This window comes from Rutilus rutilus (assembly GCF_951802725.1).
Source record: "Rutilus rutilus genome assembly, chromosome: 4".
Classification (NCBI taxonomy): Eukaryota; Metazoa; Chordata; class Actinopteri; order Cypriniformes; family Leuciscidae; genus Rutilus; species Rutilus rutilus.
The window spans coordinates 48182925-48255013 of NC_140212.1; the positions used below are offsets into that span (position 1 = coordinate 48182925).

General features: G+C 39.9%; 1 protein-coding gene across 1 annotated transcript; it reads left to right on the forward strand.

The window, feature by feature from the left end:
* Positions 1–4198: 4198 nt before the first annotated feature.
* LOC311288849 (uncharacterized protein) lies at positions 4199–34396 on the forward strand (the record flags this gene model as incomplete). The annotated part of the gene is made up of 8 exons (XM_084406460.1): positions 4199–4259; positions 5337–5402; positions 17614–17874; positions 27402–27448; positions 27651–27678; positions 33085–33190; positions 33304–33359; positions 33476–34396. The coding sequence occupies 8 exons, from the start codon at positions 4199–4201 to the stop codon at positions 33484–33486; spliced, it is 636 nt and encodes a 211-aa protein (XP_084262586.1). The 3' UTR covers positions 33487–34396.
* Between the last annotated feature and the right edge of the window lie 37693 nt (positions 34397–72089).

A 72089-nucleotide genomic window follows, 5' to 3' on the forward strand; every position in this document is an offset into this window, starting at 1 on the left:
TGCCAGATCAGCTCCTGCTGAATGCACAGGTATTTTGGGCAGGTTCTCTCTGCTGTTGTCATTAAACTACTGCATTATGAGCATTGCTAGTTAATTGTTTTTTGTATAATTTTGTATATTTTCTTCCTGTACTTTCCCCAGCTGTTGAAAGGCTCCTTTTGGAGCAGGTTGGAGAACTGCAGCTAAAAATGGATCATGTCATCAAATTACTACAAAAAAATAATTCTGTTCCACATGAAGATGTTAATTTAAACATGCTACCACTGCTTACATTGCAAGACCTGGAGAATTTTGATGACCAACTTCGGACTGACAGCACCTTTAAGAAGAAAGTGGTATGTCCCGTCTGTGTCTATCTCTAAAGCACAAAAGCCCTGATTTATCGTCAGATAAGACACCTATATATAGAGTATAGATACTCTTTTGATCCTGTGAGGGAAATTTGGTCTCTGCATTTATCCCATCCATGATTAGTGAAACACACAGAGCACACAGTGAACACACAGTGAGGTGAAGCACACACTAACCAGAGCAGTGCTACAGTGGCGCTCGGGAAGCAGTGAGGGGTTAGGTGCCTTGCTTAAGGGCACTTCAGCCATGGATGTGGGCATGGGAGAGCAGTCAAAGACAATGTAATACAGCAGGTTGTGAAATGAGATTAGTCAAATTTATCTTTTACTTTACAGATAACTAAACTGTCATTGTCTGGTGGGAAGAGTTTAAAGGAAACCGTTTGGAGAGTCTGCACAAAAATATTTGATCAGAATCTTTCAACCCAGCTTAACTGGTGCGGTAGGGGTCAGAAGACAGGCCTTAAATCACGGCCTGTTCATCAGGTACTCCTGAGTAAGTCCTACAATGTGTTGAAGCAACATTCTGTCACTATTTAACCCCATATGTGGTATCTGTATTTATATCAGTTGTTCTCGATATTTATATACTGTCCTCACACTATTCTCAACCAAATGTCTTTTAAGGGTTTTTTTTTTGTTGTTGGTTTTTTTTGTGTAAAATGCTCTGACTTTTCTGAATTGTCTTTATAGAAACAATCAAACGAAAATACAGACTTTTGTGCTACTGTCTTATTTTTTCCCCTGTTGCTTTATTTATTTTTTGTTTAGGTGCTGTGTTAAGAAATCCGGCTCAACAAAATTCCACCGAGGCTGACATTGAGATGACCGTGAGAAACTGGCTGCGGCTGAGCAGGGACAGGAATGGGGGGCGGCAAAGACGGGGCGAGCAAGCATCTTAAGGGAAATGATTGATAATTGATTGGACTGATTTTTCTTACTATTATTTTATTTACTATTTTCTTATTTCTTATTATTGTTGTAGTTTTCTGAGTGATTTGTAGAGTGTTAAAATAAATTATACTGCTTTTGCAAAAACAAAGTAAAAAATATAATAAAAAATAAATATAAAAATATAATAAATACATTTTCAAGGTCATCTCCCGGTGCCCTCCTGTTTTTTTTATTTTGTTTTGTTATTTCTCCTGGAAAACTCCTGTAGCCTAATTTGCATAACCATCAAACTTAATTTTAAGATCACTGATCAATTCTTTTTTTAGGTTAGACTGACATTTCCCAGGTTGTCAGATTGTGTATGAAATACACCCTACACATAAACAATCACTTACTTTAAATTTCAACTTTTTTTGTCATAAAACCTGGCAACTCAAATATAAGGAAGGGGCTGCAGACTGCGCAGCCACGGAGTTTCACATGCGTGGGCTAGTTGCCTACTTCTCAACTAGCTCTTGTCAAATTGTTAGGGAATAAATTCACATAAACTGTTATTGAGAGTTGTTGATACACAATAGGAAACTTGTGTCCTTGGAACACAATCTGACAGCAGTTAGCCATAAACAAATCAATAAGACCTAATATAACGGTGGGATCCTACTAGAGTGGCGAAAAGCATTCAGACGCCTCGCTCCCTTTGACTTACCACTGGAACAGCATTTCAAGCATGATGTGGCGTTTCCAGCAATGCAGCCGAAAATCAGCTGTTCCAGTGTTAAGTCAGAGGGAGCGAGGCGACAGAATGCTTTTCGCAGCTCTAGTAGGATTGCGCCGCATAGGTCATAATTATTTCGGGTTTACGTTGGCTCACGGTCGGTGATCATTCTAATGCCACCGTCTTCCCGATGTCTTGCTGATTAGCTACCGATCTCCATAAGACATCTCACCGAGGCACTTTATGTCGGGCAGGCACACGCACCTCAACGTCGGCAAGACCTAATTTGTTGTCTGGGTAAAGGAGGCTTAAATCATCACTTAAACAATTTAGAAGACCTGCGGTTCATCCACAGAAGCGTGACTGAAACTAACTAGCTATTTAAAAAATGTAATTGCGACTTTTATCTGACAAATCTTACCTTTGGTTCTGAGAATTATGAGTTATAGAGTCCGAGTTGTGAGGGATAAACTCGCAGTTCCGCTCTCGTCCACTCGAGTTGTGGTGGCGCTAATGCGCCTAAAGCTGGTTTCCCAACCGTCAATAAACAAGAGAAGAAGAAGAAGAAATCGAAACTGAAAGCTTGCGTTCATCTTCAGATAAGACGCCATTTTAAGACTAACGTAAACCAAACCAGTTCCATCATAAATGGTAAGTTCAGCGATGTCCTTCTTATAATAACTCATATTATGTTGTGATGTTTGTGTGTCGTCATTAGATGAGATTCACGCTTTTTCCTAAAGAGTCGACTGCGTGTTAGATCAGAAGATCCACTCACAATGACTGAAACAACTCATAACTTTGCGCTACAAATAATCCGTCAGTTCGACTGAATGATTTTTTCTGATTTTGATTTACATCAAAATTACACCTCAAAAAAATTCTAAACCCCCCAGTTTATCAAAAATGAACTCAGGAATGATATTCCAAATTTTGCCTTTAGAGTTCAAGTAAGTTAGTTATTTATCCACTTGTTCTCAAATACGCAATTAGCAGTAACATTATTAAAGTCAAGTACATTTAGACCACCATCCTCAACTGGATAGCATAAAACAGTTTTTAGTTTTTTTTAAATAATGTGGTCTGTTCTTCCAAATGAAATTGAACAAATTAGTATCCACCTCTTTTATAAATGATTGTGGAACATCTAATGCAAGAGCTGTATACCAAGCGTGACAATCCTTCAGTTTTGGATTATAATATTCTTACTTTTAATGAAAGATCTCTCATCAAACCATGAGTTTAATTTTTGTTTAATTTTCCTAATAATTGGTGTAAAATTCAAATGATTTCTCTCTTTTTGATCTTTACAGATCTTAATACCTAAATAATCTCCTTTACTGGAATACCAAGTATGTTATTATGATTATGTTTTCAAAGGGAATAACACATTTTTTAATGTTTAAACATAAACCAGATACAGAAGAGAAAATATTAAGGCACTCAATAGCTTTTTTAATTTCAGTTTAGTGTTTTACAAAAATGGCCGTGTCGTCCGCTAACTGAGTGCATTTTAACTCTTTCTCCAAAAGTCTAATACCACGAAATGTATCTATTTTAATATGTATGGCCATGGTTTGTGTTACAAGTAAGAAAAGAAACAGTGAAATGGGACAACCTTGTCGTATTCCTCTATTTTAAACCTGGATGATGTTCCATATGATAACTTGACTGAGCTGTTACAGTCATTGTACAGTTTTTGAATAGCTTTTTTAAAATATACTCCAAAAAGAAAATTATCTAAGGTCTCCAACATAAAGGTATGATCGATAGTCATAAACGCTTTTAAAAAAATCAATAAATAAAAGAAATGTATTGTCTGTAATAAATAATAGAAATCCAAAATGAGCCTAATATTATTGCAAATTTGTTGACCTGTCATAAATCCTGATTGACGTTCATCGATTATGGGATCAAAACAGTTCTTCGATCTTTCTGCAAATATTCGTGCAAAAAAAATTGCATCATTATTGATTAGCGTCATCAGACACCAATTTTCTAAAAATAATATATCCTTATTGGGCTTTGGTAATAAAGTTATCAAACCTTGTCTCAGTGAATTGGGTAAATATCCTTGTTGTATAGCTTCTCTAAATACAGCTAACAAAAAAGGAGATATTTTTTTTTGAAAATATTTATAAAATTCACTAATTAAACCATCATTCCCGGGTGACTTATTGTCTTTGAGTTTGTTAAGGTTGATGACTTTGACTACACTGTGCATGTAACATCAGAGACGATGAAATGCTTTGGGTGTGGGACTGTAGGGCATGTGATTCCCCCGTGCCCAGAGAGAGCAGGTGAGACGCTGGCTGTTAACGCAGTGGTCAACTGGTCAAACCGTGACTAGAGTAGCTGAGTCAGTGTTGTTTAATGGGGAAGAGGTTTTGTTAGATGCTGACGTTTCCAAATTTAAAAAATACAGAAAATAAATCAAACACTGAACAAGTTACAGAAGTGTCAAAGACGAGTCCCATGAGCTGTTCTTCTCAGTCAGATGATAGTTTGATGGACACGAAGAGTCTGAAAGTGATGTTAGTGGAGACACACAGATGGATGTGGTGAGTGCTTACTCTTTCACCAAAATTCAGTCCTTTTTACAAAGAACCAAAGGCTTGAGATCAGTTAAAGTTGAGGAGTTTTTCCCAGATTTAAAGTTGTTCCTTGATTCAGTTAAACTATTCATGAAAATACAAATGTGTGTGTGTATTTATATTTGTAAATACATACACATTATTGCTTATGTACAAAACGTCTGTGGTATCTTTGGCAAAAAAAGAGAAAAAAAAAACACTTTTTTTTGTAATTGTATATTGATATCAATAATATTGTAATTCATAAGAAAACCAACAAACCATTGACAAAACCAACTGACCTTTACAGACCAAGACATTTTTAGTCTAAATAATGTATGATAAAAGTTAAATAGCTTATGATGGTAAAGTGTCTTTTGTTTTGTTAACCTCTGTTTTGTTCAAATGCAAATTAACACTATGTGTGACATAAAGCTGGGTTCTTTAAACATCAATGGTGCCAGAGAGGATGCAAAGAGAGTTTCCCTTATCAGTTTGTTTAAAGTTAAGAAATTAAATGTAATTTGTTTTACAAGAAACGCATAGCACCGTTGAAAATGTAACTGCATGGAAGAAAGATTGGGATGGGGAAGTTGTTCTCAGTCATAAGATTTTTACCCATTTCTTGTGTTACTGAAGAAATCATTGAAGGTCGCTTGTTAAAAATACAAGCTGTATTTGAAAGTGTAAAAATGACTTTGATCAATGTTTATGTTCCAACTGTAGACACAGAAAGGGTGGTCTTTTTAAACTCTCTAAATACTGTAATAAGTAACTGTAGTGATGATGGATACCTGTTCCTAGGTGGTGATTTTAACTGCACTGAGAACGCAACTCTAGACAGAAACCACAGAGAACCACATGGAGCCAGTAAGAATTGTCTTGTTAAAATGATTTATGTGATGTTTGGAGGCTTTTTCATACTACTCAGCATTAATATACTTGGACTTATGTTGGGCAGTTTGTGACTTTGCGAGATAAACAACATAAGTTAGCACTGGTGTTACAAAACATTCAGTGGCACATGCCAATCAAAAACAGACGTGACACAAATAACACGTTTGAAAATTTATTACTAACTTTAATGCATTTAACTGATATATAAAATATACCAAAATTAGGCTATTTAGGATTTTTTTGTGTCGCGATACATCTGTCAGTCACTACTGGAGGTGTCACATATTCACAACATACGGTGAGACATGTTCTGCGACTCTGTGTCAGTCAGGTGTCGTGTCAGTGTGTTGCAATAATGTCAATGATACATGCCACTAATCCACTGGTATGCCAATGAAGACCGGATGTGCCAATAAGCAGAGTGACATGTGACATTGGCATCTGTGCGTCATATATTTGCTTATTGGATTTATTAAATCCAGGCAATTGGTTCATGAAACATTGTTTAAAATTAAGATACAATTTAAACAAAACGAAATTCACTTTAAAGAAAGGCTTTATTCAAAATAAAACTTAATGTGGTCAAAATTATGAGAGTCTAGAAAGCGGTAAAGCTCCAGGCATTGATGGCCTTCCTGTGGACTTTTATAAAGTTTTCTGGCCAGTGATTGGCTAAGATTTGTTGCTTGTTCTCAGAGACAGTTTATGTAGAGGACATTTACCATTGAGTTGCAGGAGAGCAATCCTCACTCTTCTTCCCAGAAACGGGGATTTACAAGAGATCAAGAACTGGTGGCCGGTGGCTCTGCTCTGCACTGACTACAAACTTTTGTCAAAGGTGTTGGCAATGAGACTGAAAAAAGTTATGGAGCATATTATTGTTGACCAGACTTGTATACCCAATAGGTTGATATCTGACAATATTATTTTAATTTGTGGTGTTTTGGACCTCTCCAATGCATTGGGTTGTGAAATTTACCTAATTTCAATTGATCAAGAAAAGGCCTTTGACAGAGTCAAACACCAGTATTTGTGGCAAACGTTAGGGCCATCCTTAAAAATATTCTTGTTTGCCGTAACCCGACCGACCCTGTCAATTTAGGGCCGACCCAAATAATTATTTTCCCTTTTAGTCGGACCGACTTGCCGGTTGTAAACTTGCGTTAAGACCTACCGATTTTTTTTTACTCTTCAAACAACTAATACAAATGCAATAAAATATTAATTATATTTTAGTAAGTATTGTCAATATAAATTTCCCATACTCCTACATACAAACATAGGCTAGGCTCTTTCTTTTCAATAAAAACCCGTGGCGTCATCTATGATTGTAAGGGCTGTAGGCTAGACCTATATGCGAAATGAAACAGAAATCGTGACACTCAATGAGAAAAATGCATTCATCAGTAAAAACTTCATCAGAAAATGCGTTTAATACAAATATATTGAAACGTCTGTTTATACATCCATACTCCCTTAATAAAGGAGTCCAGACGTTAGAAAAATATCAGTACACATGCGTTTTATATTTAATATGAGAAGAGGGAACACTTGCGTTACGGTCCGGACTTGACACAAAAAATCTTTAACTTTTAGGTGGTAAAATATGTTTTAGTAATTCTATTAATTACACTGGCAAACCAAAAGTAATATACCCACCGGATGAAGAAGGGTTGGCTCTCCACAGAACATAATATATTCATTTTATTTTATTTTTCGTGTTCGCATTTATGAGGAACAAACAATGTAATGACCGCTCTGAAAGCGGCACTACAAAACTGCTTTAAAACTTTCACAGAGATCTCAAACAGGCATTTAAAACACCAAATATTAAGGATTGGAATATCAAGCAAAATAATATTCGATGATTGATCGAAAATCGTATCTCTCCCCCCACATCCTCACGGCAAGACGGTCCGACATTAAATTTCTCTGTAGCCTGTAGTGTAGGCTAATAGGCCTAGCCTATGCGTTGCCCAGTCATTAAAAAACAATTTAGTTTCATATTCATGTTTAAATAAAATATATATATATTTTTTAATTTTATGTTGATTATATGAAAAGTGATTAATGAGGATAGGAGCAGGCTTCACTCAAATTTGATAATACACTTTTTCTGAGAAAGAAGCATTGCACGAATTAATGTCTGATACTGAAATTGTAATTAAATCTGCGGATAAAGGAGGATCCATTGTCATTCAGGATAGGGACACTTATGTACAAGAAATTGAGAGACAGCTTGGTGACACTAACTTTTATGTGCGTTTAAATGGTGATCCCACAATGAAATTTGGTGAAGACATTAAATCCACATTGAAGAGAGCCTTGTCTGACGCAATTATTGATGAAAGAGAATATAAATATCTGCTGCAGAATAATCCGTTAAGACCTGTGTTTTATACTTTGCCTAAAATTCATAAAAGGTTGGATAATCCGCCTGGCCGCCCGATTGTGTCTGGGAATCAATCTATGACCGAGCCTTTGTCAAAATTTGTTGATTATCATATAAAGGATTTAGTACATAACTTGCCATCTTTTTTAAAAGACACCACTGATTTTTTGGTAAAACTGTCTTGTATTGGAGAAGTGAATGAAACTGATATCTTGTGCTCTATGGATGTAACCAGCTTATATACCAACATCCCACATGATGCAGGTTTAGCGGCCTTAGGATATTACTTATCGATTAACCAAGTGCCACATACTGAGTTCATCTTGTCATTGGCTAGTGAAGTTTTAACTAAAAATTATTTCATGTTTCAAAACAGCTTTTTTCTACAAACCCAAGGTACTGCCATGGGTTCACCCATGGCACCTAATTATGCCAATCTTTTTATGGGTAAATTCGAACATGATTTTATTGACAACCATAATCCTTTTAAACAACATTTGAAAGTGTGGCACAGATACATTGATGACATATTTTTTGTGTGGTCTGGTCCAAAAGAAGAATTAACTGTCTTTCATAATTATGTAAATACTAGACTACTCTCTATAAAATTCACGTTGACACATGATGATAATGCCCTGCCGTTTTTGGATGTTTTAGTGAGGAAGGCAGATAACGCGTTGCATACGGAAATCTATAGAAAAGAGACGGATCGTAACTCATTTTTACATTACCAGAGTTTCCATCCACCCTCTCTCAAACGTAGCCTACCTTATAGTCAACTATTGCGTGTGCGCCGTATCTGTCATAATGAGGAAACATTTGAGCGACAAGCGGGAGAACTTTGTCAAAGATTTCTTGACCGTGGTTATACGCATCACTTGGTACGTGACTGCTTAGAACGCGCGCGCAGTACACAACGTGCTGATTTATTGTCCAAACGCATCTATCACAACAACTCGAACAACACCGTTACATTTGTATCAACTTATGGACAGATTTCTAATAGGTTGCAGAACATTGTGCATCGCCACTGGCACATTCTGAAAAGTGACCCGGTTATAGGGCAAACTTTCCAAGACTCGCCGCGTAGTTGTTTTAAACGAGCACCTAGTCTTAGAGACCGTTTAGTACGTTCACACCTCCCTGCACCAACACAAACGCATTTTCTTTCTAAAATTCCACAAGGTAATTTTAAGTGTTTGAACTGTGTAGCATGTAACTTTATGCTCACGGAAAATCATTTTAAACATCCGAAAACAGGTAGGGTATATAAAGTAAGAGGTAGAATCACATGCGTATCTACTTTTATTGTGTATTTACTGACATGCCCCTGTGGCTTGTTCTATGTGGGGAAGACCATGAGACAACTCAAGACACGAATTTTTGAGCATAAATGTGCGATCAGAAGGAATGATGAGAAATCATCAGTCGCAAGGCACTTTAATCTAGTGGGACATGACGTCAGTATGCTCAAGTTCATGGGCTTAGAGGTGGTTAATCGAGCTCCAAGAGGGGGAGACCGTGAGAACCGCCTCTTACAGCGAGAAGCCTGGTATATTTTTAATCTAAACACATGTATTCCCAATGGGTTGAATGAAGAGTTGTCACTGAGTTGTTTTTTATAAATATAAAACTGAGATGATTCTTGTTTTTTATAATTGTAAAACTGGGGTTATTCTTGTCTATGAAACATCTGTGTATTGTAAGTCATTTTGTATGCAGCCTAGAATTATTGTCTTTAATTAATTGTCTTGTGTTGATATGTGTGTAGCATACTTTGAATTCATTGGCTTACGAGTTTATGGGTGTGTCATTGGTGGGGGCATATAAGATTGGTCACAATGTCTGTTTGATTGCACACTGAAGAAGGCACACGCCGAAACGCGTTTGTGCAACGAATAAAAAAAAGTTTATGCATAGTGCGGCCTCTGTCCTATTCTTATATGAAAAGTGAAAAGCATGAATAAGATGATCCCGAAAATATTGTGAGACAAATGGAGTGGGCAGACATGATTTTGACCACTGCATTAAGTTTGTTTTTGTAGAAATCCTTTCTTTAAAGTGAATTTCATTTTGTATTAATTGTATCTTTATTTTAATCAATGTTTTATCAACCAATTGCCTGGATTTAATAAATAATAATAAAAAAATATAGCAGGCAATATAATCAGGACACGGAGTTGCCGGCGCGTGAACTGGAGATTGTTTCTTAAATGAACCGAAACTCAGCGTATAGGCCTAAGCTACTTGCCTCACAGACCTGAGAGATATATATTTGGGATGTAAGAAAAAATCGATACACTTGAGTATCGCGATATTTTATTTTGCAATACTGTATCGATTTTCAAAAACGCAATATCGATTTTTTAAAAAAAATTTTGCGTCCAAAAATATTGATGGTAAGACCGTAAGACAGTGGTTCACGTTTATGTTGTTTAAATCCCTACCACTAGATAGCTATGCTGAGACGCACCACTAGTGTCCTCGCCAGGCTTGCCTATAACGGTGCGTGTCCACTGGACATTAGGATTGACAGCGGACCGGAGAAAGCGTTGAGAGCGACCGAGAGCGTCAAAAAGTTGGGCAGTTCCTTTATACAAATATCAAGCGAAAAACGCAGTCGGCAGCCCATTACTGTGAGGTTCGGGATGTGACGTCTGTCTTGAGAGTTTAAACATATGCAATTTGTGCCGGAGTTTATGCTGGATTTAGTGCGTAAATCATTTTGTTTACAAATTAGACGTTGTGCAGTTGTTATATAGCCTATATGTTAAATATTTCATTTTGGATGTGTTTATTGTGATTATATTGGCTGGTTTTATAAAAGTTTATACAACTGAAAGGATATCTTTGCTTGGTGCATTTGGAAACAAAGCTTGTCTATTTCTAAATGTAATCGCGTGCATCGTTCACACCAAACGCGAATAGAGCATCTGGCGCGAGTGATTTCAATGTTAAGTCAATGCAAAGACACTTTTACGCGCGTCTGGAGGTCCTGTGGCACGAGGCGTTTAGCGCGGCGCGGTTCACCTCATTCGCGCGTCCAGTTCTTTTAAAATCTTTTAATCATTTTCATTTTTTTAATCATTCCTTCTAATCATTTTCTTTTATTATGGCCTACTTGAGCATATAAAAATTTGCTCACTAAGATCCCGTGAACCACAATCCCAAACTGGCAGTTTGATTTTCTGTGTACTGAATTGTTTACCTAAAGTAAACTTCTTTGACTTTTATGCACATCATGTCTTTTTAAAAATATTTTAAATATATTTTACTTTTAAAAAATCCCAATATATCGCCTTATGCACAGTATCGAAATATATTGCAATATATTGAATCGTGACCCATGTATCGTGATACGTATCGTATCGCCAGATTCTTGCCAATACACAGCCCTAATATATATATAGCATGAAATGTGTACTTTTAAACAAAACAATTCAAAACGAAAGAAAACAGACTGCTCTCTGCTTATGTAGGCTAATCCGTATGAAATGTGCATTTCTCTCCAGCGTGTTCACTGCTGTGTTGCGCCGGAGTCATCATCGTCAACTTCATCTTTGACACAGAAAACACTTGTTTATTAATAAACAATTGAAATGTCTCCTTGATATATTTGACATATTAATAATCATTACTTTTCCCAGTTCTTTGTGACAGCTTTTAGGTGCATTATTGGCAGCGCCACCCTTACACACGAACGCGTCCCCATCGCACAATAGTTAATATTATTCTTTGGTGTTCAGTTTATACAGGTTTTCTAATTGTTATTTAATATATAAATGTATTTTTTTTTTTTTTTTTTTTTTTTTTCATCAAAATCTCTCTTTTTTTTCTCGACACCTCTTTAACTTGGCACGAAATTCTGTCAGTGAAGTCCCGATAAGCAAATTTGTTTAAATTCATACCTACGTAATCACCATGACCAAAATTGTACTTTTTTTTTTTTACATTGAATCTTGAAAAAAAAAATAGTCCGACCTACCGATCCTTTTTTTTTTTTTTTTTTTGGCTGTTATGGCAAACCAAAATATTTTTAAGGATGGCCTAGATGAGTTTGGGTTCAACTCTGGCTTTATAAACATGATCCGAGTCTTGTATAGTGACATTGAGAGTATTTTAAACATCAACGGTGGTTTAAGTGCTCCTCTTAAAGTTCATAGGGGGGTCAGACAAGGATGTTCATTATCTGGTATGCTGTACTCCTTGGCCATAGAGCCTCTTCTGCGCAAATTAAGACAATCTCTTTTCAGTGTAAACCTTCCTGGAGTTTTTAAATTATCTGCTTATGCCGATGATGTTGTTGTTAGGGGTGATGACAGTTATGACGTGAGTCAAATGTGACGGTTCGTAACATAACCGTCGTCGTCGTCGTCGTGGGGGGTACTGATTAGCTACTTGATCGCCTAAATTAAAAAAATAAAATTAATATTTGTGTAGTGTTCAATGTTGTTATTGATAGAGATACGCGGATGGGGTATTATTTCATCCTCAACCACATCACAAAACTCATCCGCACCAATGTTTTCTGACCAAATTTCAAAGCCACACCCGTCCGCCATCCGCTGATTGTTTTGCGATCTATGGACGATGCAATGCTCTGCTGATGCGAGCCGCAAGAAAGCCCTTGTCTGTTCTAGAACGGATGCAGCAAAGACATTTAATGCTAATGTATGAGGCATAGGCCTACGCTGAGTTTCATTCATTTCCGATGAGATGCGCTCTAGTTCACAATGCAATGCAAGTGAACGCGGCGCACCGGCGCCTCTGCATGCAATTGCTTGATGAAACATTAATTAAAATTAAGATATAATTTGTATAAAACAAAATTCGTTTTAAAGGCTTTTAACAATGCAATGCAAGTGAACGCAGCACGTTGGCGCCTCCATGTCACGGTTATTATATTGTCTGCTATATGCTTTTTATTTATTAAATGCATGCAATTGTTTGATGAAACATTTATTAAAATTAAGATACAATTTGAACAAAATGAAATTCGCTTTAAAAAAAGGCTTTCTACAAAGCAAAACTTAATGAAGTGGTAAAAATCATGCCTGACAATCTACAAAATAAAACTTCAAAACCATGTCCAGGAGGTACTTGGCAAAGAATCAAATAGCCTACAGTTGGAAACGAGGTAGACCATTAATAACACAGACTGTTAACAGTTGTTTTTAATTAGTATTTAAACATTCTCTATGATCTTTTTTTTTTGTTGTAAAAAATATTTTAATAACAGGGTTTTGGCGGTTATAGAATTCTAATGACGGTGTTCAACTATAACCGTCGGTCTCACTGTTATATACTAACCGTCACCCCCTTAGTTGTTGTCATTGTCAAAAAACAAGAAGATATTGACACCCTTATGGAAAATATTAATGTTTTTGGTGTATTATCCTCTGCTAAAATTAACTGGGGGAAAAGTGAAACTGTAACAATCAGTGAGGAGTTAAGTAGAAAACTTGTTTTACCTGCCGGGTTAATTTGGAACAAGGGTATGTTAAATATCTTGGTGTTTATCTTGGAGATGATACTTTTGTGTGTAAAAATTGGGGAAAAAAGTTGAAGGACATCTCAAAAAATGGAAATAGATCTTGCCACACGTCTTGCCACAAACCACTGATGTTTAAACTGAATTTGGTGACACTACAGTGTGTAACATTGAAGTTAATGACTAATATTTGTAGTAGCGCTTTTTGGGTTTTGCACTTTGCAGACGGTCTCATGGAGATCGATTTATATTATAAGACTCGTTTTGAGGAAAATTAGGTTGTAGCTCGTCATCTATGGATTGAAAATAGGTGTCATTTGAGTTTTAACAACGTTTAGCTCATGATTTATTGATCTGGGAAGTTCTGATCTGTGAATAACTTTACTGAACTCCTTGAACTAAGCACTGTCCGTATTTCTTCAAACCCACCGTTCCCTGAAGGAGACGTAGTCCCTTTGCCACTATAGTTGGACCACCCCTGACTCCGAGTTATGCTCGGCTCCTCAGCGAAAAACCATAGACAGTATATATACTGGACACAGCGACCCCATTGGATTCAACGGAGACAAGTGAAGTCAGCTAGAAGCACTTACTTCCTGGGGGTCGAGCGTACTGCGCAAACTCAAACTGAGCTTGATGACGTAGATGTGACGTGAGCAACCCGTCTGTCTTCTAGTATCTGTGCTGAGAGCAATCTGAATCATTCCCTTCCGAAACTTGCAGAGACGGAGAGTGTGAGTAGGAGCTGTCCATGAGCAGGAGAACCTTTTGCTAAGTATTCTGATTAATTATTTTGTCATTTTGCCTCCACGTCCCCCCGATTGCCTGCAAGCTTCTCCTCCTGTCCATACGGTAATCTCTCTACTGTGCGACAGAGAGTCGCATGGGTATGGCGCAATTGTTAGCCTATTTTTACAAAAACTACTTCTACGGGGCCATAACGTAAGATACAAGGTAATGGAGACTTTTATACATTTTTGTGTTTCTTTAGAAATAAATAATGGAGTCTTTAACCCCCTGAGGTCGGCTATCGCGCCGGCGCGATAGGCTCGTTTTTTTCCGTATGAGTGCAAAAAAATAATAAAATAAAAATATTAATTTTTATCTTATATGCTTGTGTTATACATCAATCTATCCTGTTAAGTGTGTACTATTTTTGTGTACACTCACAATAAAAACAAAGTGTTGTGCTTTTCGCCAAATAAAGAAAAATAAACACAAAGCGAGTTCTGCCTTCTCTCTCTCCGTGTAGTCCATTCTGAAACGCGTCCGAAAATGAATCATAACTCAGCAAATACTTCTCACACAGGCACGTGAGATATGTCTTTATGAAGCTTGAAATCTCCTCTTTTAAATGAAGTAATTTATATAAAAAACAAATGTTTTCAACTCATATAATCCGTTTGAAAGCAAGGAGAGGTACCGTTTTTCCTTCTGCCTCATTAACTCTATAATGTGCTGCGGCCGCCCCGCCCCCGGCGCGATTCACATGTAAATAGTTAGGTGATCTAGTATGCATCGCATACGCCCCTCGATCAATGCCATAAAAACACAGTTTCTTCATTAGACTTACTGATAGTTCATCGTGTTTTAAATATGACACGCTTCTCCGGTAATAAAGACGCCCTTCAGATGATTCTGGACAGCGAGGAAGAATGCACCTTTTCCTCAGAGGAAGATTGTAGCTCAGACGACGAACGGCAGCATTTTGAAGAGCGAATTCCGCCGAGAACACAATTTCGGAGTAAGTTTACCTTAGTCTTTTGTCTTTTATTTTTTTCGTGTTCGCATGTATGAGGAAAAAACAATACGTGACAGTTCTCCATTATGGACGCCAGCGCTCTAAAAAAAGCACTAAAAGACTTTCAAACTTTCACAGAGACCTCAAAACAGAAAGTACAAATCCTTTCTTTAAAACGAATTTCGTTTTGTATCAATTGTATCTTACTTTTAATAATTTTTTCATTAACAAATGTGAGCCGATCCAAACAAACCTGTGAAACGCCCACATCAGCTGGATAACACACACCGCGAGTTCACTTTCAGACTTATGTACATTACGATGCTGTGAGGAATAATACTATCTTGATAATAATCCTGCAAAAAATTACCTCAGAAGTTCTGGAAGTATCATTTCGAGGAGCAAACGGATCCCGCTGAGGAATTAGGTCAGGTCTGTTTGCTTTGTTCTAATCGGAATGAATGAACGCACAGATGCGTGCTGTTGTGGAGCTACTACAGCTGTCAAAAATACTGTTTTAATATGAATCGCGAATACAAAGAAAGATTACACTGGAAACATTGTTACAATTTTAAATGTTGTTGTAATTGTATAACCTTATACAATATAAAAATTATATATATATATATATATATATATATATATATATATATATATATATATATATATATAAAAATTATATACATTTTTTTTTTTTTTAAACAAAATCTTAAAAGGTCATTATAAGCCTTCTCTTTAAATAATTTTATTAAGCTTTATTAGTGACACATTTGGGAAGAGAATATATTCCAAATCTGAAAATACAGTATGAGAACAATTAACTGCACAATTACTAGAAATGTTTACCTTGGATATTGTACAATTTGCAAGCAAAATTTGTGGAAAAAACAACAAACCAGTTATATATTGTCCTTGCATTCTTGTGGCTCAGTCACACACCTGAATGAAAGGCTCATTACGTATGCAGCCTCATTATGCGGGCCCCACACTCTGCAGGTGTGAATCACGCCCATCCGCATATTGCCTTTCCAAACAAAAAGTGTTTTACAAGATTTAAATCAATGTATTGTGTTATGTAAATGATTAGGCAGGATGATTTTCACATAATTTTGAAGAAAAAATTCTAGGCAACGAAATCCATTCGTCAAAAGTCTTATTTACATATATTTAGAATGTGTTTTATGGCCTTATTTCAGAAACTTTAGTTTTTTGTTTTTTAAAAAACCATGCATAAACATTATTCTCTCAAAAATACAAACATGCAAGTTGTTCACATATTATGGTAGCCCTGTTTGTGCTAAATAGAGTGAATTTACACCTTTGCCATTAATATGTTTATAAGCAACTGAAAAAAGCACAAATGTCAGGGCATGTCAGAACATCTCAAGGACCCCAAAAACCCCTCAGACCCCAGAGGGTTAAACGCCTCAGATGTAAAGTTATTCACTGTCAAAGTGACGCTAAAATGAATGGGAGTCAATGGGATGCTAACAGCAGGTGGGGGTCCGCTAATCAATGGTGGCGCTTGGGGAAGCTTCAAGAAAATTTGAAACAGTGCCCCTCTGCGAAAAACAGATGGTGTTTGCATCCGCTTCCGTATTTATACTCGCCTCGCGGGGCGGAGCGCGTGATGCAAATTCACATCGCCATTGCACGCATTGGCTCGTTCAAGAATGCTCAAAGAAGATAGGCTCCCTAGCGTGATCCCATTCAGTCGATGTCGACTACGTCCTCCATTTCCTCCTTCAGGGAACAGTGTGTTGCATACGCAACCAGGACGTTTCATTTAGTGTTTGAGTCATACAATAATAATATGTCAGACATTGCTCTGTTTAATGTTGATTAAGTGGGTATATTCTCCCAGGATTTTCTTTGTAAATCAAGTTAATGAGTTAATATACAGTTGAAGAAAGAAAAGCGAAAGATTTGAAATTTCATGTGATTAAAATAAAAATTTACATATGTGGTTTCAACAGCCAGATGCGTTTACACTTCTCCAGTTTCGTCTGGAATGCGGCCCAGACCTCCTCCTAAAGTGGTTTGAGCGATCGGATTCATCGGACCTGGTATTTTCACAATCGGATAGCTATCCGATCACAGAAACGCAAGAAGTTGCCAGGTGTAAACAGCCCCTTAGAACACTAGAGTGATACAACGGGTTACAGAAGGATATGCTAAACATGTTGCATGAGGTGCAAGTAACAATAAGAGAGGATGACTTGACTTACTGTGTTTGTTGACTGATCCTACTCACCTAAGTTGTTTGATGGACTCGTAAAAGGCACGACCGCACGCAAGAAAAAAAAAATGATGTTGAGTAAGCTATATTTAGCAGTATAAATAACAAGGAATGATAGTAAATAATGATTCAAAACAGAAAGATATACAAAGCTTACAGATGCACACCAACGCAACAGCAGCAGAAGCAACGAGGCAGACAGGAGCAATCGATCAGCGAACCCAATCACAGCTTCATTTCATAACCCAAATAACATTTGCGTGCTCATGCCCAAATGTTAGGAGTGAAACTACTTCAGATCTTTTTCTTTTTACCCTGCAGCTGTTGAAGATCTGCTTCTGAACTCACTGAAGGACCTGAGAGCAGTTGAACAGAAGAAGTTTCAGTGGCACTTAAAGAAGGATCATAAGTGTATAACAAAGTCTGAAATGGAGAAAGCAGATAGGTTGAAAACTGTGGATAAGATGGTGGAGTGTTTTGGACCAGAAGAAGCTGTGAAGATCACAGTGAAGATCCTGAGGAAGATGAACCAGAATCTTCTGGCTGAGCTGCTGGAGAACAAACACAAGCAACACAAGCAAGGTAAGGTTTAATTCACTGTGACTGTAATGTTGGTGACAGGCAACATGAAGACATATGTCGCTGTTGGAGCTCATTCATAAGAGATATATGCAGGGTTCGAATTATGATTTCATCTTTGTGGGGGTCTCTTTAAAAAAAAAAAAAAAAAGTAGCCTATGAGCAGCCTATCGTAGCTTAATAATGTAATATAAAAATATAAAAATTTGTAAATATTGTAACGTATACGACTCTGGGTTAATTTGAATTAGCTCAAGGATATAGGGAATTTTGGAAATATTAACAATCATAACTCATGGTCATAATTCATAAGTCGCATGTACATTTATTTTATCAATTATCGAGATTACCTCGTTCTATGACTGGTCTAATCATCAGTTATTCGTCCAGCGAATAACTGTAAGATCATCACAGTATTTACAAACTCCAATAAAGTTTAGGTTCTGGCCACGAACAGTAAACTTCATGAGTTTATTAAATTAAAACTACTGAATGTAGTCTAATATCGAGCTGGTGGGTTTTGAAACACAGAGACAGTGAAAAGTATAAATGGATTTTAATAAATGTAACTAGATTATATGAGCTATGAATAGAAACGTACGTAAAAATGCAAACAATAAACACAACAAACATTTAAACAATAATAACATACGTGATAAGAATAAAATGAAATTAAAGAAAGAAAGAAAGAAAAGGGAAAAGCTAGTAATTGTTACATACAGAAACCTAAAGTTACGAGACACCGGGAAAACAGCTTTTATCAGACAATGTAGCCTACTTGCAAGTTTCTGTGCTCTTTCTGGTCAGGCTGAAGAAAAGGCGCCCCCTGGTGTCGCGCGAAGCTTTGAAAAAGGCTTACTGAATGTAATATTACCGAGAAAGTTCGTCTCCCGGGATGGGAGAGGCCGGAAATCTTGGTTGCAAAGACAAGGCAGCTACTCGACCATGTGTTGGCCAGAGGAGAAGGTCCAAAGCCTTTCCCGAGGGTCCTGGAGAAGCGTTGCCAGGGGAGGAGAGGAGAGTAGGAGCAAAAGTAAGAGCGAGAGAGAGAAGGGAAGCATGATATTTTGAAGGGGCCAAAACTCACGCCCTCTCACGGACGTAGGCCAACCGTCTTTAACAACGGATCGGGCACACCTCCTGACGTTTCGAGATCTATACCCCCTTCCTCTTAGAAATTGGAACGATAGATTCGTTCGTAACATTAATATCACTGGTATTAATAAAACAATTCATCCTCTGATATGTTGCGTTAAACATTCGAGACCGTTGGGATATCTGGAACAAGACGATACCATGAATGGCACTGCTATGACATAATTACACACAGATACACGATTATAGTCACATCACATTGATTACAAACCAATAAAGTTATATAGGCATAATATTTGGGACAAGGGATCATGCACACATCAAGAAAATACATTTTAAACATTGTACCAAATGATTTCGATCACGCATGGTAGGATCCATGTGGGTTTCTGTGTGTGTGTGACCAGGACTGAGAGTTCATGCTGCCGCTGAACTTTTGCTCTCTTGCCTATGTGTGTGTGTGTTTGGTTTGATGAGATCATTAGCCAGCACATCTGGCCGGACAAAGTCTTGTTGTTTTCTGACGTATAAATCAGTGTCTAAGATTATCCCTAGGGGATCTGCGTAATCTCAGACATTGTGGCGTCTTGCGCTCGTGGCTTCCCGTGTAAACTCATAAAAGAGGTGTCTATAGACAGCCATCAATGAGTTACTTGAGCTGATAGATGCCATCTGTTGTTTGTAGACAGTTGAAGAAGGACAGAGTCCGTTTGTTGGTAATTTCAGTAATTTAAATATATATAGAGAGAGAGCTGGTAATCTGACCATCTTCTTTACGTTACAATATAATTACAAATTTAATAAAACAATTCAATTACATTTGTCTATATATATACATTTGTCTATATATATTTGTCTATATATATAAATTGTCCACCTATTGACACACCTGAATGAATTGCTCATATATATATATATATATATATATATATATATATATATATATATATATATATATATATATATATACAAAATTGATTCACAGTTGGAAACACAGTTGTTGTTGTTGTTTTCCCTCAAATTGTGCTTGCAAATTGTATAATATCCAAGGTAAACATTTCTATATATAGTAATTGTGCAGTTAATGGAATTTGGAATATATTCTCAAATATGTCACTAATAAAACACAACAAAAATATTTTAAAGAGAAGGCTTATATTGACCTTTTAAGATTTTGTTTACATCTATCCTTGTATTTTTATTTTTTTTTTTGCTATTTTATTAAAAAGGTTATACAATTACAATTATAACAATTAAAATTTTAACAATATTTCCAGTGTAATCTTTCTTTGTAAAAACTAAAGTATACATTTTATCATACGTATTTCAAAGTAAATAATTCATTAGTAAAAGCTGTTCATTCATTCACGCACAGAAACGCGTCTTTTTGCGTTTAAAGACACTTGCGATTATAACAAAGCAAATATAGAACTCACCTCTTCCTCAGCTGGATCTGTTGCTCCTCGAAATGAAACTTCCAGCACTTCTGAGGTAAATTTTCCAGGATTATTATTAAGATAGTATTATTCCTCACAGCGTTGTAAAGTTCATGACTCCGATAACTCGCGGTGTGTGTTATCCAGCTGATGTGGGCGTTTCACAGGTTTGCGTTGATCGCCTCAGATCATTTGCGTTTGAATAGCACACGCTCTCCGTGGGCGGGTTCACATTAAGACATAATGAGCTGAGCTGAGAACGACTGACATCTCTCTCTTTTCATACATATGACATACACTGAGAATATTTGTTTTCTAAATGACTTCATTTAAAAGAAGAGAACTCAAGCTTCATGCCTGTGTGTCTGTATGCCTGTTTGACTGAGTATTCGCGGAGTTATTGTTCATTTTCGGACATGTTTCAGAATGGACTACACTGACAGAGAGAAAGCAGAACTCACATCATGTTTATTTTTCTTTATTTGGCAAAAAGCACAACACTTTGTTTTTATTGTGAGTATACACAAAAATAATACACACTTAACAGGATCGATTGATGTATGAAACTTGTTTGAAAGATCAAAGTCAACAGACTATTTAGAGTCTCTTTTAAAAAAAAGCGAGCAGATCACGCCGGCGTGATCGCCGACCTCAGGGGGTTAAGGACTAACTTTTAGGGTCATTAACTAAAAAAAGCCTCCAAGATCGAGGAGGTCAGAGGTCATGTGTCCTGCTATAGTATCATCACCTCTCCTCAAAGTCTGTTCATGCGGCCACTAGACAGACAGCCTGTCCATCAACAGATGCTAACACTTGAAACTTCTACTAGGGCTGCACAATATATCGAAATTATCGAAATATCGCAAATGTATATATCACGATACGCATATCACAACACCTTGTAATAACTGGGGTCATGAACAAAAGACAAAGAGAAAATCACTCACTGCTCTCGGCTGAATAACTTTTGTAGCTTTAATAAGAATCAGTATATATTTAATTCATACAGTGATAACTAAGCAGTGTTTATTTTTACATTTATTTATTTTTATTTTACATTTATACACTGCTGTTCACTGTCAGAAGTTGTAAGGATGTTTTCTTGTCACAAAAAGAATGTAAAACACATATGTAGGTTATATCATTTTAAATATATTTTAAAGATAATTTAAGTTTACACACTTTTTAAGCATTATCGTATTGTATATCGAATATCGCATTATTTAAAGAGTTATCGCATATCACATTTTCCTTCAATATCGTGCAGCCCTAAATTCTACATATATTTTGAGTAGATAACCGATTGTATATTCTCAGTAAAGGGTTTCACCCTGTGTGTTTCCACACTGAATAGATCATAGCTACCATAGAAAAAGCATAGCTGCCAACTCTCACGCATTCACCGTGAGAATCATGCAATTGACACTTTTCACGCTCTCACGCCACACATCCACTTTCTCACGCACAGAAAAATCGCGAAGCAAAGAGGACACGGAGACCGACAGACTAGACAGAGCAGGTTACTTATGATATAAAAAATATCAGCTCTCAAATTCTGTCAATTTTATTACAAAATTCAAACAGTAAATACCGTTTTGGCGCTTGTGACGTGACATATCCCTAGCGGCACGTGAACCGATCATCTCTACTAGCTAATAGTAAATAAACACGAATGAACAATGTGGAAAGATACAGGACAAATTACCGAAATGTATATTCCTCATACATAATATCGACCAATCAGTGTTTTTCAACAGCAGAAAGAGGTAAAACAACTGGAGAACAATTATGTCACATAACCGTCTACCTATAGGAACACGACGCCTATCACAGTTTACATATATAAGCTCCTTCAGTATTATCAGCAGCTATCGCGTTTCTCAGGAGCTGATTACCCTCCTCCCTCCCCAGCTCCTCCTCTCGTCAGTCAGGATTTGGCCTCCTGAGCGCTCTTTGAATCAGAATAAATTCTCAAATTATGTTGTACTTTAAAATCTTGAATTAATGACATTTGCAATACATTCACAGTGTCTGGTTTGTGTTTCCCTGGGTGTCCACTAGAGGTCCTCTTCCCCATGGTGTCATTCACATTAGGAACTGCATTCCCCACAATCCTTGTATGCACTCATCACTGTTCATTGCACCCAGCTGTTCCCCATCATGATTGTTAGTTTCTGTGTGTATAAATACCCTGCCTGTGTAGTGTTTTGTTACGGAGTCCTTGTTAATCATCACACCACTTTGGAAGTTGCCTGTTCTTGCTTCTTTCTTGCCTGTTCTTGTTTTGTTTCTCGTTATGGACTGCTTATATTGAATTTGACCCCTGCCTGGACTGGTTTATGATTTATGGATTACCCAATAAACTGATTTTGGATCTATCTTTGTTTCCTGTTTGTGGTATCGTGACAGAAGGACTCCGTCTACACAAGATCCAGCGGTATGTTTTTTAATGTCTCTTCCCCAGCCACTGAGCGGGAGAAAAGACCATTTTTTGAGGGGACCTGGTTGGTCAAATTTAGCGGGACCCGTGGAGGCCGCAGTGGAGGAGGCGGTCAAGAGGAATCCCGACACCATTCTCCACTCTGGCCCCTCTTCGAACCTGGGCTGGTGCTGTCCAGTCCTGAGCGCCATCCGCTGCTGATTTCCGCCCAGCCCAGAGCTCTGTTCGCCGCGGTTCCCGTCCAGCCCAGAGCCTGCACATCGCCATCAGAAACAGTGGAGGAGGAGGAAGAGCTCCAGCCTCCCCAAAGACCCGGTGGCCGTCCCTGTGCAGCCCGCTGTCGTCCCGGAGGCCGTCCCCGTGCAGCCCGCTGTCGTCCCGGAGGTCATCCCCGTGCAGCCCGCTGTCATCCCTGAGATTGTCTCAGAGCTGCCCACCATCAGTCCTGCCACGGCCAAGAGGGCTGTCTTTCTGTTTTATGCAGTGGTGGTACTACATGCGTGGAGGAGACACAGGACGTCTGCTGATCCAGAGACTGTTCAGGTCACGTCTGCTGAGCCAGTGTCTCCGGACAAGATGTCCGCCGCTGAGCCTGTGTCTCCGGACAAGATGGTTGCCGCCGAGCCGGTGTCTCCAGACAGGATGGCCACCGCCGAGCCTGTGTCTGTTCTTGAGCCGGTGTCTATTCCTGTGCCTGAGTCGGTGTCCGTTCCTGTTCCTGAGCCGGTGTTCGTTCCTGTTCCTGAGCCGGTGTCTGTTCCTGGGCCGGTATCTGTTCCTGAGCCGGTGCCTGTTCCTGTTCCGTGGCCACCCGAGGGGTCGTCTCCATCCTGGCTGCCGAATGTACGGTCCGCTCCGCCCTGGCCACCAGATGGACTGTCTGTTCCGCTCTGGCCGCCAGATGGACTGTCTGCTCCGCTCTGGCCGCCAGATGGACTATCTGCTCCGCTCTGGCCGCCAGATGGACTGTCTGCTCCGCTCTGGGTGCCTAAAGGGTCATTTCCACCCTGGCCGCCCGATGGACTATCTTCTCCACCCTGATCACCTGAGGGGAGGTCTCCACCGTGGCCGCCCGAGGGACTATCCGCTCCATCCTGGCTGCCTGATGAATTGTCTGCTCCGCCCTGGCCGCCTGATGGGTCGTCTGCTTCACCCTGGCCACCCGATGGACTATCTGCTTCGCCCTGGCCGCCGGCTAAGCCATCACCCCCTATTCCTGTTCCCCTTCATGGACCTGGCCCCCCATCCCTCCCCCTGATCCTCCACCGTTCCACCTCCCTCCTGGACTCTTGTTTTGTTTGTTTTTTGTGGGTCTTGGAGCGTCTGGTAGCCGCTCCGTAGAGGGGGGGTTATGTCACAGTGTCTGGTTTGTGTTTCCCTGGGTGTCCACTAGAGGTCCTCTTCCCCACAGTGTCATTCACATTAGGAACTGCATTTCCCACAATCCTTGTCTGCACTCATCACTGTTCATTGCACCCAGCTGTTCCCCATCATGATTGTTAGTTTCTGTGTGTACAAATACCCTGCCTGTTTAGTGTTTTTGTTTTGTTTTGTTCTGTTTAGTCCTTGTTATTCGTCACACCACTTTGAAAGTCTGTTTCTTGCCTGTTCTTGTTTTGTTTCTCGTTATGGACTGCTTATATGGATTTTGACCCCTACCTGGACTGGTTTATGATTTATGGATTACCCAATAAACTACTCTTGGATCTTTCTTTGTTTCCTGTGTGTGGTATCGTGACATGCTGCTCTCCTGCTCTTATCCATGCTAGGCTACAGTTGCTAGAACAGAACCATATCGCCAATCCAAACTGTATGCTGATTGTCAATCGTATTTGACGATAGTGGTCCTGACAGAAATGCGTTTGCCCACCTATCTAAATGTAGGAAAGATGGTGAATAAGCCCTATTTAAAAAAACGGTGGAGTGTTCCTTTAACCTAATAAAATTCTGTTTAGTTATTAAAATGTTTTGACAATCACAATACACTTAATTTGATACAAGATTTTTTTTTTTACATCCCCCCCAATCCAATCAAAATCAAAATTTAAGCAAAATCCTTTATCTCATACAGAAGCCTTCTAGAAGATAAACAGAAAATGTTTTTTGATAAAACTTTAAAGATTTGATTTAAACAGTCTTTTAATTGTAAAAGATCTAATTTAAACGTTATGCTTTTAAATTAATTTAGTGTGAATAAACCTCTGGAGTGCAGACTAGCTTTACTGTGTCATTGTGTCTCGAGGCTCGTCTGGTCTGTAACTCCTCCGTCTCTGTGAGCGTCTGACGCTTCAGTTCACACTGTGGTTTATCACTGGAGGATCTGGGAGTGTCTTGTTTATGACAACTTGCACTATTTGGATTGTTTTTTTATTTTTATCATTGCATAAAGAACTACTTCTTCAGCTCTCTGAAAATGTAAGGTGTTTTCATATTTATATGTATTTTATTTTTAACCAAATTATTTGTATAAGTAAGGGATAATCCACGGCTAGCCATGCATTAAAGGATTTTAATGCACGACGTAGAGGCGAAGAACCACCCGACGCGAAGCGGCCTCTACGAAGTGCATTAAAATTCTTTAATGCATGGCTAGCCGTGGATTATCCCGCTTATACCTTGGTTATTTGCCAAGTTAAAAATAAGTTAAAGCTGTAACTGATGTTTACAGTGTAATTTTTTAACAGACGTGTAAAAATGACGGTTATTTCTTAAGTTAAGGCTCGTCAGTTCTTGCACTCCGTCCGCTTTAAATAAAGTAGAGCCATCGGATTGCTTTTATTTGAATGAATTCACATTTATTTAAATTCATTATTAAAAGAGAGAGACAGAGAACTGAAGGAGAAGGAACAGAGAGAGAGAGATGCGTGCGCGAGTTACCTGTGTGCGTCGATCTCTTCTTTAAAGTCTAGCAGCTACTGTCCCCTCGTTGCTTAAGCATATAGCTAACTTAATGATTCTTTAATGGATTTATTACAATTATTTATGAATGACAGGCAACACTTAAACAAATTAAACGATATTCAAAAATCATCCGTTTAGCCTAACTTACCTAAACGTTTTCATATGCGTCTCTCACTCTGCTTGCAAGTGTATCTGTGTTACTATGGTTACCAATGTAGCGGATTAATTTCGAACTGTAATCAAACTGATTGGAACTACCTGTGCATTAAACGGTTTTACTGCACACCTTCCAGCCAATCAGAATCGTGTATTTAAACAGCCCATGGTATAACTAAAACTGTTTAAATCAGTTTTTGTAATATTTGTTATTATTCACTGAGTTCTATATTTTATTTATAATCATTTAATTTAAAATAGAGATAAGCTCCTTTTATAGAACCTGTGTGTGTGTGTGTGTGTGTGTGTGTGTGTGTGTGTGTGTGTGTGTTGCGAGATGTCACTCCATTTGCAAATTTGCTTTCTGCAAATATATTGAAGCAGTTTACAACCGCAGGGCATCCAAAGAATGCAGAGTGTGTGTCATTAGAAAACTGATGTGTGGAGCGCAGTGTTTCCCCATGGGAGTGTGTTCTGTGCGGTGATCTCACACCTGTGTCTCTGTCTCTCTATCTCTTTAAGAAACACTCAGTAGATTTTCAGATTTAAACTTACTGCATTTTGTAAACCACATCACTGAACACATTTACAATGCTAAGCTCTTTATCTTGCTGAACATGCAAGACGTTTTGTTTATTCATAATAGCCATAATTAACTGTTTAAATTGTTTCTCTAAACTTAGCAAGATATTTATTTTTATATCGAGAAATATATTCATTTATACACTTTTAAAAGAATAATGTTTTTAAACTTTAGTTAGTGTGAAATCTTATGAAATATGTGTGTGTGTGTGTGTGTGTGTGACACCCTCTTTTACATGATGCCTTCCACTCCTAACATTCACTCTCCTCTTCTCATTTCATCTCTTCTTGTCTCATATATTTTCTTCTCATTTAATCTTTTCTTGTTTCATTTCTTCTCATTTTGTCTTTTTTGTTAGCTTATCTTTTCTTTTCTCTCATTTGTCTCGCTTCTTCTCTCTCATTTGTCTCGCTTCTTCTCTTCCTTCTCTTCTTACTCATGTAGTCTCTTAATTTTTAAAAGAAATTTCGGTAGTCCTTTATTTTACAATGTCCTTGTTACACGTTACATGTAGTTACTATAGTAATAACTATAAATTATGCATAATTAAAATAATTTGTATGTGTGTGTGTGTGTGTGTGTGTGTGTGTGTGTGTGTGTGATTCAATAGTCTAAATCTTCTAAATTGATCAAATGGATATATTAGACCCTGGCCTAGAGCATACCATGGGACATAAATCAACAGAGGTATTCCTAATATCCACCGGTCATAAAAAGGCCATAAATGGTCCCAGAGGATCCCAGGGTCAAAGGTGCAAGGTCGTAGGTGGGCACGGCGTGTTTGGGTCATGTGGGGGGGACATAATTAATTTTTACACATGCTATATCATAATCACTACTTTCAGTGTTGATGTGTACTCGCTGGAAATGTTAAAGTTGTGATTAAGCAATGTAATTAATCTCTCTATCTCTATTCCAGGCCAGATGATCAGCAATGATAACACCTTCACAGCCCCAGGGACCTTCAACTACAGCAGGGATAGGCAACTCCGGTCCTGGAGGGCCACTGTCCTGCAGAGTTTAGCTCCAACCCTAATTAAACACACCTGAACAAGGCAATCAATGTTTTCAGGATTACTAGATAGATACAGGCAGGTGAGTTTTTATCAGGGCTGAAGCTAAACTCTGCAGGACAGTGGCCCTCCAGGACCGGAGTTGCCTATCCCTGAACTACAGCTTAAACACTGCAGGACATGGTAATATAGTATATATATATATATATATATATATATATATATATATATATATATATATATAAAATAATGACTATAATACAATTCATATAGTGAAAATATAATAAATTGTAATGTTTAAAAAGACACAATAACTGCTTTCTGAGACACACTGGTTATTAAAATACAGTATGGAGAAACTATGTTTATGAACCGATATGTGTTTTTAAAATATCGAAACACCATGAATATGAACTCAAATGTGTTTTTTTAAAAATCGAGACACCATGAATGTGAACTTAAATTTGTTTTTATTGGTGGCTCTTAAAAGAGCTGTTAAAAGGCATGGCTTATGCCACAGGTTGCCAGGGGACAGCTCCCTCTGTGGAGAAATAGTCCATGAATTTCTCCCGCACACGGATGGACTCCCGTGCGGCATAATTGCTGCCCACTCGGCTGACCTCCCGTAGGCCAGCAGCTTCTCTGTCTCCAGCAGATGGTATGGGTGTCCTGGTGATGCTAGTGGACCTCCTCAGGAGGTTGTGCAGGACACATGTAGCCTTCACACAGGCGTCCACGTTGGCAGGGCTGATCGCAATGGCTCGCCTGTACATCCGCCACTGGGCTGTGAGAATGCCGAAGGTATTCTCCACAATCAGCCTTGCCCTTGACAGCCTGTAGTTGAATACCCTTTGCCTGCCGGAGAGATTGTGTCCTGGGAAAGGCCGCATGAGGTCCCGGCGGAGTGGAAAGGCCTCATCAGCCACAAAAACATGCGGCTGTGGTCCCAAATGCTCTGCACCTGGCAGCAGAGCATCTCGTGGCAGGCCAATGGTCCCATCTCGCAGTGCCTGGCCGAAGGTGGAGTTAGCCAGCACACCACCATCGCTTGTCCTCCCGTACCTGCCAACATCCACTACCCGGAAGCAGTACTGTGCGTCCATCACTGCCAGGAGGACAACAGAGTAGGTCCCCTTATAATTAAAGAACAGGGGCCCTTACTACAACATGTTTCCCATCGATGGACCCAAGGCAGTTTGGGAAGTTCCACCGATGGAGGAAGTCATTGGCGATGCTTTGCCAGTCCTCAGTGGTGGGGACTGGCATGACCTCCTGCACCAAGGCATCCCATATTGCCCTTGCGACCTCTCCAACAATACCTGCCACGGTGCTCACTCCCACACGATAGCTAAAAGCTATGGTGCGGTAGGAGTCTCCAGTGGCCAAGAATCTGAAATAATAATAATAATAATAATAATAATTACTTAGGCAAAATGATCAAACAAACAAAAATCTGTGGTGAAAAGAAGCTAAATACATTTACTTATATATTTTTTTCCACCTCAGTAAACTTCCTCTGAAACTCCAAATTCTGTTTTTACATTAATGCATGAGTAATAAAAATCTAATGATATAATGGTATAGTCACAGTTCACTTTTACTCCTTTATGTCAATTTTCCTGATTATACTTGTTTGTAATGTACAAAAATGTATAGCCTACTTCTTTGTAGAAATATTTAGACCGGATTATACTTTTATAAATTTTTAACGCAGGACTTTAATGTGTATCAGATAATTTTTACAGTGTGGTATAACTTATTACTTTAAGTAAATAATAATAATTAATTATTATTATTATTAATAAGTAAAGGATCTAAATACTACTTTTGTCCACAACTGGAAAATAGCATTTAAAAACCAATGAAAACAATATCCAATATCCAACCCATTGAAAATACAAAACAAAATACTTAAATATAATAATAATAAAATTTAAAAGATTTTTTTTTATTATTATATTTAATAAAAATATAAAGAAACAAATTAAACCATAAAGAACAAAAATCTCGAACTCACCGTAGACGGATTGCAAAGCACTCAGCCGCATTAATAGCACGCCGATAGTTGGTATCTTGCCTTCCAATTCGCGGCCCAACTTTTGAGAGCAGGTTGTCAAACTGGACCCTGTCCAGTCTGAAATATTGCTGGAATCTACCGTCGTCCAACCGCAGCTCCTGCACTAGCCGGTGATATTCTCCAAGCTGCTGACGGGCTTGGAGAATATCATGCACCCACACTGATCTCCGACGTCTTCTCCGCAGGTAGAGCAATGCCACACCAAACACAATAACTTGCTCATCCATAGTGTTGTCAGTTTGATTAGAAAAAGCCGCGCAACACTATTTATAGGCAACATTTTCATGCTAGAACTTGTTTTTTCAGCGGGAATGCAATTCATTTGCTCAAAATAATAATGATTTTGACCAATTGCAGCAACCAGGACAGTTATTGTAATGTAGATTGCACACAAATCAATGTTAATTAAATACCAAGTCTATTAAACATTCTATTATCTTAATGTTGAAATTAGACTCATGAACACAAAAGCCAGAACACACAAACGGATTTTTTATTTTATTTTCGTTAGCAAAATAACTAAAATTGTTAAGGTCTTTCCATCTGTCATTTTGTTACTTTCACAATTAAAAGATTTCATTAGGTTAACTTATACCCTACGTGAGGCCACTCTGCACAAAATAGGGTACTGATTTATGTTCAGTTCTTATTTGCTTCGCGGCCCCTTTAATTAAAGTTTTTAAAAAATCACGCATTCTAATCTGTGGCAGGGCGGCGAGAGCGAATTTTGCCGCTCTCGCCGATGTTGTACCGAAATCCGACTCCCCGGACAAATCGCACTCCCCTTCGCGTGCACGCGCAAGCGAGTTTAAATGCACTTCCTTTGCCATATATCCGTCTATCGATCGATTTTTCACACAGCAAGCACCTAGATCATGCATGGAAGCTTTGTATACACTTAAATAAATTAACAGAAAGTGAACTAGTGTGGATAAAAGATGCAAAAAAAAAAAACATGGCAGATCGATTCAAACTATATAAACTTCGACGAAGGAATAACGCTACCAGCTATCAAAACAAAACTGTTAATTTCACTTAATTTAATTGAACTTATCGTTTGTGTTAAACACGCTGTGGTTCATAAGAAAATATTCTCCCCATTGCACATGAATGTCATTAAAAATAATAATATTTAACCTTTTTTTTTTCACGAAGATAGGCTTTAAAGGAGTCATGACCTCGTGTTACCTTGGATACCCAATGCTCTATTATAGTCTTTCAGGCACTTCTAAAAAAAAAAAAGTGGAAAAAAAATAAACACAGAGCTCCTCAGACCCTAATTTCTAAAGGCATTATTGTCTCGCGAGATCTGATGCGATGTTTTGGCTGTCGTGGACGGTCATTATAATAATGCAAATGAGGGGCGCGTTGATTGGTTGCAGGAAGGAGGGGGGTTGACAGCGCAGGTAACTCTTTAGCATATCATTACAAACTAACATCATGGCGCAAGTTGTCAATGAACCAGACCCTGCCGCGACCTATGTGATTCAACCGTACATGTTTGAGCCGGACTCCGAACCAGAGCTAGAAAGTGAAGATGTTGAGTTGTTGGATGGACGTCTACATCAAGATGTCTCTGAATGGTAAAGACAATAATTTTGACTGAGACGTACATTAACATCAGTAACGAGCTAAAACATTTGTTGCTATTTTCTCCCGCATAGGTTTACCTTTTATTTAAATGTAGAATTACATTAACGGAGATGTAGTGTAATTTTTTTATCAGCTTAACAGCGGTTACTGAGATAAACGTTTACTATCATGTGGTGTTTTTGCCTTGTTTCACGTTGTGGTTATTTAGACATTCAATATTTTCTTCTTTAGACATGTAACGAGATGTTTTTCTTTATATTTATTATTACTTGACTGTTTGTTTTATTTATCTATCCTTATCTATTCTATAAAAAAAATATAATAATGATATGTTGTCATAGTTATTTAATATACAATTCTATGAAAATATAGCTGTATCATTTTCTTGTCTGTTTATCGTTATAGTTACCATGGTGAATACACAATACTAACAAGTACTGTTAATGAAACATGGAAACTGCTCCTGTTGAATATAATGAAAATCATACCTGCTTTACTTTTATTTCGTGTAATTTTCAACGTAACGGCGTTGCATGCTCGTAGTTTCTTTTGCCCTTGATCAGTGAGGCGATACACAGCGCGGGCGCCTCCGCATTTACCCGTGTATTGAGTGTGCGCTCCGAGCACAGGATAACGGCTGACAGGACAAGAAAGTCAGTTTTTCTGAAGTGAAAGACTTTATTTCAGCGTACACTTATGTCACTGTCTGGTAGTTCCTATTGTGCTGGGGTTTCTGAAGTAGTCATAATTCATCTCTCATAACATAACATGCTCTAAACACGCACGCAGAGTGGAAAAGGAAGAGCGGAGGCGCGGGGAGCAGAGCGCAAATTTGAACTATATCGATATATGCGATATGGTCTAGCAAACAGTTTTAGCCACTGACCATGGACTCCTGTACCATCACTACTGTTGTGTAAAACAAAGTGGAACGATGTGGATAGCATTCGTAGAGTCCATTCACCGTGTTTATCTCGAAGCTAACGTTACATACAATAGCCGCATTAGCAGTTAGCTGATGTTTGTTAACGTACACACAGTAGAGCAATAAAACCTCAGTCTTACCGTTTCAATTTCAGGCAGGTCTCTGATGGTGGGGATGGCACCTTTTCCCAAACGGAGCTTCGAGGCCAACTTCGCCTGATATTGTCCCAAATTACTAAATTAATCCTGTGTAAAATGTTTAGCGCAGACACCAAACGTTAGGCCAGTTGAAAGGGTTGTTGGGACAGCGTCATTAAAAATGAATTTCATCCACTGATCCCCGATAGTTTCGTCCGTTTTGGGTAGAGAAAACACATTAGAATGCTGTTTATGGCAGTCAAACACAGAGCAACGCAGGTGTGCACTTGGTTTCTCCATCTTTTCTATGCCATATATGGCATATCCTCCACCGTCGTGACGTCAAGCCAGGGTAGAAATCAAAATCTCGTATTTGAGTGCGCGTGCACGTGGGCTATTTTACAAACCCTGAGGTAAACAAACGCTTCACTTTTAAATGCGGCTTCCCGGCCAGTGTATAATCGTTAGGCAATCATAACATACATTGATTCTCGTGGAAAAGTGAAAATTGCAGGTTATGACTCCTTTAAGAGTCAAAAGACAAAAAGACAGCAGTTCCTGTGGGGCCTTTGTCTTAAAAGTAACTAAACGATCAAAGTGCATTTAATACAGGATCAGTGTTTATATAATGTTGAAAAAGCAGAAATAGACACACACTCACACACACTCTCTCTCTCTCTCTCTCTCTCTCTCTCTCTCTCTCTCTCTCTCTCTCTCTAATATCTCTCTCTCACACACCTATCTCCAGCTTTGATTTAAAAAAAATAATTTGAAAAGATTTCAACTTAATATAGTGATTATAAAATGTAACAATGTATAACTATTTGCCTCAGAACTACATTGTCTGTTATTTTTAGTTTGCAGAATGCATCTTGAAGGAGGAGTCTGTAGACTTTTCCTCCTCTGCAGAAGCCATAAAATTGATCAGGTGGGAAATTGCCACTTGTCTCCTAAAAAACACGGGTAAGAATTTTGGATTTGCAATGAGTCTATATTAACTGTAAGCATGTTTTCAAATTAAATGTGGTGTTTAATATCACACTCAACCTTATTTTCTATTCTGGAATCATTGTTAGAAGACCTGATGGACCTGTGTTTCATCTGTGGGGAGAGGGAAAATGGAACTTACTGGGTAAGTTTACCACATTTTTTGTGTGTATAAAACATAATTGATTTTTAAGATATTTGCATTGCAGTTATTGTTTTACTGTAAGAGTATTTACTAAATATGTATATTAATATGTTTAGATACGCTGTGATGTCTGCTCAAGGTGGTTTCACTGCAACTGTGCAAACAAAACAGTGAAAGTCAAGAGCTTCATCTGCCGGGCCTGCACTTAGAAATCAAAACTGTAAACAGACTGTAAATACTTCATTTTAGTTAAGTGTTTAGTGTAATTTTGTTATTGTTATTCAGTGCATAGAATGTAAATAGAGATTAATTTGTTTTTGTTCAACTGTAATTTGTTTTTGTTCAAATTCTTAAATGTATAGGTAACCCAAAAATTAAAATGGTCATAATTTAATGAAGTTTTTTGGGAGAAAACCCATCTTAATGAAGTTACAATCAACTGCTTTTGTCACCACACAATCTCTAAACCAAGATGTGACAGGGGAAGTAGTGTGGTGAGTCTATGACCTTATACACCTGTGCTGGAGAGGGGAGTGTGATTTCACCAGTCCGTATTTTAATGCTGTGAAAATCCCACTTCCCCTGGAAAACCCATCTTAATGAAGTTACAATCAACTGCTTTTGTCACCACACAATCACTAAACCAAGATGTGACAGGGGCAGTAGTGTGCTACTTCAGCTATTTTAATTGTAGGCTATATTCATAAGATGTAAAAGTGAAAGAATGAATGAAATAAATAATGCTTTTTGGGGCCCTAATGTGCTGGAAAAAACTATTAATTTATTTTAAAAAATGTCTTGAAGGTATTTTTTTTTTTTACATTCTTAGCTTTAAGTGTCAATTATCACTAATAATTTGTTTTATTTCTATTTTTAAGACGCAGTTAAGCAAAAAACAAACAAACAAAAAGATCATATTATATACAGTATGTATCTGATGAACTCTTAAAGCCTATCTTCATGGAAAAAAAAGGTTAAAGGCCGTGTTGCACGAATTTGTGCAATTTACTTGTTGGTAATAAACATTTAAACTGTTATCCATTGTATTTTATGTTGTTGGGCATCACAAAACGGAATATAATACGAAAATTAAGCACTCACTTCCCTACAGCACAAGCTTTCCAACGCAGTTCCCATGGGACGGCACCGCCGGCGCCCACACAAGCACCTGCTAAACACAGCGACAGACACGCGGCGGCTACGTTTGCAACAACATTTTCACCGGAGGAAGAGATAAACGCTTAGAAACGCTAGCATGATGCCTTCTATTTCTAGATGACAAAGACAAAGTTTACCAGTACTACGACACTATGACAAAGGTTACCGGTACTTATCTGAACTAACGTCATGATCACTGCCACTAGATATAAAGAAAACGTTGATTTTTCACCCGGTGCTATTCAAAGACAGTAAAAAAAAAAAAAGTGTCGTTATTGTGCACTGCTACTCGTAGACTAGCTCCAGTGCTCATTTCTGCGTTGCTAAAAGATAGCAACTCACCAGGACACTTCACCAACTCTCCACTCATTCTCCTCGGACCATGCATTTAATTATTAAGCGTTTACGACATTGTGGTGGCGTTCAAGTGCGTTCAACTCGTAAATACGATCTATACGAGATGACTTTGAACGCACCATAATACTAGGCTGAGGCTAGCTTTCCTCCACTTCTCCCCAACGTGATGTCATCACCGAATTGCGGAAAAAAAACCCGTTAATACCAAAAACGTAAAAAACTGGTCTTTAAGACCATTTTTGAGACATTTTTAAAATGATATACATATCTTGAGTGATTTATGTACCCATTAATCGAAAGTGGTGGTTAACCTGCAACATGGGCTTTAAATATTATTATTTTTAATGACATTCATGTGCAATGGGGAGAATATTTTCCTAAAAACCACAGCGTGTTTAACACAAACGATAAGTTCGGTTAAATTAAGTGAAATTAACAGTTTTGTTTTGATAGCTGGTAGCGTTATTCCTTCGTCGAAGTTTGTATAGTTTGAATCGATCTGCCATGTTTTTTTTTTTTTTTTTTTTTTGCATCTTTTATCCACACTAGTTCACTTTCTGTTAATTTATTTAAGTGTATACAAAGCTTCCATGCATGATCTAGGTGCTTGCTGTGTGAAAAATCGATCGATAGACGGATATATGGCAAAGGAAGTGCATTTAAACTCGCTTGCGCGTGCACGCGAAGGGGAGTGCGATTTGTCCGGGGAGTCGGATTTCGGTACAACACCGGCGGCGGTGTGAACGTACAGTGAGTGAGGGAGTAACAGAGTGCGTTCCACCTTAAAGGCGCAGTACCTAACTCTACTTGTTACAAACTGTAGTTCTCAAGTCTTTCTTAAATGTAACTGTATTAAACAGACTTTAAAAATTTGCCTGAATCTCGTAACTTATACACAACAATAATACTAATAGATTAGCCTACTTTGATAACTTAAATTAATATAAAACACTTCTTCCCATGGCTTATTGATCTTAGGTCTAGGATTTATATATATATATATATATATATATATATATATATATATATATATATATATATATATATATATATATATATATATATATTAGTGGTGGGCCGTAACGCGAGACTCTTATCGCGCGATAAAAAAAATATCGCCGTTAATCTATTCCCCAAGTTGGGTTGGGAGATGACTCTATACAAGCTATGATGACGAAATCTACCCGCGGCCGCGAGGTAAACCCGGCTGCAACGCATATTCGTCGTCATCTTAAGTAAACACGGCTGAAAGTGAAAGCTGCAACATCCATTATTTGGACTTGGTTCGGATTTAAGCCGTCCGACAAACAGCAGCAAACTATCCGAGTGTGTGGGGTAACGGTTCGGTAAGTTAACACACGACTAATCCGTTCTACCACCTCAAATTCAAAACGAAACTGAAACTGATATCACTGAATACCAGCGCGCGCGTATTATTCTCAATCCAATATATCTTAGTGGTGTAACGTTAACACATAATCTCTGTCTACGCCCGATTTTAAGAATCGTTGTTGTGTTTCTTTTTAACTGAAAAGACATCAGTTAGACAATATTATAACTTTAAATTTGGGGTTTCATAAGCTCAAAGCTATAATAAACATTAGACCTACTTAAGATCTCCGCAGCTAGTGTACTTAAATTTTATTTATCTGCAAAATTATGTTGTATACTTACAGTTTTGCACAATATATGTTCTCAAAACTACATATACCCTTTAAAAAAAATTAGCAGTTGTTTAGCAGGGTCTGTGTAACCTGTTCTGTAATGGTTTTATTATAATATACTGTATATCGTTATCGCAAGAGGCTGCAATGTATATCAAAATATAGATTTTAGGCCATATCGCCCATCCCTAATTGAAAGCCTATAGTAGTTGATAATAACATAGGCCTATGTTGCCTACGGACGGTAACAGTACAGAAGTAACCTTTTACAGTCTATGAGTAGAACAGCTTTCTCAAGCAGTTTGTGATGCATTTTGGAAACAGTTCCTGAGATGAGCCCCTAGTCTAATGCGCCACCTGGCTTGAGAAACCCGTTCACAAAGACTTAGCCAACTTGTATAGTCATTATTTGGGTAGCACACATATTCTGAATGCCTTCGGCAGAATTCAAATGAGCCATTTTAATCTAAATTAATCTAGATTAATTTCAAAATTAATCTAGATTAATCTAGATTAAAAAAATTAATCTATGCCCACCTCTAATTTATATATATTACATGCGACCTATTTACCATATTCAAGAATGCATTTATTAATAGATATTAGGCTATATAAGAAATCTCATTTGTCCTAGTGAAATAAGCAGACAATACAAATGGAATCAAATGAAAAATGAAAGTTTTATTAAACAATTGAACATGCAAAACACTTGTAGTTTAAAAACAATATATATATATATATATATATATATATATATATATATATATATATAACAATAACGAAGCTGAACTTGACATCTCTGCTTCAAGCCTCCGAACCAGCAGACACCGTGTTTCTTTTTTTTTTCAGTTAGCTGTGCCCCGCCTTCATCATGATGAGCGGCCCCACTTTTCACAGCACGCTGTCAAACTGCTCCGTGTCCAGCCTGAAGTACCGCTGGAATCTCTCGTCGTCAAGCTGCAGCTGCTGCACCAGACGCTGATACTTTCCGAATTGATAGCGGTCCTGGACGGTGGCATGAACCCAAAATCTCCGAGTCCAACGTCTTCTCCACAAATACAATACAGCAGTAGCAGCACCAAACACAACAACTTCGCGATGATCCATAATGATCCAGTGATGCACATTTGAGGATGAGCGCAACTTTTATTGGAAATATTTACGAACGCTCGTTTTAAGCGGGAATGCTATTCATTCGCTCACGGTAACACCGATTTGACCAATTGCACAGATGCAAATAATAATAATAATAATAATAACAATAATAATAATAGCTAATTATAATTTTTTCCCGACCAAATGTGTCCAAAACGGTTATAAAAATGCTGTTATAAAAGGTAATGTTTTTTTTTTCAGTTTACATTTCATGATGTGACACAGACTTCAGAGCGGCCAAAGCATCAACTTCCCCGTACTTTTTGACAAGTGTCCTTGACTGGGCGGCCAGAGCTTCTTTGCAGCTCAAGTCAGCGGCGGTGTGAACGCACAGTTAGAAGTGATCCTCGATCGCCTCCGCGTCGTTGAACAGATTGGCGAGGCCGGCGCCGCGGAGATAGGTTGACAGTGCCGAGCTGGTCAACAACACACTCTCTTCTCCGCTGTCAGTGGAGACGACTGCTTTCCCTCCAAAACAGGCGGAGAAACAGAGGGACGCCTGCTTCAGCTTGCAGCCCTCGCACCTGAGCATCGTCAACTTCTCCACGAACGCGCTCTGCTTGAACTGGCAGCTAGAACACTTCCGTTGAATAGCCACCTCAATGCCCTTTATTGTGGCGCTGAAAAGTGCCGTTGATTGCTCTTTCTCTCCGCCTTCTCCCTCCTCCACCTCCAGATCAGCGATCTGATCTATGGTGCTGGACGGACCAGTACACAGACAAATGCACCCGTCTCTCTCTCGCGTAGACAGGTTCTTGAACTTGTAGGAGTTGCCGCCCTCCGCCGAGTTGACGAAGCTGTCCCACAGCGTCACCTTTATCTCGCCCGTCCCGTCACAGATCCGCACCTCCTTAAGCTCACAGTCCGACCCGTTAACGCTAACCACTCTGCTCACAGATCCCTGCAGTTGAACCTTTCCTTGCAGCTCACCCACCTAAACACACCACAAACACAACATTAGTTTTCTATCTATTGCGGCCACAAACAGAAGCGGTCAGGAAAAGTTAGCTCTTCGATTCACACCTTCTGCCTCGGGCCGAGAGCTTTCACCTCCGCTATTGTCATTGCTTTGCAGCTCGGCGGCGCGCACCGCAAAAACGGCAGACTGGTCACCTCCACGGTCATCCCCCAAGAGCACAAAACGTCAAAACCGTCTGGATCAGAGAAGCCTATAAGAACAAGCTAAATAGTTTAATTAAAACCGAGCCCACTGGCGATCCAGAACTGAACCACAACACATCAGTGAGGCTGTTCTGTAAAGAGAACTAGGCTACTTACTTAAACTGCGCCTGACGTTGCGCTGCCTCACTGCGTTGCCATTCTTTTCGGCTTGACTGAAGGTGGCTTGCTTGTCCATGGAGAAAACGACCACCCTATGGTACTCCTGCCTGGCGCTCTGAATAACTGCGGTGAAAAACGGCGAGCTGTTGTGGCTCTGGCGTCTGGGTGACACGTTATATATGAATCCTTCGACAGCGTCTTCACCCTCCTTTCGGACCTTTGCAGGACTAGCCATCCCTCCGCTTCTTTAATCTTTATTAGTGACAGATGCCGTGTTGACTTGGAGCTCCAAATTTGCTGTCTTGGACAAATGACTTAATATGCCACCAGAGAACAATTTATACCTGTGATATGCAAATTAAGCATTTAGTTAAAACTCAAACCTTTTGCCTTCAAAGCTGCTGCTCTAATATACTTCAGAAAATAAAAAATTAAAACAAGACTACATTTGCAATACGCTGTAACTCATGCCATGAAAAACATCTCAATTAGGATGGCGCAACCTAATGCTCCAGTGCTCAGTTAGGCAATATTTTCAATCTATCCAACTAATTAATTCACATCCTACATTTCCTTCTTATTCTACAAAAAAAACCCTCTCCCAAAAGACAGAAACTACAACTTAAGCCCGCCTTTTTTCAAACTCTTACAAAAAAAACTAGATTGGGGTTGCATGCATAACGACATTATAAACATGATGCATATCGAATATTTGTAAAACTAAAACTAAAATCGTCACGTTTCATTCAGATTATTATGACTGGAAATTAACTTTATAAGTAATAACCCACACAGCAAAAGGACTCCGCAGCGGATCGGCCGCGGAGGTATCGCAGCTTCCGGAACGGACCCGTGAAACGTGCGCGCAGTGAATGATCCATAACGAAGGCGTGGCTCCGCGCTGCATCTGCTCCGCATCCGCGATTAAAACCTTGCAGCCGCAGCGGGTCCGTTTGGGACCCCGCAAATTGATACATTCATCCGCCGCGGACCCGCAACGGACTCATAAAAATTCTGGTTCATTTGGCCCGGGTCCGTTTTGGACCCGTTTATCTCATTTTCAAAATCCCTTCTGTTCTTGCTGTAGGATAAACTAAACAATAGGATAAAACCAAAACTATCACTAGGTCTATAGCCTAGGCTACTACAGCAATATAGACCTAAGCTTAAATCTGCATTGCCTTGTGTTTTTAATCTAACAATATTGTAAATAGGCCTAACTGAAAAGTTTCAATACAAGAACAAGACATCAATTTACTGTACAAAAATAATCACTGCTCAATGGAAATATAAAATTGACATTTACATTTATGGAAAGTTATAGGTTATAGCCTATTCTGTTTTTGTTAAGTAGCCTATGTTGGCTAGGCTAATCTACATACATTTTGTGGTCAAAACCTAATTTAGTGCTTTATAGGCCTAGGTCAGTGCAAACATAAAATATTTTATCTATTAGGCTACAATTTCAATGAAATGCTGCACTATGCACAGCTAAACTATCAGAAAGTGAGTGAACAACAAGAGGTTCAATAAAAATGTTTTATTGTTTAATCACTTCTATCACTCAGTGTGTGTGGATGGAGGCGGGACACGTCTCCTCGTTGCCCGATCTGCCGCCAAGTTGAACCACCTGATGGCGTGCTTTGTGACCTCCGCATCCGTGGCTGAGCGTGTCACTGTGTTTTTACTCAAGCACCTGTAATAAAACAGACAGATATGTTTATGCTTATGGTATGTATAGGTGGAATATTAAACGAAATATAGTAACAAATAGCTTTGGTGCGCGAGCTGATAAAAGAAAAACGCCCCGTGGATTGAACATGCAGCGGGACAGACGCGCAAACTGGTCGAGCGCATCCTTACGCGCGCGCTCTCTCTCGTCAGTTAACGTTAATAATGTTAATAATAAGCTACATGCCTCGTTTTATTTTCTTTGCCATTGACATCCGACTGAAACAACGAACTTTCCACTGATGTCTGTTTAAAGGCATGTGGCTTTATCATCAGCTCGTGCGTCTGTGCCACTGCGTGCTCAATCCCCTGCGCGTTTTTCTCTCATCAGTAGGCACTTATGCATTATGGGCCTTTGTTTTTTTCACAAAGGCCCGTGCAGGGGCATCACAGATTACCGTGTGAAGCTTCATTTTAAGGTTCTTATCTCCAATGCAAAACCCAGCCTCTAGCTCCTGTAGTTCATTGACAAAATCAGATAGGTACTCTGTGGCCGAACTAGGTTTTTTCGGTCCACAGTAGGCCCCAATGACAACAGGTTCCTTCATGGGGATGGTAACCAGTAAGCCAAGGATGGGCCACAGCTGTACAGTGGAACTTTTAAATAAAGGTAGACCATCTATATTAATCTGCAGCCCCAATGTCAGGTTCTCTGTCAGTGTTTTGGCATATTTGCTTATAGTGGCCTTCAAAGAGGGAAGGATGCCAAAGTGATGATAGTTCCCCCCAGCCTTCTCCTGAATAGCATAATGTGTTTTTGTCTTGAGAAGGGTCCTACGATCCTTTGGCAGATTGGGATGGGTTGTATGGTTATATGGAGTATACTCAACAGTGCAGTCAGCGCAACAAGGGAAATGACAAAACTCACTGCCCAGTTGGCAATGTTATCGGAAAGTGATGTTAGGTCATCATCATTTTCAGAATTCGAACCTGATGTCCCATCCCCATCACAATACACATCATCAAAATCTGCCTTCAATTCCATGTCCTCTTCAGTTAACACTTGCACCTCTGGCATTGCATGTGCAGCTGAAGAGGGTGGGGCAGTGTTCTCAGAAAGAACTCTGTCATCTGCCCCTATTCCTGTCATGCCCATATCAGTCATGTCAGTCCTAATTTGATTAAGCCTTTTTCGAACGTCTACACGTGTCCTTTGCCTTACGGTTGATAAGGAGACAGGCACAGTCTTTCTATTCTAAAAGAGAAATTTCAAGAAAGACAGGTTGCAGGTTTTTTTTTTTTTTTCAAGAAAGACAGGTTGCAATCAGGTGTGTAAAATTGATCATTGTCTCTAATGTTGTATTTAAATAAATACATTGTTGAATTGCGGTGTTTCTGTTTCATTGCTACAAACTAGACAAGAACAGAGAAATAGAGCAAGATTAAAACTTCGGATGCACTTCTTGATTTGGCCCCATGAATAGGTCTAAATTTACATTGAAAATTAATGTTTAAAAAAATCTCAATCCACGTAGGACATTTTATTTGTGCCTTCGTGGACTATCTGCTTGGCTTTTACATTTCCTTTGTTTGTTTAAAAATAATTATATTAAGTTGGTATCCATTTAACAATAAAAAAAATTATCTAAAAAGTAGGTATTCATTTCATAGGAAGACCTAATATTTGTTTGATGTATGTCATGAGAGGGGGTTCTGCGAAAAATCAGCAGCTGAGCCGACCATACCTGCCAATAAAACCGGACATCAGCTGCTGTTAATAACCAGAATTTGGAGGTGGATACCGCTTTTAGCCAGGCAAATAAGTTATTATATCAATTTATATAATTTTCTTTTACTTATTTAAATAAACAAGGCCTACTTCTATTAGTAATTATTTTATTAAAAAAGGTTTATCAAATATAAATCAAGTAACGAAGATCATAGACATGATACAAAAAAACAAACATTAAGCTACATTTGAAATGATAAATTTGTACCTGTATAAATATAATTTATGAATGAGTGTAAATGTTTGTTAAATAATTTTATATATATATATATATATATATATATATATATATATATATATATATATATATAAACAGTGTTTCCCCTAGAAATTTTTCCAGCAGCGGTGCTGTTACGTTTTATTACTGAGACTTTCTTGACTTTAAAATGTATATTTTAAATTCGAAAACATCATATGTGTAATTCAGGGCACAATTCAAACGATATCAAAATATTTGTTGTCTCTCGCCATTGAGGTCCCATGGCTGTCGACCAGAAGGGGAGGGACTTAGGCTCTCTATAGCAGTGGTTCCCAAACTTTTTGAAAGCATGGCACCCTTTTGTAAGGTTTTTTTTCCACGGCACCCTAACCCAATTAAACTAACCGAACATATGTACATACATACAATTATATCCAGATGAGCAAACAACAAATGAAGCATAAACAGCAGCATGAATTTATTATGAATGCATCACAACAGACATAATATGAGGCGAAACAACCCCTTCAGATGAATCATCAGTCCATTAATAACTGGACACACGTCAACAGACTGATTTTAAGTGGTGGGGGGGAATAACCATTATCTCAGTTGGGGGTAATTGCCTCTATTGTCTTTAGATGATTAGATGTAGTGGTCAGCCCTAAGTCTGTGTGTAAGTTCAGCACCTTTAAGGACAGCCCATTGAAATGCCTATAAAGAAACCATGTCAAGTTAAGTTAGTCAGATCATGTTGGAAGTTTCTACAGCAACGTACGGCGGAATTCTCAATAAAGAATAACTTCCGTTGAACGCAATCCCAACTGTCTCACTGGTCTCTGCTTTGAAGAAAGAAAAACTTTACAACAGATGGTGCCTTGTGACCCGGATGGAGAAAAAGGAAAACTCAAAGAACTGCATCTTGAAACTTCAAGCTCAAAGATCTCAACAAAGCTGACTGAGTTCCAGACTGAATCTTCCAAATCCAGATTGAAAACTTCAAGCTCCAAAAAGATCTCAAAGACTGAATTTTTCCAGACGGAATCTTTCTCTACAAATGAAAGACTCGGTGAGTTTCACTCCATTAAAAGAACCAATGCAGACCAGTACAAATGTTTTCCTCTGCACCGTTCAGAGAAGTAGTTAACAAACAGCTGTAGAGTTTGGTTAACTAAAAAGATAAGCCTCTAAAAAAAAAAGTTTTCTTTTAGAGATGAAAATTACCCTCTGTTGTTGGCAGGGAAGATTAACAGTTACATGTTAATATTGTGTGTATCCTCTTGCTAAGAGAAGACCTATTCTCTGTAAGCTAGAGAAGAGTTAGCGTCATGTGCTAATAAGAGTGTACCCTCTGTTTGTAAGACAGTAGAGAGAAGCTTTTTAGTGTTTGTTTGTGGTAACAGAAAGTCACAAAATGGTTAGGAATGCTAGGCTGATTTCCACAACGGAGAAAGGTGGATTAGCTAGCCCGTTATGGACAGACAATGAGTTTAAATCCTTGTTATCAGAGCACATGGACTCCATCGTGACTGAGCCAGTCAGATTGAATTTAACAAAGAAATTTTGCATTGATCCAGAAAAAGTGTGGTCAATTGAAGATTGTAAGAAGGTACTAGGAGCAAGTATTCGCAAGAACGATATGAAAGCCATTATCTGTTGTCACAGAGAATTCGGTTTAACACTAGCTACAGAACAGTCTAAGCGCAACTCTGAGCTAGAGAAACAGATCAAAGAGCTCCATGCTAGAATATCTTCGTTGACTAAGAAAGTAAACCGCAACAAAGATACAGAAAAAACTGATGTGGAAGAAGATAGTCAGCCTGATAACAATTATCCTGACTTAAAAGCTTTCGTTGAAACAAATGTAGCCAACCAATCAGTAACTGATCAGCCTGTAGATTCAGTGCAGGTTTGTGGGGCTAGGAGAAGATCTCAGGGAACTAAAAGTGTTACTCCGACCTCTTCTGTTGTCCAAATACAAACGGTTGCCAAAACATCTTTAGGTCCTAAGGATATAGATAGACTCTCCCAGAGTTTACCCTCAGCACGCACAAATTTTTCTGAATTTAGAAGAGCATTGTTCAGTAAAATGCATCTTTACGACATGTCGTTGCCGGAAGTCACACAGCTAATGTCACAAATTCTAACTGAATCTGAATTCAACAATTTTGAGTCTGCTGTTACTTCCGAACTGCAACATGTCAGTAAAGGTGATTTGAGAGAAGGTGTTTTGAAAATTTTAAAGAACATTGTTGGACCGAACGTGGACTGGTCAAAAATTACCAATTGTGTACAAGAGAAAAAAGAAACTGTTTGTGAGTACACAGAACGATTCTGTCAGACCGCTGCCGTTTACAGCGGAATTGCCGACACTCCAGAGAAAGTATTAGGTCATAATGGTCCTCTAGTTCGCGCATGGTCCGATGGTCTTTTGTCAGAACATAGAAATGCATTGCCTTTCTTAGATCTTACATGGTCAAATAGAACCCTGCAAGACAACTTGGACAGTTTAGCTATGTGGGAAAGAGACTTTGATGTCAAGGCAAGAGTAAAAATTGCAGCAGCATCCTTTAAGGTTAACTCAGAGAAGCAAAAGAAACGCAAAAGCCCTAGAGAAGCCAGTTGTTCTTACTGTGGAAAGCACAGACATTTTGGAAATGAGTGTAGGAAAAGCAAAAAGAATTTTAAAGATGTAAATAAGGTTACTCAGCTCCTGCTCAGCTTGCTTGCTACTCTGAAGCAACCCCTCCCCTCGTGGGGCAACCTGATACCGTGTTAACCATTTAGGCTGTGAGTGCTTAATTTCCCCAGTAACTCACAACAAAGATAAAAGACTTATTTTTGTTTAATAGAACAAAAGGAAAGTGACTGTCTCAGCCTTTGTTTGAGGGACATTCAGTATACTCACAGCCTTAAAATGTTATCACAGAATATTGCAGTTAGACAACCATCCTCTGTTAATGATGTTTATTAGGACTGATGTTTCACTGGAGAATGAAAATGTGCCATTTTTTCTCACACACTGTACAGTGTGCACACAACAGGGACAGAATAGGACACACAGACCAGGGCGGAGCCAATGGAAGAACCGATGTGCAACAGGCCTCGGGGGTCAGCCATGTGGTGAAGATTTCCTCATCCCCCCTCTTATCCCCACCTCACTGGTCCATAGGTGTCAAATCAATTAAGAGATAGTGAAAGAATGAAGCAACCGCAGCAGACGCTACAGCCCTAGTGTTTAAACAAATACTGCTACAACCCTAGTGTTTGGACAAATTCTGCTCTGTCGTCTTTTGTTTTCTTTCTTCCTCTGCGCAGATAAACACTTGATGGCTGTTCCAAAAATCCATATGCAACGACGTCTCACCTGCATATGAAGCCACAACCTCAAGAAGACAACTACACCCACTGCTGAACGAGCCAATCACAAAAGAAAAAGAAGAAAAAAAAATACACAACGCAGAAATACAAAACCTTCAGTCATCCATCGATATGATCAAGACTACAAGCCTGCACCATTATCTGAGTGCTGCACCTGGTTAATATGACTGAAGATAACTTTTCATGGTTCGGAAACCTGTTAGTATCAAGTGTGTCAACCAACAAATGACTCACGTCCAGCACAAGGAAATAACAGTTTTTCAACCAGAAAAGAATATTACTCGTAAGATTTCACGGACCCTAAGTGCATGTTTGTTTCTGTGTCAACATGCAATTACAGATGAACAACACAGAGCAAGTTAAATGTGCCTGTAACTTACACAAGTTACAAGAATGAACATATGTGATGTGCCTGTAAATTACACCAGTTACAAGAATTAACTTTATGGGTTTAAATTTGTATTTTGTGAGAGCTTTTAAGAACTCTCAAACGGGGGACTGAAGGATACAAATTTAAGAATATGTTTAAGATCTGCTGATCCTACTTGCTTTATAATATCACATGAAACACTAAGGTGAACTACACTGTATTGGGCATTCAAAGTGAACATGATGGCATCAATTTACTGATCAGAAGTCAGCTGTAAGTCAGCTGTCTAAACATTGTAATAGTCAGGAGTTTGGTTAGTCTTTGATCTTCGAACTAAGAGTTGAACTGTGTGTGAATGTTACATAGTCTTCGGTCTCGTGACCATTTGTTGTTTTATACCATTTGGGGGGGGGGGGGGGGGGGGGGGGATGATCATCATCGGAGCCAGTGGAATACACCAGTCACGCCAACCATCAAGCCAGCCACCGGATCGGTCTATTGCCGTCCAGGACTGGTTTCCAGCATGGCCGATTCCCCGTTGATGTCAGCACGTGTTGCCAAGAGGGCCATCGTGCCTGAGTCTCGTTCCACCAAGACCGCCCTGCCTGATTATCTTCCTGTCAAGCCTGCACTTCACATCAGTCTAGCCGAGCCTGCACCTCGCCATCAAGGACGGCGGAGGAGGAAGACTGTTCACGTCACGTCTGCCGGCCCAGAGACCGTTCACGTCACGTCTGCCGACCAAGAGACTGTTCACGTCACGTCTGCCGAGCCTGTGTCTTCGGACAAGATGGCCGCCGCCGAACCTGTTCAGATCACGTCTGCCCAGCCAGAGACTAATCACGTCACGTCTGCCCAGCCAGAGACTGTTCACGTCACGTCTGCCCAGCCAGAGACTGTTCACGTCACGTCTGCCCAGCCAGAGACTGTTCACGAGCCTATGTCTTCGGACAAGATGGCCGCCGCCGAGCCTGTTCACGTCACGCCTGCCGAGCCTGTGTCTTCGGACAAGATGGCCGCCGCCGAGCCTGTTCACGTCACGCCTGCCGAGCCTGTCTCTTCGGACAAGAAGGCCGCCGCCGAGCCTGTTCACGTCAAGCCTGCCGAGCCTGTGTCCCCTGACAAGATGGCCGCCGTCGAGCCTGTGTCTGTTCCTGAGCCTGAGCCGGTGGTGTCTGTTCCTGAGCCTGAGCCGGCTCAGGTTCCTGAGCGGTGGCGTCTGTTCCTGAGCCAGTGGTGCCAGTTCCAGTGGTGCTAGTTCCAGTGCCTGAGCCGGTGGTGCCAGTTCCAGTCCCTGAGCCGTTGGTGTCAGTTCCGGTGGTGCCAGTTCCGGTGGTGCCAGTTCCAGTGCCAGTTCCGGTAGTGCGAGTTCCGGTGGTGCCAGTTCCTGTTCCTGAGTCGGTGGTATCTGTTCCTGAGCCGGTGGTGTCTGAACCGGTGGTGTCTGAACCGGTGGTGTCTGTTCCTGAGCCGGTGTCTGTATCTGTATCTGTTCCTGAGCCGGTGGAGTCTGTTCCAGTTCCTGAGCTGGTGGTGTCTATTCCAGTTCCTGAGCCGGTGGTGTCTGTTCCAGTTCCTGAGCCGGTGGGGTCTGTTCCAGTGCCTGAGTTGGTCTCTGTTCCTGTGCCCTGGCCGCCCGAGGGAGAGTCTCCGCCCTGGCCGTCCGAGGGAAAGTCTCCGCCCTGGCCGCCCGAGGGAAAGTCTCCGCCCTGGCCGCCCGAGGGAAAGTCTCCGCCCTGGCCGCCCGCGGGAAAGTCTCCACCCTGGCCGCCGATGGACTGTCTGCTCTGTCCTGGCCGCCCGATGGACGGTCGTCTCCGCCTTGGCCGCCCGATGGACGGTCGTCTCCGCCTTGGCCGCCAGATGAACTGTCGTCTTCGCCCTGGCCGCCAGATGAACTGTCGTCTTCGCCCTGGCCGCCAGATGAACTGTCGTCTTCGCCCTGGCCGCCGTCTGGTAGCCGCTCCGTAGAGTGGGGGTTATGTCACAGTGTCTGGTTTGTGTATTCCTGGTATCCACAAGAGGTCCTCTTCCCCACGGTGTCATCCACATATTGAACTACATTCCCCACAATTCCTTGTCTGCACTCATCACTGTTCATTGTACCCAGCTGTTCCCCATCATGATTGTTAGTTCTGTGTGTATTTATACCCTGTCTGTTTTAGTGTTTGTTATGGAGTCCTTGTTGAATGTTACACTGCTTTTGGAAGTTTATGTTTGTTTCTTGTCGTTTCTTGTTTTTGGATTGCTTGTATGGATTTTGACCCCTTACGATTTATGAATTACCCTTAAATAAATGCACTTGGATCTTACCTTTCCGTGTGTGTGGTCGTGACAGAATATGCATGGTAGGCATAAAGATACACACATAAATGAGCCTAACGGGCTAACTGTAAACTGACAGTACCGAAACTAAAAGATATGTTTGCATATAAATTGCATGACGAGTAGCCTACAAACTTAAATGCCTGCTATAAGGACCTTTATGAGACTGGGCGGCCTATGGTATCATGATCGTGTAAATGTAAATAAACAGTTTTAAATACTGATGTTTATTGTTAAATTCAACTAAATTATTTTTAATTTTGTGAAAGTTAAATATAGCCTACATTTTATTCTCAAAACTGGTGTCAGTCCATTCTAAGGTTAAACACAAAGTAATTTTTTGAGTTTTAAAGGATTTTTTAAAGGATTTTTATGCCCGTTCAACCGAGCCCGGCAATGCAAGCAGAAATTGACGCTGCAGAACCGGATGTGACGACTTTTAAGAATTCAATTAGAGAGCTCTACAATTCAATTCTTACTAGTACAGCAACATTGATCCTATACTTTGATTAAAACCAGCAGGCAAACTTACTTGAAGTTGCATATCACACCTACTCCACAATGCATGGTAGCTAACATAAAGGATTGTGCTCATGAGAGCCAATAACGATCAGCTGAAATATGTTTGATCGGCCGACAATCCTGATCCTTGAGATTTGTTCAGGACATCCCTAGTTTTGACTATTTTCTTTTTTTACTTGCTTAACCACATATTGACAAATTATTTTAAAATATTTTAATGCTCATTTAGGATCTGGAGAGCGTCTGAAGTCACTTCTCACATTCTGGACTGGGTGGGACGTGCTGTCATCAGACCTGGAAGTTGAATATGTTGACTGTGCTTTGCCACAGGCATCAACATGTTTTTTCACTCTAAAACTATGTAAAAATGTGGCAACATATTGTCACAATCTACACACAGGAAACAGGGGTAGATCCAAAAAGCAGTATTTAATAGGGTAATCCGTAAATCATTATCCAGTCCAAGCAAAGGTCAAAATCCAAAAGGCAATCCAACACAAGAAACAAAACAAGAAACAGGCAAGAACAGATCCAGGTAGAACTGAAGTGGTGTGATACATAACAAGGACTCCGTGACACATACTAAAACAGACAGGGTATATATACACAGGGAACACAAGCTAAACAAGATAACAAGGGGGGCGTGGTAAACTGAAACACCTGTGAAGACTAATCAACATAACGGGGAACAACTGATCATGACAAGACACATGGCAGGATCACATGACAAGCAGGGAATAATATGACAGACACTAAAGCCGGTCGCACACCGGACGCGCAGCTCAGCGCCGCGCCGCGCCACGTCTTTTAAATTCGAACACATTATTCTCTATGAGAGTACACACACCGGCGGCGTCTGTCCGCGGCGCCCAGCAACGGCTCAGGACCGTGCTCAGGCCGCGCCACACAGCGCCATTTACATAGTTTTATATTAAATTTACATTTATGTGTCTCAAATCGTAGTTAATGTATATACGGACTTAACCCCGTGCTGCAATATACATTTAGTTTTATATTTATTTACAGAAATCAGAAAATTGCTGATGCTAAAGGATTTTCAGGTGACAGTTGTCCTAGACGTGGCGCGGCGCGGCGCTGAGCTGCGCGTCCGGTGTGCGACCGGCTTAACAATGAACAAGACACAAAACCCACACCGTGACACATATGAGGAATTTGAGTGTGACCTGATGGCAAGCATTTTTTATTTTTTTTTATTTATCCTTTATTTTACCAGGTGATGTCCCATTGAGATAGTCAAATCTCTTTTACAAGGGAGCCCTGGCATCACTTCATGGTACTCTGGTTTTGGCAAGATTTAAACACTGTATGCCGAAACAGTTTTGAGAGTTTACAGATATTTCATCTTGAGCCATTAGTTCTGATGGCTGATAGCAGTTTCAGATTCAAAGTTGATAGCTATTCTTTTCAATAAAAATTATTATACAGCTAGAATTTGTGTTTTGTTAGCAAGAGGCCAAAGTTATGTCAGATATTTGCGTAACATGTTTTGGTGTTTATTTGTAACAAGTTTACATGAAAGTAAAAAAAATAAAAATTCAAATGTTTTCAATGTTTTGTCTTTCTGTTCATTTCATTTAATAATTGGGTTGTTTACCCACTGCATATTTCTGGCATTTAATCATTCATTATACTGGACAATATGTCAACTGTTTCACTGTATGTATTTATTACTCTGGAGAAAGAACCATGGGGATTTGGTAGTCTTTGTAATTCAATGGGTTGTTTACCCACTGCATATTTCTGGCATTTAATCATTCATTATATTGGACAATATGTCAACTGTTTCACTGTATGTACTTATTACTCTGGAGAAAGAACCATGGGAATTTGGTAGTCTTTGTAATTCAAGGTCGGTCAGTCAGTTGCCTTGGAAGGTTAACTTCAGGGACTGCAACACCCTCCTCATGGTGACCACTTGGACCCTCCCAGTCGATTCCGTGCTCCATATCAACCTAATGTAAGAAAAGAAAGTGTTGGCAATATCAATGCTAATCATATAGAATAGGGGTAGGCAATGCTGGTTAAAGGGCATTTCATTTCCGACATGTTGAGTGTGGGGTCTCTGTGGAAGTAAAGTGGCCTTTTCTGAATTAGTTTTTCCTTTCCCAAACGGGTTGGTTTTCTAAATCATGCTGTGACAGTGATCCCTTTACCCTATCCCACCCCTAAACTCTACCCACACTCTGACGTGGGCAAATCAGGTAATGCTCATTTTGAAACCATTCCAGAGTCCTGATGCTCATGATAACTTTCGTTAACTATACAGTTAGTAAATCCACTTAACTAACTAATTACTCTGACAATGATGCCATAGAAATACATTAAGCTTACTGCAAAAACAGAAGTTCAAAGACAATATTCGAAAGATGGCTGCATGCTTGTTTCTCTGGAGAATAAGGTCTATACTTGTATGTGCCATAAGGTAAACCACAATCTACTGGGCCCTCTGACCAGTCATGGTCAGGACTTAAAAGTGCCCGTAGTTGCAGAACTGATGTACTTAAAGTCTCAGTACGGAACTAATTGGAACAACTCATTTTGTACTTAATGCACTTTGTGCTGAGCTCCAACTAAAGATACTTAAGTATATTTGATTGTGCTATAGTGAAATTGTACACACTGATATTATTCAACTAATCATACAATTGACATTAAAACACATTTTAGTTTTAATATTAAGAAATGTGCATTGCACACAAGTACTCCAAATCAAGTTTGATTATACATTTTATATCAGTATAAAGCAAAATAACAGTGAATGATAATATTAAACTATGATGAAAAATATATTTAAAGTATATTACTTTTTTGGTAAGGTTGAAACACCTTAAAAAAATTGTAACGTTTACCGGAAAATCTTTGTTGGCTTGACAAAGCATAGTCTGAAAATGTATATTAGCCCATAAAATATAAAGGTTATTCAGACAGGCCTTACAGATACTGTAGAAATAATAATACATTTAATAGGACATATTACCGCTGGTTGTGTGTACTTCTTCCAGTGAGGTGAGAATTCCTATTTGTTCCACTGGTGGACACCATGAAACGTGCTACTTCAACATTTTCACCTCCTTTGTCAGAACGAACACGTGACGGCACTCCATACATTTCGACTGCTTCAAGAAAGCTTTTAATTACTGTAGACGCCCGGTTGTTGGAAGCAGCAGTCAGATAAACAATTAGACGGCTAAAGCCATCTATCCCACCATGAATCACTATTTCGCCATCTATAACAAATATATATACAATACACACACACACACACACACACACACACACACACACAATACATTTTTATACATAAATTAACTTGATTGGATAGTTCACCCAAAAATTTAAATTGTCATCATTTACTCACCCTGTATTGGTCTGAAACCTGTGTACATTTCTTTGTTCTGCTAAAAATGTACAAAAAATAATTTGAAAATGCTTTGTCTTACCTAATTAGTTTATGATTGCCATCTATATGCCACAAACTATTTGGAGCTGGCACAGAATATTGTCTCATCCTCCGTGTCTGGAGTCGGAGTGTGCGCATCATAACTCCTTGTGGGTCTACTCGATGCATGGACTCTTTCACACGCCTTCCTGCAAAGTAGTAAATAAAACAGCCACACACAAATATCTATTTTAATTGTCAAATAGTAACAAACCAAACAACAATGGTCTACACATAATGATTGACCTAAATGCACAAAGTATGACTTACATCACATGTGAAGCATCCAAATAACTTAAAGTTACCACAATTAATCGGTAGCCTGGCTAACGTCAGACCTCTTTCTCATTGAGACGTGGTCTGAGAACCACATGTTCATTTTCTCGTATTTGAGGCGTGGTTTACGAATGCCCAGAGCCATTTATTGGGCGCTAGAAGGCTAGCGTCATGGCTAGCGTGAGCAGAGCAACGGAAGTTGCGGAAGAGCGGAAGTTTATACGTGGTTGTGAGGTATCTGAAAAAATAGTTCCACTATAGAAAAATAAACGGATTGAAATCATACATTGCGCCGATATAATTGTTTTTAATCATCAACGAACACCACTAACCACTCGGTGAGTTGCACAGTTTTGAAAACGAACGTTAAGGGACATGTTTGTGCATGGCCATAGACTCCCATTCTAAAGCAGTCATGGGCAATTCTAAAATAGTCAAAAAGTCGAGACAGGAACCATTGTCAAAAATTTTTTGTCAGAAAAAAAAGACAGGGTCTTCCGTCAACATACTGGTGTGAATAGTAGCTGGCTATTTTTCCTACAGTACATGAATGGCAATGAACATGGCTGATTTTGTGTGAGCTAGAACCATATGTACAAGAGTTTACAGAAAATGAGTGGAAATAGAACGACAGGCGGAGGTTGCGATCGCTCAACAGCCTGAGGACATGAGGATGAGAGCCGACACGAACTGATGGTGTGAATGTGGGGGAATATGCCAATCTATGCCGACTCAAATAGTGTCTGTGCTGTGGCGAGTGGGACAAGTTACTGCCGTCGATGACCAGGCTCAACACGTCAGATCAAGATGAGCGTGCCCGCAGTTGTGTCACAGCTACCGAGGATTTCACGGCGCTGATCCATCCGGCAGTACTCGATTTTTTTTTCCCAGTGTGATAAAGTGAACTGTAAAAAATGCCCCACGCCGAATAGACCAAATGGACAGCTGTCCACAGAGTAAGTGATTATTTTAAACATGACACATAGTAAACTGCTTGTAGCCTTCTCCTCATAGTAGTTGTACTAAAACTCCTGAGCCAAAAGAACCAGGCTAACTCGGTGAGAGAAATAGCTAACTTAGCCCTCAGTCATTTCATTTTACAGGTAGCGATAACAGCGATTTTTATTTTAGTTTGGTTGTTCATTAGCCTGGGTGCCAGCCCGAACCCCGCCCACAATATTTTTTGGTCGGGAAGTTCGGTCTGGACTCGCTCCGTTGAGGAGCTATAATTCCCGAACAAAAATTGTTCAGACCAATCACAATGTCAGGGCGGGCTTTATACGATGATTGACAGATGAGCAACGGTAACGTAATCATCCACGTCACCAAAGAGCGCTTGATTTGAATTAGTTTACAACAAAGACGAGTGCAGCTGGAGAATTGAGATTTCACGAGTTCACATTTACAAATAAGTCAGATAGAATAAATGCATATATAAGATTTCACGAGTTCACACAAATAAGTCAGATAGACTAAATGCGTATATGACGTGCTGTCCGAGGGCTGTGGGCTCGGTAGCCATACTCCCCCCGTGTTCCTGGTTGTGAGAGAACAAGACAAGAGTGAGGATTCGGGGTGGTGGAGGGATGCTGAAAAACTGTCAAGGAGTGTTAGGTAAGTTGACAGAGTGAATATGCTTCCGCATGCTGATATAGGGTAACGTTAGACATGGTATTGTTTGATGACAAGTTGATATTGGATTGATTATTTGTACGTGCTCCTCCCGAACATCATGTGTAGATTCCGCCATCGCGTCAGAAGATATCCACAGTACATTCATTTTAAAAGAGGAACAGAGACCCGCTGCATTTTGTTGGTTGAAAATATGAATGAAGAACATGCGTCATTTACTCCGTTGCTCTGATTGGTTGTAGGTCTATCCAATTGAGTGCAGAGCTTTTTTTTTTCCCTGGTTCGGTTGAGACACGCCCCATAATCAAATCTCTATGGAGCAGTCTCAGACTCACATTCTGACTAGAATATGAGTATGACAAAGTCAGGCTAATACAATATAGCAACCACAGACAAATGCAGAAACAAACAAAGCAAATTTATTTAAAACCTGTAAAGCCGCGATTATCACTGATCTGATAATATTATATCATTACCGAAAGGAATATCAGTTACGTAAGACGTACAGCTGACATTCTAAAGTGGTGATTTATTATTAGCGTCGTCGGCAATCGCACGCGGGCAGATATCATAACACACAACCAATAACTGACTTACTCAATATGAAGTTCCTAAACGTAAGTTAGGGAGGAGTGAGCCCATCTAATCTTTCAATCAACAGCCTGAGTATATAAGCAGCCGCTTACCTCTCTCTAGTATCAGCTGTTCCAGTATCCGGTATTGCCGCATGGAATAATGTCCGACATCCCGGAAATCCAGCTCTTTCCCTCAGACGACGAACTGACTAGTCTTCCTGAGACACCGACTGTCACTCCCCAAGTAAGATTGGATCTTACGGATCATCTTCATGAGCGTTCTGGCCGGGAAATCCAGCGCTCATACAAACCACGTTCCAAAAGGCAACGCTCTCCTCCACCTTCAAGATCGCCAGTTTTAACTGAGCCTCGTCCATCTTCTCAGACTTCATCTCTCCATTCTACTGCTGCTATTACATCAATTCCACCCATTTCAAAATGTTCAGTAAACAGCCTACGTCAAGTCCTCTCCAGCTCCGGAATCCATTTCTCCCGCAGATCATCAAAAGCTCAACTCTACGATCTTTTCATCAGTTCCAGCATTCCAACAAACATTTCAACAGCTCCTACAAGCAAGACTCGCCCCTCTTCTACCTCCGTTTCTCTCCCGGTCCGGCGTTCTGAACCCACTCAATCCCAACGCGCCAATTCAGAGGCCGCCGGCGCTGCTAGGGCTCGCACTTCCTGGTCCGCCGGTAATTCCACCCGGCCAACAACAACGGCCGCAAAATACAGTTCCGCTTCTTCTCCAGTTTTCACAAACTTCATGCAGTCAGCCCCACTCCTCAGGCAAGAACCAAACTTACAAACACATTCCACCGCACTTCCCTCGGCTTCTCCAGTTCTCTCTAATGTTCTTTATAATAACCCATGTGCCAGGTCACCCTCACAGACAGTTACTTTTCTCTCACCCTCAAACCAACCTACTCAGAGAGCAGATACTAGCGCGAGGTTGCCTTCGCTAGCCATCCCCCCTCCTCTTTCCTTCTATTCCAATTCACCCCATTCCTTTCTTCCTCCTTCTATCCTCCAACTGCCTCCCAATATCCTTCCCAGTTCACATCCGAGCGTGAGGTTGCCTCCGCAAAGGATTTCTACACCTTTTTTCCCACAAATCCTCCTCTTCCTCTCATTTCAGCCCATGCCAGCCATCTTGGACACCAGCCAGTAATGGGACCCTCCGATCAACATTCATCAACTTTTCTTAACACTAATACTTGCTCTTCAGATACCATCCGCTTGCCAGCCCATTCACTCTCCACAGCAGTCCATCTTCCAGCTCCTCCCAACGCAGTCGCCATGGAACCACCTCCAGTCTCAGCCCATCTCCTTTCCCTAATTCTATCAGAAATTCAGAACATTGGCTCCGGAAGCAGACTCCGATCCAACTCCAGTTCCACCTTATTCAGAACTCATATTCCTCTAGACCATCCCCTCAGATATCTCCATACACTTTCCACGAATACCATCTTACAAGCCGTTTCTCCCAGAACACTTCAAACCTACTGGACAGCTTGAGGTTCCTTCAAAAACTTCCACAGTGCTCACAACATGGTTTTTCCTGAGTTTTCCCTCCTCTCAATATACTCCTTCATCACATTCCTCCATCACACCAGTTTAATTCAACCAGGATCAATCAAAGTCTACCTTAGCGGAATTCATTTCTTTTTTAAGCTCCTCCACGGCCAACAGTGCCCCAACATTTCGAATCCTCAGATATCCCTCCTCATCAAAGGCTTACAAAAAACCAATCCCCCTCGTCCAGACTCTAGACAACCTTTAACCATCGACATTCTCAGCACCTGCCTAACCACTCTCCGCTCCGATCTTTTTTCTCCCAACAAAACAAGAACCATGTTCAACTTGGCTTTCTTTGGTTTCCTCAGAGTCTCAGAATTCACCACCAACTCAAAATTCAACCCATCCATCCATCCTACATTCTCAGACCTTCAAATAATCAACCATGACACCATACGTTTCAACATCAAACAAAGCAAAACCGATCAATTGAAACATGGTCATTCGATTTTCATTTTCAATTTGCCAACCCCCATCCAACCATACCAGTCCTTAAACCTTTTTCTGCACCAGAGGAAATCCCAAATCACCTCTTCTCTTGACCCTCTTTTCATTGATGATTAAAACCTCCCTGCCTCCAGACATTGGTTTCAAAAGAACCTCAAATCCATACTTAACAGTTCCGGCATCCCAACTAAACATTTCTCTTCACATTCCTTCTGAATAGGTGCAGCCACTACAGCAGCGCAAAGGGGCCTTTCCGATCACCAAATCAAAATGCTTGGTCGATGGTCGTCCCACGCCTTTGAAACATATGTTCGTTCAGATCTGCACAGCATTAGACAAGCACAACAAACACTAGCATCCTTCTGAGTCCGGACCGCTTCTCCCTACTATTTGCATCTTCCCGCTTACCTAGCCCCGCAGGGCGTGCATTCATCTGGATGCAGTGAGAGCTCTCCCTTTTCAGATGCGTGTGACATACCACTCCTGGAGTGGGGTCCCCATCTGAATCGCCATGTGGGCTCCCCCATCCAGATGCATCATAGGCTCTCCCGTTCGACTTGCCGTGTGGGCTCCCCCATTTTTGATCAGAGTTGAACTCCCTATTTTAATATGGGGGAGGGCTCTCTCCTTCGAAATGCAGCGGGAGCTCTCCCGGTCGAATCGCAGTATGAGCCTTCCGTTCGGGCGCCGTGGGGGCTCTCCCTTTCCGAATCGCTGTGTGACCCTTCATGTTTTTTAACCATGGAGGCTCTCCCGTTCGGATTGCAGTGTGGGCCCTCCTATCCGAAAAAAGAGGACTGGAGGTACCAAGGATCGCAAGTCCCTCAAGCGCAGCGGGCCATTTATGTTTCTGTGATCTAAGCCCCCTGCGTCAGAAGGACGGTAGTTCTGCATTTCCTCTGTATACCGTAGGCTCCCTCTTGCTGCGTAGGGAGTTTCGCTTCAGATATTATTGGCCCGTTCGCCTTTAGGGACGAGGACCCCTTCCCCCGTTCGTGACATCTGGAGGCCCCATGTTCTTTAACTCCATGGGGCTCCATGTCATGGATGCGGCAGGGCGTTCTCCAACCTCGTACTCAAAACCTCCAGTCCCAAGATACTCCCGCAGGAGTAATTTCTGAAAGTCACTGCCGCAGCAGTACAGCGGTGAGATGTACCCCAGGAAAATTTCCACAAGCTCATGTCGTTCCACTCCACAATGAACACACTCTTTCAAACATAGCTCCCGCCGGAGCTCCACTCATAGCCCCACATGGTGGGCATAGTAGGGAGACGCAGTCCAGCCAGAGTTACCACAGGAGCCCTGTTAAACATCCCTGCTGCAGCACTATCCATGCCCCATACAGCTTTAAATTTCCACTTTTTTGGGGGGTAGAATGTTTTAAAGCTCTTAGGCATATTGCATTTTCTAAGTTCTTAATTATTTGATCATGCTATTCTAACTTGCTGTCCCAAATATTTGATTCAACACTTTTGGGGGGTATATCAGAGCTCGAGTTGAAGCTGCTTCATCGAGCCCCTCTTCAGTGGACAGCAAGCCAAATAAGTTTAACCTAATATCTTAAAGATTTTATGGGCAAACAAACTCGTTAAAGGAATAAAAGCAGGATAAGAGCAACAGAATTATAAAACGGGCTTGCACGCATAGCCTACTTGCGATGTTCAAAGCGCGCGCTTCTCATACCGACTCCACTCTGAGTGAGGGAGTAACAGAGTGCGTTCCACCTTAAAGGCGCAGTACCTAACTCTACTTGTTACAAACTATAATCTAGTTCCCAAGTCTTTTCTAAATGTAACTGTATTAAACAGACTTTAGAATCGACCTTAATCTCGTAACTTATATACAAAAAATAATACTAATAGATTAGCCTACTTTGATAACTTAAATTAATATAAAACACTTCTTCCCATGGCTTAATGATCTTAGGCCTATATATATATATATATATATATATATATATATATATATATTTTTACATTCGACCTATTTACCATATTCAAGAATACATTTATTGATATTATATAAGAAATCCCATTTTTCCCAGTCAAATAAGCAGACAATACAAATAGAATCAAATGAAAAATTAAACTTTTATTAAACACTTGAACACGCAAAACACCTTAGTTAAAAAATATATATATAACAGTAACGGAGCTGAACTTGGCATCTCTGCTTTAAGCCTCCGAACCAGCAGACACCGTGTTGCTTTCCTCAGTTAGCTGTGTCCCGCCTTCTGCATCACACCTCTCCTCCGTGCTGAGAGCAGGAGCCTCTGACGAGCCGACCTCACGAGCACGAGCTGCCCCGATGGACACAAGGAAACCGTCCTGGTTCACTTTCAGGTCGAAGGCGGGGGACAATAAGAAGTGATCCTCCATCGCCTCCGCGTTGTTGAACAGATTGGCGAGGCCGGCGCCGCGGAGATAGGTTGACAGTGCCGAGCTGGTCAACAACACACTCTCTTCTCCGCTGTCAGTGGAGACGACTGCTTTCCCTCCAAAACAGGCGGAGAAACAGAGGGACGCCTGCTTCAGCTTGCAGCCCTCGCACCTGAGCATCGTCGACTTCTCCACAAACGCGCTCTGCTTGAACTGGCAGCTAGAACACTTCCGTTGAATAGCCACCTCAATGCCCTTTATTGTGGCGCTGAAAAGTGCCGTTGATTGCTCTTCCTCTCCGCCTTCTCCCTCCTCCACCTCCAGATCAGCGATCTGATCTATGGTGCTGGACAGACCAGTACACAGACAAATGCACCCGTCTCTCTCTCGCGTAGACAGGTTCTTGAACTTGTAGGAGTTGCCGCCCTCCGCCGAGTTGACGAAGCTGTCCCACAGCGTCACCTTTATCTCGCCCGTCCCGTCACAGATCCGCACCTCCTTAAGCTCGCAGTCCGACCCGTTAACGCTAACCACTCTGCTCACAGATCCGTGCAGTTGAACCTTTCCTTGCAGCTCACCCACCTAAACACACCACAAACACAACATTAGTTTTCTATCCATTGCGGCCATAAACAGAAGCGGTCAGGAAAAGTTAGCTCTTCGATTCACACCTTCTGCCTCGGACCGAGAGCTTTCACCTCCGCTATTGTCACTGCTTTGCAGTTCGGCGGCGCGCACCGCAAAAACAGCAGACTGGTCACCTCCACGGTCGTCCCCCGAGAGCACAAAACGTCAAAGCCATCTGGATCAGAGAAGCCTATAAGAAAAAGCAAAATAGTTTTATTAAAACCGAGCCCACTGGCGATCCAGAACTGAACCACAACACATCAGTGAGGCTGTTCTGTAAAGAGAACTAGGCTACTTACTTAAACTGCGCCTGACGTTGCGCAGCCTCACTGCGTTGACATTCTTTTCGGCTTGACTGAAGGTGGCTTGCTTGTCCATGGAGAAAACGACCACCCTATGGTACTCCTGCCTGGCGCTCTGAATAACTGTGGTGAAAAACGGCGAGCTGTTGCGGCTCTGGCGTCTGGGTGACACGTTATATATGAATCCTTCGACAGCGTCTTCACCCTCCTTTCGGACCTTTGCAGGACTAGCCATCCCTCCGCTTCTTTATTGCTGACAGATGCCGTGTTGACTTGGAGCTCCAAATTTGCTGTCTTGGACAAATGACTTAATATGCCACCATAGTACAATTTATACCTGTGATATGCAAATTAAGCTGAGACTGATCATTGGCCGCTACTATAGCGAGGGGCGAGCACAATCATTTCATCATTCAATTTCGTTTGTAACATTTAGTTAAAACTCAAACATTTTGCCTTCAAAGCTGCTGCTCTAATATACTTCAGAAAATAAAAAATTAAAACAAAAGACTACATTTGCAATAGGCTGTAACTCATGCCATGAAAAACATCTCAGTTAGCAAGGCGCAACCTGATGCTCCAGCGCTCAGTTAGGCAATATTTTCAATCTATCCAACTAATTAATGATTAATTATCGACTTTATTCCACTTTTCATTTCCTTCTCTCTGGGCCTCGTAGTGTTTTTGCGCTGCGCGTCTGTGTACACGTCATCACGCATCACACACATGACGCGCGTCGGCCAATAGTGAGCCTACGTGGTGACGTGTAACACAGACGCGCTGCGCAAAAACACTACGCGAACCAACTAGAGGTCCAGAGAGAAGGAAATGAATAGTGGAATAAAGTCGTTATTTTTGTTTGTTTTTGCGCACAAAAAGTATTCTCGTCGCTTGATATACATAAGATTGAGCCACTGGAGTCACTTGGACTATATTAACGATCTCTTTAATAACTTTTCTGGGCCAGCAAGTTTCGGTCACATAGCAGCCTATGGAGGATACAGATATGGCTCAGATTTCATCAAAAATATCTTAATTTGTGTTCCGAAGATGAACGAAGGTCTTACGCGGTTGGAACAACATGAGGGTGAGTAATTACTGACAGAATTTTCATTTTTGGGTGAACTAACCCTTTAAGCCCGCCTTTTTTCAAGCTCTTACAAAAAAACCTAGATTGGGCTTGCATGCATAACGACATTATAAACATGATGCATATCGAATATTTGTAAAACTGAAACTAAAATCGGCACGTTTCATTCAGAACATTATGACTGGAAATTAACTTTATAAGTAATACAACGCAGACCATCCAATACAATATAACAACCACAGACAAATGCAGAAACAAACAAAGCAAATTTATTTAAAACCTGTAAAGCCGCAATTATCACTGATCTGATAATATTATATCATTACCGAAAGGAATATCAGTTACGTAAGACGTACAGCTGACATTCCATAGTGGTGATTTATTATTAGCGTCGTTGGCGATCGCACGCGGGCAGATTGCATAACACACAACCAATAACTGACTTACTCAATAGGAATAAAAGCAGGATAAGAGCAACAGAAATATAAAACGGGCTTGCACACACACATACACTGCAAAAAATGCTTTTCTTACTTAGTATTTTTGTTTTGTTTCCAGTCCAAATATCTAAAAATTCTTAAATCAAGAAGCATTTACTAGAGAAGTAAAATGACATAAGAAATTCTATTTTGTTTTAAGGTAAAAAGAAAGTACTTTAAGTAATTTTGGCTTAAAACAAGCAAAATTATCTGCCAATGGGGTAAGCAAAAAAATCTGAATAAGAATGGAAAACAAGAAAAAAAATCTGAATTCGAAAAAAAAACCAAGATTTTTTTGCTTACCCCATTGGCAGATAATTTTGCTTGTTTTAAACAAAAATTACTTAAAGTACTTACTTTTTACCTTAAAACAAAATAGAATTTCTTATGTCATTTTACTTCTCTAGTAAATGCTTCTTGATTTAAGAATTTTTAGATATTTGGACTGGAAACAAAACAAAAATACTAACTAAGAAAGCATTTTTTGCAGTGTACATGCGATGTTCAAAGCGCGCGCTTCTCATACCGACTCCACTCTGAGTGAGGGAGTAACAGAGTGCGTTCCACCTTAAAGGCGCAGTACCTAACTCTACCTGTTACAAACTATAATCTAGTTCTCAAGTCTTTTCTAAATATAACTGTTTTAAACAGACTTTAGAATCGACCTGAATCTCGTAACTTATATATAAAAAATAATAATAATACATTACTACTTTGATAAATTAATATAAAACACTTCTTCCTATGACTTATTGATCTTTTAGGCCTAGGATATATATTTTTTACATTCGACCTATTTACCATAAGAATGCATTTACTGCTATTATATAAGAAATCCCATTTGTCCCAGTCAAATAAGCAGACAATACAAATAGAATCAAATAAATGAACATTTTATTAAACATTTGAACGTGCAAAACACTTGTAGTTAAAAAAGAAAAAATATATATATAACTGTAACCAGTGGCGCCATAGGGGTTTCATAGGGGTGGCCAGATGGGGCCACTTAAAATCTTGGGGTGGCACACCAAAACTATAAACCATAATTTCAGAATTTTTTTCTACTGTTGTAGTAAACCGGTACGGAAGCCCTGAACCGCAACGTAAAAAAAAAAAAAAATTATGTAAAAAAAAAAAAATGTATGAAAAAAAAAAAAAAAAAAAAAAAGTATGTATGTAGAAAAAAAAAAAAAAATGTATGTAAAAAAAAAAATAATAATTATGTAAAAAAAAAAAATGCTATCATTTCGAGATTAAAGTCGAAATGTTTCGAGATTAAAGTCGAAATGTTTCGAGATTAAAGTCGAAATGTTTCGAGATTAAAGTCGAAATGTTTCGAGATTAAAGTCGAAATGTTTCGAGATTAAAGTCGAAATGTTTCGAGATTAAAGTCGAAATGTTTCGAGAATAAAGTCTTCCGTAGAAGTTGTGTGTGTGCTTGCCGTTATTTCACATTCCCGCACAGGCATTCATGCGTGTGCGTGCGTGTGTGTGTGTGTGTGTAAACTGGATCTACACGAAATAATAGCTTTTTACTTTTATCTGGGCTTTCAACAAAGGGATATTCTACAGGTCTACCAACATGACATTAGGCTATAGGACGTTATAAAATATAGGCTACTGTCAGACTGGATCAAGATATCCAGCTTTATGAATGAATGAATGAATGAATGCATGAATGAGGCATTTATATAGCGCTTTCATATGTCTACTGTAGGTTAAAAGCGCTTTACAATCATTTCAGGGAATCTTTCCTCAACCACCAGTGGTTATTATATTTGAGGAAATCACGGGATCCGGCCAAATGATTGGATACAGAATGATGCACTTAAAATGTATCCAGAACGTACGGTGTCTATTATAGACGGCAGTTCGACTTCACAAGCGCATGTCTTTACACACACACACACACACACACACACGCACGCACGAATGCCTGTGCGGCAATGTGAAATAACGGCAAGCACACACACAACTTCTACGGAAGACTTTAATCTCGAAACATTTCGACTTTAATCTCGAAACATTTCGACTTTAATCTCGAAACATTTCGACTTTAATCTCGAAACATTTCGACTTTAATCTCGAAACATTTCGACTTTAATCTCGAAACATTTCGACTTTAATCTCGAAACATTTCGACTTTAATCTCGAAATGATAGCATTTTTTTTTACATATTATTATAATTTTTTTTTTTACATAATTTTTTTTTTTTTTACATATATATATATATTTTTTTACGTTGCGGTTCAGGGCTTCCGTAAACCGGCCTGTAGAAAACTCAGAAAGACTTAAGGAAACTCCTACTGATATACTATATGATGGTTTATTGTGTTATATTTAATGTTACTAATGATATAATGTGCATAGACTAATAACAGTACAGTTAACATTTTGAGTTGCACAACAATTCTGTTTTATTTTGCAATTATATTAGGCATAAGGTGTACATTTATTGCAAACAAAACAGTTACTGGGGAAAAGCAGATACTGGCAGATACAAATATATTATATTTATATATTAAAGGGGTGGTAAAACACGATTTCACTTTTCTAACTTTAGTTAGTGTGTAATGTTGCTGTTTGAGCATAAACAACATCTGCAAAGTTACAACGTTCAAAGTTTAAAGCAAAGGGAGATATTTGCTTTTAAAGAAATCAATTTCTAAGAACTACAGAAACGGCCGATAGGAACTACACGACATTCCTGCGGGCTTGCTGACATCACTAAGCCCAATATTTACATAAACCCCTCCTCTGGGAACACAATCCATAAAGGGGGCGAGGCCATTTTATGTTGCTTTGGAGAAGAGTTGTTGTGGTAGTGGAGTGTCTTGCCGCTATGCCGTCGAAACGCTGTTATTTTCACCCAGATTGCAGGTCCACTTTGTTCAGTCTTCCTGAGGACGGTTACAATTTATTTTTAACTCGGTCCCTCATAATTATAATCCAAATGTCGCTCTCTGTGCTGTACATTTTCCGGAGGAAAGCTTCCTCAATCTACACAAGTTACAATGCAGGATTCACACAACGGCTTGTCCTGAAAGATCGAGCAGTTCCAACTTTAAAAACAGAAGCTGTTTACGAGCCACAACATGTAAGTATGATTTTTTCGTTGATGAGTTTTCTGTAATAGTTCGTATTGTTAATTGTACATTGTAGCGATGAAATAAACGAAGGACAACGCTGTTTGTCTCCACAAACCAGTTTGTTAAATGCTAACGTTAATTCATACTTATCCGACAAACACATAGGCTAGCCTACAAACTTGTGTTTAATATCACCAGCGCAGCGAACTTGGAATGTTCGTGGTTGTTGTCGTTTATGTGATCAGTGTAAATTATTCTTTGATTATAGCTTTTATGTATTGTTTATCTACAGGCATGCTAAACATGGTTTGTGTTTGATTTGGCTACTGTTGTAAAGCCGATGTTTAGTGTTTGTATTGGGTTAATAGTTCTGGCGACAGATATTTAGCTACAATCCTCGTTTTAAATATACAAAAGTAATATAGCGATCACAATAGATCTGCAGTCTTTTAAAAAAAAAAAAAACACATACCTTTCTGAAACGTCCTTTAACAGCCGTTCTTGGTTCTGCTCGATCCTCTCCACTAACATTCTCTGGGTCTGATTCGGGCTCAAACTGGTATGGGAATATTAACGCCGTTGTTTACTGAAGCACAAACTACCGGTGAGGGTAAGGGGCGTTTCCGAAACAACGTGCACTTGGCGGTTAGCGAATCACAACACACTGGGCCAGCTAACCAATCTGGTTAGAAGAGGATCCAGAAGAAGCCCATTGCGTATTTTTGAGGGCGGGGCTTCTTAGAACCAGGAAATCATCCGACCGTTTTTACAAGGAGGGACAGAGCAGTGTAGAATAATGGTTAAATATGTGAAAAATAATGCGAATTTTAAAAAACGAAGCATGAACACATGTTACAGTGCACCCCACAAACACAATCAAGCCTTCGAAAAAAGGTGTTTTACCACCCCTTTAATGTCAAGAATTCAGAAGTGTATATATTTATATAGCCTACACTACAAAGAAATAATATACAATTAAATTATGCTTATTTTAAATGTATTGAGCAGGCTATGTATAAAAAAATATAGGCTTTTAATAATCTTTCAGTGCGCAAAACCATGATAATATAATATGAAACGCTTCAAAACAGAGCGCACAAAGCGCGTATGCGCATCGCGGGTGCAGAATGATGAGCTCAAAGCAACATGGAGTCACAGTGTGCAGCGCTGAACAAGCAAGTGAGCATTTAAAAGTTCACGGGAATCACGGCACAAAGCAAAGAAATGTCGAGCAAACAAATCCTAGTGTCTATCTGTCCAACAGTTTATTGATCATTTGTTTCACAGTTTTAAATTCCAGTTATTGAGCGTTTGATGCCGATTCATAGTCCTTGTGATGTGTGATCTAACAAGCACACGGCAGAGAGTCGTTTAAAAACAGCAACAAACTCCAACAAAATAAAGTCATTTTATGCAAATCCACAACCTTATATCTACAGATAATGCATTATAATGTGAATATATCATATTGGAGAGTTTTACCGTGCATCCAACCGGAAGAGGCGCGCGCGCTGTTTGAATACTGAATGGAGAATGATTGACAGTCAGCCACAGAGGAGGGAAAACGAGTTTCCATAAACTTTAATGATGTAAATAGACGTCTGTCCCTCACATTAAGCTATGGAATGACTTCAGATGACTTTGTCACCCAAACTGACGCGGTAGTCTTCTTCGTCTTCTTTCTTAACTTATTTTGAAATTGTTGACCGACGGGCACGCACTGAGCTGTTGCTGTCTGAGCGCGCAACAGCGGCATGGACGGAGGGGCGGGGGCTATTTTTTTTTACAGTCTATGGGCGTGGGAGTACTGACTACTGTGTGCGATCGAAGGTCTAGAGCGGCTTGCCTGCCTGGCTGTGCATTAGGGATGAAATGCATAACTGATGCTACTAAAATTTATACTGGCCAGCGGGGTGGCCAGTGGGGTGGACAGGAGTCGGCCAAGGGTGGCCACGGCCACCCCTGGCCACCCCTTGGTGGTGCCATTGACTGTAACGAAGCTGAACTTGGCATCTCTGCTTCAAGCCTCCGAACCAGCACCGTGTTGCTTTCCTCAGTTAGCTGTGCCCCGCCTTCTGCATCACACCTCTCTTCCGCGCTGAGAGCAGGAGCCGCTGCCTCTGACGAGCCGACCTCACGAGCACGAGCTGCCCTATGGTACTCCTGCCTGACGCTCTGAATAACTGCGGTGAAAAACGGCGAGCTGTTGTGGCTCTGGCGTCTGGGTGACACGTTATATATGAATCCTTCGACAGCGTCTTCACCCTCCTTTCGGACATTTGCAGGACTAGCCATCCCTCCGCTTCTTTATTGCTGACAGATGCCGTGTTGACTTGGAGCTCCAAATTTGCTGTCTTGGACAAATGACATAATATGCCACCATAGAACAATTTATACCTGTGATATGCAAATTAAGCCGAGACTGATCATTGGCTGCTTCTAGCAGGGGCGAGGACAATCCCTTTGTAACTAAAGGGAAAACTGTTTGCCTTTAAAGCTGATACTATAGGCTACTATACTACACAAAAAAACTGATAAAACTACAATACACTGTCGCTCACGAAAACCACTCATTTAAACTAATTCGCCTATTTCTCGTAAATACAAAGAAATAAATACTTTTTCTATTCCCGCCGCAAACTAATATAAGAAGTTCATCTGAATGTCTCTTTTTTACAATTTCATTCCTACACTCCTTAATATATGAAGCACATACAGGATTTGGTTTATGGAGGATTTGGATTTGGGTTCTGGACCCCTGTCCTGTTCTAAAATTAATCAAAAAGTACCTTCTCAAACAAATATCAATGATAATATTGTGGCCATTAAAACAAAATGCATTTCATTATAATTTTTTCTTAATTATAATTTGATTTATTTTTACGTTTCTGTCAGTCTGATGTGTTGCCATAACGTGTTGTTATGGGTTGCATCGAATTGCGTGAGGAGCTAAAACTCTGGACTAATGTGTGTGTGGACAGCAAGCGTAACCGTAGCAAAAGTTATGCGTTTTAAGATGAAACAACACTCGTGTAAACGCAGGTATTTCACAGTCTGCTCGAGAACCAATGCTCTCGAGCTAACTATTTCAGTAATGGCTCCACAGCAAGAAGGAATAAACAAAACAACTTTTACACGTTTTTTTTTTTTTTTTCAATGGTATTGTGTCGATTAAATAAATAAAAAATCCACATATTTCAAAATATTACATAATTCATTGAAGACCATTTGTCATGTAAAATACACCGACATTGTTATCTGACACAAGTTGTTGACTTCCGGTATGGCGTCGAGGCGAGTGGCAGTGTAGAACGCAAGCTCCCAGACAAGTCAGTTATACTCCCCTGCTTAATTTAATTTTACGCCGTGTAATTGATGAACAAATATGGAGGGGGAGAAACAACGAAAAGCTAGAGGTAAATCAACTCAAAGACCTGAGAAAAACGAGAGACAAAGTAGGCGGCTGCATATATGGAAAAAAACACCAAACCCTAAAAAAATTCTAACAAAAGGTTTTGCAGCTGTTTTTTGTAGTATTAGGTGTCCTTAATAACATACTAAAAGTTTACCAAAGTTTGACCACTAGAAAGGTGTAATTTTCAAGATGGCGTCCAAGATGGGCAGGAAGCCCTTAAAATGTTCAAACTCCTTCATTATTTGACAAAGATGCACCGTTTGTCCATGTTAACAAACAATTTAAAAAAAACTTGCAATACATTTTTTTCTCATCTTAATGTAGACAATCAACTGGGAAAGTTTCAAGGTGATATCTGCTAGTTAAAAAATTTACCCTATTCACCTGTAGTGTCTCGCCTTAAGGGAAATTCCTGACGGCCGCCATTTTGAAAATGGGGCCTTTCTTGGAGTCAAACTTTGGTAAACTTTTAGTATGTTTTTAAGTACATCTGATACTACTGTAAACCACTGAGAAATCTTTTGTTAGAATTTTTTTGGGGTCAAGCCATATTTGCAGCTGACTAAAGGAGAATGATGGTGAGAACGAGGCAGAGGATACAATGCTAGTTTGCATCAGCGTTATATATTCTGAAATTAAGGCACTCCGATCTGACGTGAACGCAGAATTAAACAACTTTCAAGAGACTTTCTCCAGAGACTGGAAAGCAGACTTGGCAAGCCTGAGTACAGACATCAACCTTAAACTGAATGAAATTGCCAAAGATTTGAAAGACACGGTGAATAGAGTGGAGGAGGCCGAGCACAGGGTGGCGGATCTGGAAGAATGGAGCGCGGAGGCTAAAGATGAGCCAAGCCAAACCCTTGACATCCAACAAAAAATGCAAATAAAACTGACAGATCTTGAAGCGAGATCACGACGAAACAATATACGCTTGTACGGGATCCCGGAGGAGGCCGAATATGACAACATACAGGAGGTTGTTGAAAATTTCATCAAGACAGAATTGTCCCTCTCAGATACTGAACTTGGGATACAGCGCTGTCACAGGGCGCTCGGCCCTAAACCACCGCCAAATGCGAATCCCTGATCGGTTGTTGTATATTTTCTTGAATATAGGATTAAAGAGCTGGTCCTTCGTTCGGCATGGAAAAAGAGAGAAGTTTACCTGAAAGGGAGACGAGTGTACTTCGACCAGGATTACCCGGCTGAAACTAAAAAAAAGAAGAGGAAGGCATACACTCCTATCAGGGAATTACTCAAAGAGAAGGGTCTCCGTTTCCAGACACCATCCCCGCTAAACTTCGGGCATTTTTTGAAGATGGTCCTATTGTTTATAACAGCGCAACAGAGGCGATGGAGGACCTAAAAAAGAAAGGACTGACCACGGCCAACATCAGAGAAGACACCGCCGCATCAACTTCAATGGAGAGGCTGAGTAAAATCTCTTGGGAAACAGCTGGCGCGAAACCACGACGCAACCGAGATGAACATCAAGAGAGGGCACGGAAAAGATTCCAGGATTTCTGCCGCGACCCCGGAGAAACTGTTTGACTCTCACTCAGGGTAAACTATCAGTAAAACCGTGAAGTACGAACTCAACAAAATCAGCAGTTTAATATAACAAGGGTAATGTTCATTTTTATTCAAGAATTCTGTGATCTGTGTATGCTCAGAGCCTAATGCTCAGAGCCTGTATGCTCAAGTTTATGCTCAGAGCCTTGACTTTGGCGTTTTGTTATTAGTTGAGTTTACGTTATAGCTTGAAAGACCTGTAAAAATGAATACAACGGCTATGTCTGGGAGCCGAGGAAAAGACGTGCTCTGATTTATAATATCAGTTTGCACGGGGAAGGCCCTTCGTTAATCGAAGTTTTTCCTTTCCAAATAGAAGTTTCTTTAGAAGGAACTTTGATTATGGAAGTTGCTGTTTCCTTTGATTGTAAATTCTTTTATTTATTTTATTTTTTCTAACGAGTTTTATGGCTCTGCAATCACGTAGTGTTTCTCACATCCACACAATATGCATATCATTTGATAGATCTCCTCATACTGAACAACTTTGCCTCAAGAACCACTGCTGTCAATCAAATAATTTGTTAAATAATTGTGATTATTTGAAAACTCTACTTTTTCAAACTCCTCATAGGCCGTTTGTCCGAACTGCTCAAAACTTCACATGCATCATCTAGCGACCCTCACGACAAAAAGTTGTCAAAAGAATTTCGATCGATGAAACCGTTTAGCAGATACAATTTTTTATATATTTCTGGTATGGGCCATTGTGAGTAATATGTCTATATATTGTGTGCGCAAAGTAGAAACTTCACAAAAATGTGTAGGATATGGAGGACAACTGATTTTGAAGAAACGTGCCAGGTTTCAAGGATTTCTGATGCTCAGAGGGCTCACAGTACATTCTATCAAACATTTAAACTGAAGATGACGCCTTAAATACCACTGTTGTCCACAAGAGGGACAATATATCTTTTAGATCTAATCTTTATCATTATCCAGCATTAGCTGATAAACAAATGTTTAAAACCATAATTTTTTTTTCAAAGAATTAGGGTGCACTGGTACTATAGATTTAAATAATTTGCGCCTTCTCCATCATGGATATTGCATGGTTTCAGGCCTACATTTCGGTTCAACCTATAGCCCAACAGCATAGCTGGCATGACGGTCTTAAATGCTTGAACCCCGGTAATTGCTGCTTGCAGCTATATTTATTAGTATTATTGTAGAAGTAGTAGGCCGACTACTACCATAATTATAAGAAGAAGAACAAGAAAAGCATATCAACAATTTAAAATAATGATACAAATTATAATTACCTTCCTGTGTCTGTATTCTGTTGTCCTTGGTATTTTCTTATTAGTGACCATACATTGATTGTACAGGTGGCATATTTGAAAAACTATTGTTGAGCACTGCAACAGATCAAGATTCAAAAATCAAGACTAAGCAGTAGATGGCTACGAATGGACCCAGGAATTGGACCTACCCACAAGTCGGTTCCCACATCCAATCAGTGTGCGCAGCATCATCGACATCCAATCACTATGTAGAAGTAACGGTTAATGTTTGAAATTCATCGCTGATACTCAGGCAGTAACAGGGTAAAGTTAGTACAATGTATGGGCTGTTTTATTTCGTAGACGGGTCCGTTATTGCAGATAGTACATCTATTATACAGGATGCATATATAAATGCTGGTATTACAGTCACCTGCAAGGAAGACCTCCAGTCCCAGGAAGGCTGGATAGAGGTGATTTTGCCAGCTAAACGCAGGCAAAATCCGAAGCCGGTTGCAGCCAAACTGCTGTTCATGGCGGTCAAGTTCTAAAACATTGTAAATATTCTGAATACTCTTTGTAACATTAACTAACTGAATACTGTCATGTAATTTAACGGTACTGATGATGAAGTGCTTGAAACATAGACTGTATATATAGTTCTATAAATACAGTCTATGGGTTTAAATATGCTAGCCAGCAATGTTAGC